Raw genomic sequence first — 72,089 nt, forward strand, 5'->3', positions numbered from 1 at the left:
TTTGTTTTTATCTATAAGGTGTTATAAATAAAGTTAGTTTAAATTAAATCTTAATGTCAGTTCATGAGTTCTCCTTCACTTCTTTGACCTCGTGACCTTTTCCATGGAGATCGAGGAGAAGAGATCATTCTGACCTTTGGACCCTGTAGTCTCTAAGCTAAAGATCAGATGACCCTGATGACGTCACTGTGACACGGTCAGGGTTACAGTCTTAGACCTGAGCCACAGATGTTACACAGCTGTTAAATATATGTGATATATAATATATAATATATATATGCATGAAAACAAACCCAGCTCTGCTCCACTCTGTCTGTGACTGACTTCATCATCACACACTGACAGACTGTGCTGCTGTAACCAGAGACACCGGGTGAAGCTCACAGGTAAACTCAGCTCACTGTAGTAGAAGAAGAAGACTTGCTCCCTCCCGCAGCTCAACACACACTGAGGGCTGACAGGTGAACGTCTGAGTGGCTCATGAAGCTCTGACTCTGCCGGCCGGAGGTGGAGACCCGCGGCCACACAGCTGAAGGACACCCCGGGGGAGAGACTCCTACCTTGGACAGCTCCAGGAGTTTGTGCAGCCTCTCTGGAGTCTCAGCGACCGAAGGCACAAGTTTACCCCGCTGACAGCAGCTCTGCAGCGGTCACGTCATCCGGCTCCACGGGCTCCGGGGCTCCGGCTCATCTCTTCACACTTTTCCGCATCTTCGTTGTGTTAATTACCGGATCCTCAGTGCTGCGTGCACGGGGGGTTCCGCTGCTGGGGGCGCATGCGCGGCTCAGGTCGGTCTCCGAGGTGAGTGCTGCCTTCAAGTGATGTCGGAAATAAGGTAAACCGAGGAGTCACCATCCAGCAACATAAATATATAGAATAAAATAAATTGAAGCGTTTAAAACATCAGCGGATGTTGGTGTGAATTCAGAGAGGCTTCAACAGTCTGACTGCTGGACATTAGAAAAGTGTTTGTGGAACATCTCGGGGTCTTTGGATCAATGAACCTTCTTCTTGTTTAGTGATTGAAAGTCTTACATACATGATCAACATAAAAGTCATATTTTTCATAAAATATTGGATTAAGTTCTTAAATTTGTTATTTACCAAATGAGACTGCACCCTTTTCTTTCTTTTTTTATTTAATTTAATGTATTTATTTACAGGTGTGTTAGTATGCATATAAACACATTGATATACGTTTAAGTAATTTATTAATTATTGTTTTTGTTGTCATAAAATCTGGTGGCTGTCATGGGTGAAGGGGGGGGGTTAAAACCACTCTGTACAATGTTCAACATCAATAAAGATAAAAAAAGAAACGCTTTTCAGTACGACACAATTCTTTTTCTTTATTTTTTGACACTTACACAAACATTGATGTTTTTAACAGCTGGACTTTAAATTTGAACCATCGACTAAATTAAACAAATTTACAAATTTCAGATGCAGTTTACAGCCTCATCAATAAAACCTTGGTGCTGTTGTTTTTCAATGACAAGTGCAGTTGTTTTGTTTGTTGTTGCTGTTGTTGTTGTTGTTGTTTGTTTTTTACAATGCAATTCAACAGCGATGAAAACTCAAACAGCTTCAGCCCTTTTCTGAAACTATAACCTGATCTGGGGATTTATTACAGGACTGTTGTTTTGACAGAATAATAATAACATATGTAAAGATTAACAGGGGTTTATATGTGACTGTGTATAATGAAGCATACATCATGTATCGCCATTGGATACGATAAATGAAGGGTCACTGAAGCTACGAAAAGTCAAACTTTAGGACTATTTCTTACTGGTTTCATACACACTGCTCCAGATTATTGCTGCTGGTTCAAAAGATTATTTGTGATTTTTTGAAAAGGTGTTTCACTCAGCGATTCCTGTCTTATGCTGTGTCTGTTTAGAAGTGGAGTCTTTCTGCCTCACACATCATCATCTGTTCATCACACACCGGGTTGACTGCTGGAGACACTTTCACATGCAGCAGTCTTCAGACGTCGGAGCTCAGAGCGGGATCATGAAAGCAGCATCACTCCTGTCTGTGTGTGTTCCAGCAGCAGTAAGAAGAGTCCTGACACACACACACACACACACACACACACACTGACTAATTGTGCAGGTGGTGTCCACTTACCAGACCAGCAGTCATGAAGCAGTGGGAGGAGCTTGTCGAGCAGCAGGTTAAATTCACACTGTAACTGTGTGATCACAGCTTCATCCTCACAACAACACACACTGAAGTGTTGACTGCAGTAACTCACACACACACATGACTGTATGATCTACAGGGGTCAATGACCTGATGTAACCCTGCTCTGATCTGCTGAATAAAGTGATAGAACCACATCATGTGAATCACACCAGAGGTCAGCACCTGCCTCACCTGCAAATCACCTGTCATCCTATTAACCACACCCAGGAAGTAATATGACCCCACCCTTCTGTCTGTAAAGCCCTTTCCCTCCAAGCCACTGAGAACAAAGACCCCTGTGAGTTGAATGTTATCACATATCATGATGTTATTTTATTGGGTTAGCATGTTATTGCTGCATGTATGTGTGTTAGGTTCCTGTTTATACCCTGAAGGTGAAGAGACGGACTGTGGATGAATGATGAAGGAACAGGAAGTAATGTCCGCCTAATTTACTTTATTTTGTTATTCACATATTCTGACTTTCATTTCCTGTATTAGACAGAAAGTGTGTTTAATGTATGAATATATAGAAGGTTACTCAGCGATATATACATAATTATATATAGGCCTACATATATATTTCTGAATAATATATGCATCTCTTCCTCTCTCTCTCTCTCCCTCTCTCTCTTTATATAACCTATATTTTTTTCATGTCTCTATTTATACATCTGTCTCTCTCTGTCTCTCTCTCTCTGTCTCTCTCTCTGTCTCTCTCTCTCTCTGTCTCTCTCTCTGTCTCTCTCTCTCTCTCTCTCTGTCTCTCTCTCTCTCTCTCTCCCTCTCTCTCTCTCTGTCTCTCTCTCTCTCTCTCTCTCTCTGTCTCTCTGTCTCTCTCTCTCTCTCTCTGTCTCTCTCTCTCTCTCTCTGTCTCTCTCTCTCTCTCTCTCTCTCTCTCTCTCTCTCTCTCTCTCTCTCTCTCTCTCTCTCTCTCTCTCACCTGGTGTGACAGAGGGCTGAGAGGCGCGTGTCCACAGGAAACATGTTAATCTACAGTCAGATCCTTCATTAAGTGTCAGCGGTCAAAACCATATGCTGTCAACTACCCTCCTCCCCAGTGCGCCTGCGCTCCGTCTCCTCCTCCCCCTCCCTCCCTCCGTCGGTGTGGCTCCGCTCTCTACCTGACAGCTCGTCGGAAGCCGCGCTCAGAACCGAGTCCGGGCTCCTCACCAGCACAGATTCCGGACCGTGCAGATCTGGGTGTCGGGTGCCGGATAAAGTGCAGCTGTCGTCCCCGAGCATCCTGCTGCACGCGGCGGCATGGAGCGCTCCTGATCCCGGCGGGAAGCCTGGAAGAGCTCAGCCTTTCTTCCATCGTCACATCTCGGATCTGTGCGGACGTCTGGAGGCCCGACCATGTCTGCGAGAGAGAAGGGGATCCTGACCAAAGACAGCGTCAGCCTGCTGCCCTGTTTCTACTTCGTAGAGGTGGGTTCACGCTGCATGCTGCTCCTCCTGCTCCTCCATCAATCAATACTACAACACAGAGAGGAGGGAGCTGCCACCACACATCCATAACTATACATCAGCACATATATATATAGGTAACACGGAGATCAGCTGAATGTGACTTGTTCTAATTATAGAATATCATTCTGTTGCGGTGGTTTCCCTCCACTACAGGTGTGTGATGTCACATCATTCCTCCGTCACCTGAACAATGTAGACATCTGCCCTCATCATGTAAAGATGGATGGGTTTATAAGAGACTAAAGACATCCTCCGTCATGTGTGAAGCTTTTGTATAGATGATGTATTTATAGGCCTTTAAATCTATATTATATTTATCATATTACAGCTGCTGTCCGCGAGGAGCTGGTGTCAACAGCTGGAGCAACACATACATTCATATAACACAACACAATACACACTTTGATGTGAACTTTTACAGCAGATCCAACAGAATAACCACACACACACACACACACACACACACACACACTATTCATTTCTAAGGTTAAACATACTCACATGTTATTTACAGTACAGTGCATCGTGAGCTGAAATGGCTGCAGCTTCATCAAAGGATTTCACACACACACACACACACACACACACACACACACACACACTAAGTAGATTAACACTGTTTCAGCCCAATACATAATGCAGACATGAGTCTCTCAGGTTGAGACCGTCAGTGTCAGTGCAGCCATGATGGACGTGTCTTCCTCTCAGGATTTCATTTTATTGTGAAGAATCCTGATGACTGTAAGACAATCGGAGCTGACTGCTGATTTGAAACATTTAAGCACAGACTGCGTGCAGCTTGTGGTGAGTGTCACTCGTTCCCCTGCTGCGCTCTTTATCCACGCTCTAATTCACCACTGGCCCGTGGCTCTCCAATCAAACTGGCATCTCGTATTATAGATCTGCCTCTAATACTGTGTGATGGATGCTGTTGGGATGACTGCACCGCTCCCATGAATCCCTCTCCCTGCAGGGACTCGGACGGGGGATTCCCTGAGTGATGTTTTGTTTTTGGAATATTTCATTTACATTTCAATGCACCATCACCTTCATTAATACTGCCAGACTTCAGCTTTTCAAACTTCTGAAGCTATTCTTATTTTTACAAACAGAAGCAGCATTAAAGTAGGTCAGCGCTGAGAGTTAATTCTTCTCAGTGAACTCCAGCACTTGTGTATTTAATTAGACTCGCTCAGGCTCATTCCCTCAGTGTGTGTGTGTGTGTGTGTGTGTGTGTGTGTGTGTGTGTGTGTGTGTGTGTGTGTGTGTGTGTGTGTGTGTGTGTGTGTGTGGCTGGTTTCCAGAAATCGGAGGTGGTTGCCCATCCTGCTCTCCTGTCAGCCGTGACCGCCGTGTCATGCCATGAGATCGGAGCGGGCCAATCATGATGTCTCCTCCTCAGAGAGCTCCAGCTCTGTGGCTCCTCCTGCCCAATGAATTCTTAATGCTGATATGAGTTAGACGCAGATCTCACACCAGAAACTAAATGTAATTTTGCTGTGCCATGATGAGTTATCTTTACTCGCTCAGTCACTGCTAATTGGTTCGTTTCTAGCATTAGTTTTGGGCTGATCGCGATATTTGGGCGGAACTGTATGGAGATGTTACATTTAGGATTTAGTTTATCACCGTTACAGTAGGATTACAGAGATTTTTTTAGGGCTTCCCTTTTAAAGTTAAAGTCATGTTTTAAATTCTTTAATATTTAGTTCAACATGTTTTCAGTTAGCACAGTTAGCATCTTTCATTTGTTTCTGTTGTTTGTTAGCTTGTAACTGGCAGTGACTGACACAGTGTTAGTGGTTGTGCTAATGCTAACTCTCTCTCTCTGTACTGACAAGGTTTCAGGTGTATTTAGCCCCGCCCCCCGTCCCCACAGGTTGAAAGGATTGGCTCCTCAGGTCTGTGAGGTATGAAACCCTGAATCTGTGTTTATGAGACTGTGATTGTTTCACTGCAGGTCAAGGAGGAAACACTCAGTCATGGAGATGATGGTTATTTCATCATCATGAGTCTGTGTTATATAAAAACATCATGTGGACGTTAACCAGGTGAAACTCTGTGAGGAGTTCAGCGTGTGGAGACTGTGTCTCAGCAGGGAGTCTGGACACTGACAGAAAGGCCATTACAAACCGGAAGCATCAGTGTAGGTGTTAACCAGGCAGGGAGTGACTAATTGAGTTGCATTATGGGAATTGTAGGATCCAGCTGTCTTGGAGTTGGTCCCACACAAGGTCAGGATATCTTGACCTTTGCTGAATCAAGTTTGACTTTGTCTCTTGTGAGCTCTCGGTGGTTGAGTGTCTCTGCTGGATAGAAATCCTGACACATTAAAACCTCAGGGGTCAAAGGTCAACTATGAAACAATAGAAAACTTCCTGTAAATATTTCTTCAGTAGCTGCTCATCAACAGAAGAGCAAAACTGAAGGTTTATGGATATCAGTTAGCCGTTAGCATTCCCTCCAGGTGACAGGTGAAGTGTCAGTGTCTCTGCTTGATGTGTGAACAGGTGTTTATGTCAGATGTGCTTCAGGAGGTAAAGCGGGTCGTCCACCAACCAGAAGGTCAGTGGTTCGATCCTCAGCTGCTCCAGTTTCCATGTCGAAGTGTCCTCGGGAAAAACACTGTGTGTGTGTGTGTGTGTGTGTGTGTGTGTGTGTGTGAGAATGTGGCTTGTAGTATAAAGCAAAACAAACCGCTATATAAGTGCATTACCACGTTGTGTTTACAGGTTGTTCTGTGGCCGTATTATTATTAGTATTATTAGTATTCTTAGTATTAATAGTGGTAGCAGTGGTATTATCCAAGCATCCCTGATAACTTGCTCCATTTTAAATGACTCACCCTCTGAACAGTGAATCAGTTTCTTCCCTCTGAAGCTTCACATTGTCCCTAAAGTGAAAATGAAACTTTATAAAGAGCTCTGTTCCAGCTGCGTCACTCACACTGTATAGGAACAGTGTTTAATTTATTAATTTCATTATGTGTATTTACCCCGTGCACATGGTGCTGTCTGTGCTGTCCGTTAAATTTGTAAGACTGATGACTCTTCTTACTGTCAAACAACTGACCTTTTATTCCTCCCTTCAGGAGGTGAAGTGATATTATTTAGCTGCTTTGTCTTGATTTTCTATCTTAGAACAACAGTCTGTATAAACACTGACACAGGTTTTAAATGGAGGGGCACAAAAGCCTCAGATCTTGTTCTGTGCTAACATGTATTTTCATCTAAAGTTAATGAGACTTCAGCTGCTTGAGTTAATCAAATAAAGTAAGTGTCTTCAACATAATGGTCTTTGTAGTTTGTTAAAGTAAGAGGTTCAGAAAAAGTGAGCCATCCTGAGCATCGGGTCAGGGTGAAACATCATCCGGGTTTATTCTCAAATAATTGTATTTGAAACATGAAGGGAAAGACGTGAGCTGCTGCTTCTGAGAGGAAACAAACAGATTAAAGATTAAACTGAGACAATAACTCAAAGTCTCATATGTTCTTAAAGGAATAAGGATGAATAAAGTTTTCAGACACTAACATGAACAAGAACTAAAGAGTAATGTGAATGTCTCTCAGCTGAACTGCCGCCACAGAAGGTAGTTTTACACATTAGTAAGAACAGTGTCTTTGTCATATCTCTCCTTTAACGTGATCTGTCTGAGTTAATGTAATAATCAGGTAAATGCCGTCAGCAGTGATCAGTTCTGTGCAGGTTTCCACTGAGGGACGAGCAGCTGCAGATCTGATCTGTGTTCCTGCTCCACTTCACTGCGACGAGCAGCACTGTCAAGCTTCAGGCTGCTTTTCCTCCAAAGTGGAACAAATGGAAGCATGAGGAGGGCCGAACAACTGTTATCTAAAACTGGAGAGGAACAAAAGATTAAATCACATGTATAATTGTGTGGGGAGGGACATGGCCAGTAGCCTAGATATAGGATAAAGACTATCTGTGTATCTGCAGCACACTGGACTGTTTACTGTTGATGGCTTTATTCCTTTTCTGTCTGATACACAATCTACATCAGATTATTCTATATCAGATTGTTCTATATCAGCTTGTTCTATAACACATTATTCTATAACAGATTATTCTATATCAGCTTGTTCTATAACATATTATTCTATAACATAATTCTATAACACATTATTCTACTTCAGATTATTCTATAACAGATTGTTCTATATCACATTATTCTATATAAGATTATTCTATATCAGATTGTTCTATATCAGCTTGTTCTATAACACATTATTCTATATAAGATTATTCTATATAAGATTATTCTATATCAGCTTGTTCTATAACATTATTCTATAACAGATAATTCTATAACACATTATTCTACTTCAGATTATTCTATATCAGATTGTTCTATAGTAGATTATTCTATATCAGATTGTTCTATATCACATTATTCTATATAAGATTATTCTATATCAGATTGTTCTATAACATATTCTATAACAGATAATTCTATAACACATTATTCTATATCAGCTTGTTCTATAGTATATTATTCTATATCAGCTTGTTCTATAACATATTATTCTATATCATATTATTCTATATCAGATTATTATATATCAGATGATTTTATAACACATTATTCTATAACAGATTATTCTATATCAGCTTGTTCTATATCAGATTATTCTACATCAGATTGTTCTATATCAGATTATTCTACATCATATTCTATATCATTATTCTATAACAGATTATTCTATATCAGCTTGTTCTATATCAGATTATTCTACATCAGATTGTTCTATATCAGATTATTCTACATCATATTCTATATCATATTATTCTTTAACATATTATTCTATATCAGATTATTCTTTAACAGATTATTCTATAACAGATTATTCTATAACACATTATTCTATATCATATTATTCTATATCAGATTATTCTATAACACATTATTCTATAACAGATTATTATATATCATATTCTATATCAGATGATTTTATAACACATTATTCTATATCAGATTATTATATATCAGATAATTTTATAACACAATATTATACAACAGATTATTCTATATCAGATTATTCTATATCATATTATTCTACATCAGATTATTGTATAACAGATTATTCATGATGCTTCCAGTTCAGGCATGAGTTTCTGGAAGACTTCAAATCTGTATCTCAGCTCTTTGGGATTGATAAGATCTAGTTCATATGCTAAACTAACAGGAGGAGGTCTTTGGAAGATTTGTCAGAGCGGTCAGAACCTTGACTCTCTCTGTCAACATCCCAGTGTCATCTGGACCCTCTGATGCAGCTCTGACCATCTGTACTACATACTGTCGGCAACATGTATTCACATGGTGCAGTCCAAGGTGACTGTGGAGAAGAAAAGGACAAAGCATCCCAGACTACGACTGTTCCTCTCTGACACAGTGAGGAGAAAGTCCTGGTTCTTGGTCTCTGAGTATTTATGAAATGTTTTTGTAAATTTAGTTTACACTCAGATTTAGGGTACAGGCTGTTTCCTGTTGTCTTGAGAGACGAATGTCTTGGAGTTTGGAGCCATAATTTTCCATCTTGTATTTGTTGTCTGACACTGTGATCAGAGAAGGAACCAGGTTCACATCACTTATCTGTGCACTTGATGACAGTGTATGTACTAGAGCCTAAAACACACCTTCTCAGGTACGTTCTTGACCTTTGAGGGATCAGACGTGTCATCTTCATTGGCTCAGTTACATCCAGGAAGGGAAACTGATTTTATTGACAACAATGCCATTATCGATTCTGCTTATCAGTCTATCAGTCAGTTTATCGATCCGGTTCTCGATTCCCTCCCCAGGAACATCTCAGATTTGACTTGAACGGCTGACATCGCTCTGTGGAGCTTTTAGAGGGATGTTAATGCAGGAGTCTGTTTCTAATATCAATGACTGAGGTGAACGAGGAGATGATGATGATGATGATTTAATGTTTCATCACAGATGAATTAAGAAACACTCTGATGAGTCTCTGTCGTCTTAGAGATGAATCTTATTTATTTTTGCTCCAGGAAACAAACTCATCACAGAATCTGCTGAACTACACAGGAAAGGTCAAAGTCTCTCCTCCGAATAACAGATTACAGTAAGAATAGAAGAGAATAGAAGAGAATAGAAGAGAATAGAACACAGTAAGCGTTTTTATCCGTGTGCATAATTCAGTCTCTCTATTTCTGTGTCTCATTATTCTACAGGAGTGACCAGTGATCTACTCCGTCCTGCAGATACTCACTGTTATCATTCTGATTCTATATTTAACTGTTTCCTGACAAACACAGAGACTGAATTACTTTTACATTTACTGATCATGATATATATAAAGTGTTGAGTCCCAGGCAGATGGTCTAATGTAGCAGCTCAGTGTTTGTGTAATTCAACTCAACTCAACTCAACTTTATTTATATCACAGCTCTCGTACAAACTCGCAGCCCAGGCCGTCTTCCCCCGACGCCTCAGAAGTCAAATCTACAAGAAATTTTTTAAAAAGTGAAACTTACAGGGAGGCCGCCATTTTGTAGAGTCGTAAAAGGTAGACAGCCACGCTCAGCTGGGACGCTGGTAGATATTAATAAATCATATTTATGTGCTTATGATGAGTGTAAAACAAACAGAATATCTGTATTGTAAAGACTCCTGTCATGGTTTGCTATGGCAGACACTTTTTGTTAGTTTTGTTTGGACTTTTCTCACTTCCTGTTTTATTTTGTAATTGGTTTCCTTGTGTGTCAGTGTTTTGGCTTCCTGTCTTGGTCCTGTTTCTGTGAGGTGATTGTCTGCCCCGCCCTAATGTGTCTCACCTGTGTGCAATCACCCTGGCGTCCCTTGTCTGTATAGTCTTTGTGCTCCCCTTTGTCTGGGTCGGTTTGTTCTGTCACAGCTGTCAGGGTTTGTCAGGGTTTGAGGGGTAAGTTGGACCCAAATGCAGCCAACACATGGGAGACGGGACAGACAGGTTTATTTAACAAGAAGCTTACACACAACACTGGTGAAGCACAGGGAAACACATGAACTCAAAACAGGAGACAGGATCAGGCAACATGAACAGACCGAGGACAACCACACATGAACAGGCACGTGAACCGACGAGGACAAACCCAGAAATCAACAGAGAGACAACAGTGACAAACCGACACAGACAAAGGGGAGCACAAAGACTATACAGACACAGGAGGCCAGGGTGATTGCACACAGGTGAGACACATTAGGGCGGGGCAGACAATCACCTCACAGAAACAGGACCAAGACAGGAAGCAAAACACTGAGACACACAAGGAAACCAATTACAAAATAAAACAGGAAGTGAGAAAAGTCCAAACAAAACTAACAAAAAGTGTCTGCCATAGCAAAGCATGACAACTCCAGCCGATCTAAAGAGGTTCAGTCTGTTTCTATTGACAAACGTTTCAGCGTTGACTCCATCAGAACACTCCAGAACCTTTAACGGCCCATACATGGGCCGGATGAGGTTAGAGGGGGGAGGGGGAGATGGGACGTATCTGTGACTAAGAGAGAGCTGGAACGAGGAGCTAGCTGTTGTGACCTGTAAGTGAGTGAGGAAGGGTCGTGCACAGCACTTCCTGTAATGTGAGTTAATGAAACCACTCACCTGTACTCTGTCCGGCACAGTGGAGACAATCTACTTCCTGTTTACAGCGGCCCGCACATGCTCAGTGTAGGTGATGGTCATGTGACGTGTGTCTGGACCTTTGGCCCCTGTGGAGTCAGAACGTCATGGTCATGGTTTGACTGGAGTAAAAGTATAAATGAAGCTGTAAGTAAAGGTTGGTGACTGACTTCATGTATTTCTTCTATCAGTCAGTTTCAGCACCGACCCGACGTTATAACGCTTTTTGTTTTAGTCTTTTTCAATTAAAAGTCTTTAAACTGTCCAGGTCAGAGATTTAGAGACGGTAAAAGAAACACACCAAACACATTCAAAGCTAATATTAATAATAAGACAGAAACATAATCTGCAGTCTGAGGAGGCAGAGAGTGATGTCACCATATGAGCTGGTCCTGTCTGTGTCTGAACCGGCTGAAGCTATTAAAGCTTTTCCAGGATCAAATCTGGAGGCGAACGCTGATCTTGAAAGACGCTGCGCAGCTTTTGTGAAGCTTTTTATTTGCCGCCTCAGTCCAAAAATATCACGCATCATATCAGCGTTGTATCCGATGACCCGGGGAGAGGCGGACAAACAGAGGGAGGACTCTGTCAGAGGTCGAGTCGGCATGAAAGAGAAGAGGCCGACGGTGAGATAGAACAGTACAATGTGTGTCACAGAGTCTTTGACAGGAACAGAGGGGATGGAGGTGGAACAAAGAGAAAGAGACAGGCTGAGTGTTAGCAGATGTAGGGCAATGGAGCATCTCTGGAGCTGAACCCTCCCAGAGGACGGCTGTTCACAGAAAGACACTGTAAGGAATAATAAGACATTCTGCTCCGTGATTTCCCTCTGCTCCGACTGCTCTGTTTGCTCTGTGAGCCTCCAGCACATCCTCTCCTCACCGTCACTTACTCAAGTCAAACAGTAAAAAGTCCCGGCAGCAACAACAGAGAGTCAGTCAGAGACACCTTCTCTGCAGCACATGAAGACAGACATGAAGCTTTTCTGCCGGAGGAAGAAACCAGTGCTGAACAACAGCCTCTCAGAGTCAGCTTCAGCCCTGTGTGCTTCTCTCTGAGCATCAAAGCTCCAGTTCAATATCAAATACTTACATTTTTGGCAAGAGAAGTTGGCCTATATAATAACAACAATAATAACAATAATAATAATGAGAATAATCTTTATTTATAGAGCACTTCTCTGCAGTGGTGCAGGACTACATTTCATAGCACACACAAGAACCGGCTGTCCGCTACCTCAGTGCGTACAGATCACTGCTGCTTTTCTAAACCCACGGTACAAAGTGCTTTACACTAGGCAGCAACATAGGTGCAAGTAGACCAAAGGCTGCGTCCCCTCTCCGGGAGGAAAGGTAGATGAGGAGGCAAAACAAGAGTGTGAGGAAACCAATGGTTTTTATTATTAAACGCAAAAGTCCTGCAAAAAAAGAACAACAGAAAGCGCTGGCTTCTAAACCTCCAGGGTTAACAACCGGAGAACAAAAAGGAACCTCAGGCAAAGTCTGAAAACAGCCTCCTTCACAAGGAGTATCACACATGCAGGAAACACGCTGCCGCGCTCTGGCCGCGCTCTGGCCGCGCTCTGGCCACGCTCTGGCCACGCTCTGGCCGCGCTCTGGCCACGCTCTGGCCCTCGACTCAGCCCTCGTCCTCCCCGTGTCACCTCCCCACAATCAGCAAAATAGATCCACCTGTGCGCAGCTCATCCTCGTCACTGGAGGAGGAGCAACACCTGGAGGGAGAGAGAGCGGCACCAGACAACCGCTGGGGTCGTACCACAACCACTGCCAGATACCTACAACCTGGAAAACATCCACTGTAATCCCAAACCAGAGAAAGGCAGAGGAACCAGGCGACTTCACACCTGTTGCTCCGCATCATGAAAAGTTTTGAGAAGGTTTTAAAAGACATGGTTGTCTTTGTTATTGATGGTAAGTTGGATCCTCTACAGTTGTTTCTCAAGCTGGTGAGGGTGACGAGGAAACAAATCTCTTCCTCCTCGAGAGAGAGAGTCCCAGATCCCAGGTTTATTTCATTTGCTGATTGGGTTTTTAGAAGCTGAAGCTTCATGTTTTAAATGACCAGATCAGCTTTTGATGCTGCTTTTAGATGTTTTAACTTTATCTGTCGAACTACATTTTCTCAGCCTTTTAACTACTGTATTCCTACGCACTCCTCTGTCTGACGCCTACAGCTGATGTGTGTAGTGATACAGTGTGAACCACAGATGTGTGTGTGTAGGAACACAGCAGTTAAAGAGGCTGTGTATCTACACATGTATTTTATTCTGGTGGAAAACAAACACGTTGTCTCTGATTTTCCAAATATGTAAATGAACACACCTGCAGTTTATCTGTGGACCAGTGTCATTTCTAGGAGACAGGGTCGTACCAAGTTGCCAAGAGCAGTTTTAAATAATGCAAGATTATAATGAACTTCTTTAGCACCAGCAGAAGCAGCTTCCTGCCACTTCCACATTGTTTCATCCAAATCATCCCCATGAGTTGGCAGAGTTCACGTCGACTCTCTGAGAGCTCCATGACTGTCGGCCCGGCACCCACCCAAAATAACTGCCAGCCAAAGCCCACTGGAACCTGCTTTCCATTTTTACACATCTATTATTCAAAGTGCTCTGTATCTTCACCGCTCTCTCTTCTCTGTAATCACTGAGGGGCCGCCAGGAACACCGGGGAGCCGGCGGAGGGATTATTGTCGGGAAAACTTTCATTGGAGCGCCGTGTGGCAGGAGGCCGAACACTTCCCCAGTTTAAACACACAGAGAAACGAGTTCAGAAAACAGGGAATCAGATCCGGCTCCAACGGCTCGGTGAAGGAACACGGGCCAAGATGATACTCATCATTCAACCTGAACATGACGCAGCTGAAAATAAAGTTTGTCCTGAAAGTAGAACAAAGGTCATGGACTCATTATAATTCATGGGGTTCTGAAGCATGAATGAGCTCCACCTGTGTCATTACAGTGTTTCAGTGTCTGAAACACAGAGCACGAGTCGCTGACGTCATTACTCGAGCAGCGTTTCCTCGTGCACCTGCGCACGTGTTGTCTTTGGCTTCAACTATCTAGACAACAACTGTTGATGTGTGTTGGACCGACACAAACTGCAGGAACAGGAAACAGTCTCGTGCAGATCGTTATTCCTCCGTGTCGGCGACAGTCAGAGCGGCGGCCACATGTTTTCAGGTTGTCTGTGCGTCTCTTTCTCCTGGACACGATATCTCAGTAACACCGGGAAGGAACTTCTTCAAATTTGCCAGAAACATTCATTTGGACTCAAGGATGAACTGGTCAGATTTTGGTGGCTAAAGGTCAAAGGTCAAGGTCACAGTGACCTCACAAAACACTTTTTAGCTATAAGTCAAGACGTCACAGCAATCATGACCAAACTTCACACAGATGGTTGATATTCTCTCTGACTCTGGATAAACAGGAAGTGACCTGGAACTAGTCTGAGCGGAGGAGGGATACGACCACAAGGAGGTGCTTCTACTTTCCTCTGAGAAATCCACTGATGGTTAAAAGTTGTTTCCTGTGATCTGAGCTGCACACGTATAAATCCTGCAGCTTTACCATGAAATGACTCGACTCAGCATCAAATGAAAGGAAACGCAGGAACATGTATAGACACTGAAGCGTATCAGATGAAGTTAGCTGCTGCTGTCCTGAATAAATCAGAGATGGAGGAGAACACAGGCTCTCCTGCAGAGCTGCAGCGTGACGTGAGGAGATATTCCTCCAGGAGCATGAGCAGAGCGAGCGCTGACACCACTGACCTACATATCTCATCTCCACGAGCCGGGCTGCTGGATGAGAGATGGAGGTGAGGGAGGCTGCCAAGAAAGCAGACCTGACAGAGGGAGGGGGAGGGGCTGCAGGGGATGGCTTCAATATGGCACAAGTGGGATGCAGAGATGCATCCTGTTGACGTGTTGCTTCATGATCCAGTTTAAAGCGGCTTAGGAGCTTCTTTAAAGGAACAATCACAATCCAAACGTTTGATCTCTCCTCCTCCTCCCTCTGCTGCTCGCTGACACTGATCATGTGATGTGTTGTTGTGCTGTTGTGTTGTTGTGTTGTTGTGTTGTTGTGTTGTTGTGTGGTTGTGTTGTTGTGTTGTTGTGCTGTTGTGTGGTGGTTACAGACGTTCCTGTAGCTTTTTCCCTCTGTTCACATTTAGTTTGCAGCTGTTTGGATGGAGGCAGCAGTTTATAAGATAATCATTCTCTCACCATCAACATCCAGGCAGCACTGGGTGTGTGCCACACTTCATGTCCAGGCTTTACTTTACCATTTTCCTCTGAGGTCAGGCTCGGGGTGGGAAGCTGAAACTCAGTCACGGAGAGGACAGTGTGGTTCTGTTGTGCAGCAGGTGATCGTTGTCACGTCTCCGCCTCCTGATCGATCAGCAGTTGAACCTGAACCCTCATCAGTTTGGTCGAGTGACGATGAAGTAAATGTGTTTTTCAACCATTTCTCCTCAACCAGAGGCCCCCACCCTCAGCGTGACATCAGAGGAAAATGGCCGCCGTGTCAATATGGACTATTGGTCAGCGGCCACAACATACGATATGTTCCTGTCTGTAGATTCACACTGTTCCTCATTAACCCACACTCACTGACAGTGACATGCAAAGAAACTTACTCCAGGAACACACTGGCTGTGTGTGTGTGTGTGTGTGTGTGTGTGTGTGTGTGTGTCGTGTTGTGTGTGTGTGTGTGTGGTTGTGTGTGTGTGTGTGTGTGTGTGTGTGTGCGCGTGGCGGCTAGCATCACTGACCTGCTGCAGAGTAACATGATTTCTTTTCATTATAATTCACTTCTGATTTATTTTTGACAGAAAACTAAAATGTCTCAATGGTTAAAACATATTTCTATTTCTTCATGTCTGTGTCACATTCAGATTCAGACTAGACCCTGAAACTGTAGTGAAGGTGTCAGCTTCATGTCATGTTGCTGGTGTGATGTCACTATGACATCATCAGGTCTTCTCTCTGTTTTTGCTGTGAGACATGTCACATGTGAAAAATAGGCGAGATGCTGAATCTCTAGATCACGTGACGCAGCTGTAGGCGAAGATCTCTGAACTCTCAAGTCTGAAAGGTAGAAACTGTGAAACCCTTTAGGAGATGCTGCGTTGCCTAGATACAGAGCAGCAGCATCATCAGACCTTAAGTTAGTTGCAGCACACCTTGATCAGAGTGGATGTATATTAATGAGCTTCTCTTTTGTTCCTGTATGATCCAAACAGACTGCTTCATCCGACACACAGACCCAAACCATTCATAATAATAATATTAATAATACTTTTATTTATAGGCACCGTTCAAGACACTCGAGGACACCAACACACAGTAAAAGATGAAATGAATTAAAATAAGAATAAAAGATAAATATGATTAAACGCTGGTGTTACACAGAGTTCAGCAGAATGAGCAGGGGGGAGGTGTGTCCTCAGGTGGGTTTGAAGATGCGAAGAGAATCATTATTACAGATGTTGATACAGGACGTTGTTACTCACACCTGCAGTCTTTGGTTTGCTAATTCTTCCTTCTACCTGTCTCATTCCCGTCTCTCCGTCTCTCCACATGTCCTCATTCCTGATTGGTCCAGAGCCAGATGAAACCTCTCTCTCTGTGAAGACGGAGGGAAAGAGTGAGTGAGTGAGTGAGTGAGTGAGTGAGTGAGTGAGTGAGTGAGTGAGTGAGTGACCGACCTCTGGCAGAAATGTGCAACACACAAAGAGAAGGAAGTGCAAACAGAGGCTCTGTGTGTGTGTGTGTGTGTGTGTGTGTGTGTGTGTGTGTGTGTGTGTGTGTGTGTGTGTGTGTGTGTGTGTGACTTGAAGAGATCCCCCTTTGTGGGGCTCCCAGCGGGGCCCTCCTCCATCACACTGCTCTACTTAGCATTAGCTGTAGCAGCGGCGCCTGTGCAGCAGTGAATCAGGGCATTAAGCTGCATGATGAAGCCCGTGATGCTGGAGGCCTCGTTCACCTCCCACCCAAGAATCAGACTGCAGTCCAAACTTTACCGCCTTCAGTTACACATCAGCTGTCTGTCGACACACGCACCTCGCTCCTGCGTGGTGCTCTTTAATGGGACACCACAGAGCCCCAGGGGCTGCTGGGAAATATTCTGTCACAACAGAACGGCTGAGTGCTGGTGTGTGGATGTCTGAGTTTCCATCTCCTCTTTGTTTCAAGGAGAAGTATCCAAACAGATCTGCAGCTGTATGAGCAGCCTTTCACTGAAGGGCTCATGATCATGTGTTTGTTTTGTCTTGATTAATAAATATTATTTATCATAAATATTATTTGATGGTTTAGATCATTTCAGTCAGAAGCTCATGAACCGACTGTTTAAAGATTCTGTCACAGCTGATAAAGTTTAATCTACAAACACATTAAGAGAGTTGCAGACACAAACACAGTTTGTCTCTTCCACCTTCCCCATAAACCAGCATCATACATCTCTAAAGAGGTTTTGTATCTGCTGGACATTATCCTGTAAAAGTCTATGGACCAGACTGGTGGGACTATGAGAAGTGAAGTACTTCCTGCGGGACCCTGAGGTGCTCCCAGGCCAGGTGAGATATATAATCTCTCCAGTGTGTCCTGGGTGTGCCCCGAGGCCTGGTGCCTGGACGACCTCCGCAGTGAGGCTCCCAGGAGGATCCTAACCAGATGCTTGAATCACCACACCTGGCTCCTTTCAACACAAAGGAGCAGCGGCTCTACTCCCCGCTCCTCACTCTGTCTCTGAGGCTGAGCCCAGACCTCCTGCAGAGGAGACTCAGCTCAGCCGCTTGTATCTGTGATCTCACTCTTTCAGTCACTGCCCAGAGTCAGCACCACAGGTGGGTTAGGGTCAGAATGGTTCTGAAAATGTATAATAAGAGTGAAGTCTTTAGTTTTCCTCCTCGGTACCTGTGACGTGTGTCGGTGAGGAGGTGGCAGCTCCAGGAGTCTCAGGGGAGATCAGTCAGTGTGGGCTCAGTGCTCCTGACAGGACTGGACATCCTGCAGTAACCTCCAGCAGCTCAGAGCTCAGAGACGGGTCTCTGAAGTCACTGCAGCCGTTCACCAGATCTGAGCTGAGATCAGCCGGAGAACTCCATGTTTATAAGAGCAGTTAATTCCACATGCCGACCTCCATCACCTTCACCCCCCCCACCCCCCGACCTCCCACCCCCAGGTCATGAAAACTGTTTTCCTCGCCTCCGTCCTCATTATCAAATCGAATTAGCTTGTTCGTTGAACCGTGGGCTGATGGGACATTTGCAGCGTTCACTGCCTGTTTATCTATTTATTTATTCATTGACAATCTGTTAAAGCTGCGTCTGCCTCAGCCGCTCACCGCTCTGACCCTTCACACCTTCGTCTCTCCTCTCCGTCATCAGCTGCCCATCCTGGTGTCGTCCGTGGTCAGTCTGTACTTCCTGGAGTGGACGGACGTCTTCAAGCCGGTGAAGTCCGGCTTCACCTGCCACGACCGCAGTCTGAGCCTGCCCTACATCGACCCCAACCACGAGGTCATCCCCCTGCTGATGCTGCTCAGCCTGGCCTTCGCTGGACCCGCCATCACGGTAAGGACCAATGACAAGACAGGAAACTGTTCTCCCTCTGGCGGCCATGTTGGAGGAGCTAGATCAGCTGTTTGAACAGAGGTGGATAGACGTCTTTAACCTTTGAGGGGTCAGGTGTTCAGATGATGGTGTTAGCTTCACAGCTAACATCCTGGAGTGGAGGCACAGTTCACTTTAATGAGTTTCCTGCTCATAGAGAAGAGATGTGAAATAACAGCTGTGGGATTTAATTCAGACGTCAGCTGTAACAGTTTTTAAATCAGTGACATTTAGTCTCATGACACCTGAATATCTACCTGTGTTCATGACACCTGAATATCTACCTGTGTTCTTTAGTCTTTAACATGAACTAACTTCTTCTTGAGTCACTCTTCCAGTTCCTGTTTGTGTCTGAATCTCTTCACCTGCTGCTCATGTCTTTGACTGAATGATCTTTAGCAGGATATCAGCTGTGAACACACCAACATGTTGGAGGTATAGACGGTCTGAGTTCAGGATCCGGATCTGGTCCCTCCAGAACCAGGAGACCTGTTCATCCACGTGATCACTATGATCCTCTGCACCAGTGGTCATCATCACTACCCAGCAATAACATCTGGATTATTTAGTTATAATGTCCTCATAGAGACCCCCCTCCCCCCCCTCCCCCCCGTCATGGCAGCAACAGTTACCCTCAGAATCACTTCCTCTTTAGTGGTTTTTGCCTACAAAATAAAAGCACAAGAAAGTTCTCTTTCTTTCTGAAAGGTTCTGACAGGAAGTTCTAAAGTGTCTGTTACTTTACGCACCTCTGAAACAATAACACCACGTCAGCAAATCACTTTAAGATCTATATTTTTATTGAAACAGAAAATCTAAACTCTTTAATCGGTGACATTTCCAGGTTGTGATGGAACCATCTTTACTGGTGCAGGTGACAGCAGCAGGTGTGTGGGACAGTCCACAGTCCTCAGAGCTTTTATCTGTATCCCATGGCTTTCTGTCATCATGTGACCTAAGCAGGAAGAAAAAGGGTCACATGGTTCAGTTTAATGTGTGTTAAAGGCTCTGCATGGGGACAGGTGTGTCCAGGTGTGTCCAGGTGCCTGCTGATGAGAGCTGCAGTCACTGTGTGCTCTGTTCAGTCAGACTCAGGTCTGTTTTCTCTCTGGTTGGATTTGTTTGTCGGAGGTGAACTCAGCGGTCTCACTCAGGTTCAGACCGGAGGAGACTACGGTGGCTCTGTGAGGACAAACATACCTGCTTCTACATTCACCAGCCAGAGTCAACCCTGGGACGGGCTGATACTAATGGAAGTCAGTGGGACGGACTCGCTCCCTGATTGGACAGGAAGTACTAACCATGACTCTCCCGGCACACAGTTGATATTTAGAGGATTATAAAACATGAGTGATGAGCGTCCTCGCCATCTTCCCGCCTTCCAGGCTCCAAATCAAAACCTTCATCCTCAGCTCCATTGTGATGTTTGGCGGAAGAGACACAAAGAAGTAAAAACCACGGCGTCTTCCCAGAAGCCCCGGAGTGTCTCAGCAGCTCGATGAGGGAAAACTCAACATCAAAGACGTTCACATCTCACACCGCCTCTTTGATTTCAGTCCGACAGGATATTTTCTTTTATTGCTTTTATTTTTTCTATCACACATCAACAGACTCAGATCAGCTGATGGCGTCTCTCCTCACATCATCTCCCGCTCATGCACCTGAGGCCCCCCCGGTCCTCGGGTCAGGATCCCTCTCACAGGCTGCTGACTCTCACTTGCCCACGGGGCTTATGGGAAAAGCTTGTTCTGGTGAAACCATGAGACCTGAGGAAGACACTGAACGAGCTGCAGCAGGTTCTTTAGCTTTTAGTTCAGTCACTGACCCGACGACTGATCTGATCAAACAAATCTGATCTGAACAAATCAATACCTCTTTGAGTCAGGTCACAATTAGAACCAGAGGTCAGTTCAGGTGTATTTTTCAAAGAACAAATGTTTCCATAAAAACATGTTTCCTGATAGTAAGTAACCTCTGCAGGTGATCTGGTTGTGATCATGAGGAAATAGAGATGGTGTTGAATCAGTACATGCAGTTTATTATCAGTCAGTGAACAGGAGGCCGACGTCCACCAACATGTCTGAGAAGGACCAAATCCACTTTACTCATATGTTTACTTACAGTTTAACAGGAACTACTTTCACAGAGTTATGTCGTTTCTACGGAAACCCTGAAAGGCAAGAGACATTTTTTTCCAGGATCATTTTTCCATTTTTTTTTTTTTAAGGATAAAAAACCCCCCCCCCCCCCCCCACTGATGCTGCATTAGTATCATCAATAATGGATTTCAGTCTCTGGTAGTGGAGCGGTTCTGCTGTTCTGAGTCCTGCAGGATGGAAAAACATCCGGTGTAATGGCCCCTAAGGCTGAATGTGTGGCCCCCAGGGGCCCTGAAGGGATCCTCCAAATTCACTTCTTTAATTCCTCCTTCATGAAAAAGAAAAGAGGGAAACAGAGTTACATCGTTGTCATGATAAGACAATGAGCCTTTATTAAACATTAAAGTGACAGCTCAGCTTATTAGAGGTGGGTGAGGTTCCACAGTCAGTGTTGTAGCTGCAGTAGATTCAGTTTAGATTCAGTTTAGAGGAGCAGCAGGAGCAGCATATACTGTATATATCTATATATATATATATATATATATATATAGATATATACTGTATGTATACATATAAAGTAAGATTTTCACGGCTGCATCTGCCCTATAAAATTCAAACAATGCACAGTGTAAGTGCGCTTATTTAAAAAAATATATTGAGCCAGAATCTGAAGAATCTGAATTATTTTGCCTGTTTGTTTTTGTTTATTTATTCTTTTATTCAGTTTTTTTTCTTTAATATCTTCTTTATGTTGTTAAACCTGATTGATATTGTGATGTTGTCCAGATGTTTTTACACTCTGACAGGAAACCTTTAAAAATCTCAGTAAGAATCCCTTTAGTCTGAATAAAACAAAGAATCTAAAGAGGGAAAATGAGAGAAATCAGCTGTTTCTCCTTTTCCAGGAGAATATGCTTTAAATTCCTCAGATAATCTCTGGTTTCAGTGTGAGTGTCAGTATTATTAGATCCCTGGAGGCCCTCCTCTAAATACTCCTAATCCCCCCTCTGTCCCTCTGATGCTTCTTCTTCTCTCTCTATCATCTCTCTCTCTTCTATTCTTCTTCATGTGCAGCAGCTTTCTCTTCATCCTCCAGGAGAGGGGGGGTAGAGAGAGGGAGGGGGGGGGCTTAATCGCAGGTTATAACAGAATATTACATTACATCACCCAGTGCATGCTGGGATATGCTGCAGGTATGGAGACTCCATCTCTTTAAGTCTAACTTTAAAACCCACATGTCTCCATCTGTCTCCGACCATGAGACAGTTAACGCATCACATTTTATTGTACAGCACTTTGGTCAATCAATCAATCAATTAATCAATCTATCAATTAATCAATCTATCTATCTATCTATCTATCTATCTATCTATCTATCTATCTATCTATCTATCTATCTATCAGGCTTTATTTGTACAGCACTTTTCATACAAACAATGTAACACAAAGTGCTTTACAGGATATTAGCAATAAACACCCCCCCTCCCCACACACACACACACACACACACACAAATAAAATAAATAAAGCAATAAAATAATAACAGGAACTGATGAAACACAAAGATTAAGATAAAAAGATAAAATAATAAAATACTAAAACAAAACAAACCAGTTACAGCGTAAATAAATAAATAAATGTTTGCTTTCAAAACCGGGATTTTAACAGTGACGTCTGCATGTGAAGTCACCTGTAACAGGTGTGTTGTTGTTGTTGTGTGTACAGATCATGATTGGAGAGGCCATCTTGTTCTGCTGTCTGTCTCGGAGGAAGAGTGGCGCCTGCGCAGAGGCGAACATCAACGCCGCCGGCTGCAACTTCAACTCCTTCATACGCAGAGCCGTGCGCTTCGTTGGTACCTGACTTCCTTCCTGTCCGTGTGGAAACTGATGATGAGTTCCTGCTGCTCCGCCTTATTGTTCATGAACATTAACGTTCAGCATCAGCCGTCATCTGCTGATATTAAATCTAATAATGATATTTTCTGTATTCGTCACGTGTTCAGCTCGTTTCCCCTCGCTGACGTCACACCCTCCTCTGTCCTCAGGCGTCCACGCGTTCGGTCTCTGTGCCACCGCCCTCATCACCGACATCCTCCAGCTGATGACAGGATACCCGACGCCCTACTTCCTCACCGTGTGCAAACCCAACTACACCACGCTCAACATCAGCTGTGAGCAGAACCCCTACGTCATGGAGGACATCTGCTCGGGATCCGACCCCGCGGCCATCAACCAGGGCAGGTAGGGAGGGAAGAGGCTTTATTCAAAGACTGTGATTCTCATACCAGCACTTTACTTCATGAGCTTTGTGATGCGTTATAAACACATTTTGTGCCAAATATCAGCGACATTAGAGAGGAAAACAAGGAAACCATGATCTGCCCCTTTTATTTCTGAGGTTGGACCATTTCTTTTCTTTACTGAGGCTCCACCCCCTAAATGTCGCCCAGGAAAGAGACAGTTCAGGGTGGTCCAGGTCTGAATCAGACGGGGTCTGGAGACTCCGGGTCCACACAGGGTGATGGGTCACAGGCTGACTGCACAGGTGAATGAGATGACAGGCTCGGGGTCAGACACGACCAGAACTCTTTACAGGTCTGGAAAACATTTTAGTAGATGAAAGGCTTCGATGAAGCCAGGTTCTGAGTCAACACTGGAACTGTCGCTTCCTGTTCCTCAGTAGAAGCTAGCAGGTGAGACACCTTCAGTCCTCTGAGGCGGCGGAGCCTCTTTAAGAGTGTCTGCTGGGTCCGCTTCAGTCACTTCCGTCTGTCAGATTTTACTTTGGACCCAAATGCAGAAGACGAACCAGGAGTAAGTAAGTAAAGTTTATTCATACAGCACCTTGACAGGTACAAATCACTAAGAGCTTCACAATAAAAGACAGAAACACAATGGGGAGACGTAAGATCAGACAAACATAAAAAGTCTGTTTGAATCAACAGAATTAAAGCAACGTAAAGAGGGAGGCGGCGCCTTCCACTGCTCGAAAGGATCGGTCCCCTCGGGTCTTTAAGTGGGTGTGGTTAACCACGAGCAGCCTCTGACCTGACGACCTGAGACTGCAGGAGTGTGAAGTTGTATCGAGTCAGAGATGTAAGAAGGAGCTTGTCCGTGCAAGAATCTAAAAGTAAGGACCAGAGCTTTAAAATGAAATCTAAGAGGAAGTGGTAACCAGTGAAGTGATGCTGGAACAGGTGTGACAGGTGCTCTGAAGAGACGGTCGAGCTCTTTCTTATTCACACAACTAAAAAGACGGGTACAGTAATCTAACCCGGACAAAATAAACGCATGAATGATCATCTCCAATTCGGCCTTCGATGCCAGTTTTCTTAGTTTGGACATGTTCCTCAGGCAGGTGGCGAATAGATTTATTTATGCAACAGAAACAGAGAAGTTTTACTAAAATGCAGAAACTAAATCCAGTCAGGTGGGGCAAATAAATCTCATGCCCATAACGAAAGGCCAAAGCTCAGGAACTGAAAGGGAACAAAAAACAGGATGAACTAGAAAACTTACTCAACTTTTAGCTTTATTTGACAGGGACAACGTTAATAACAGTTCTGTTGAGTTGGCCAGAGAGGCAGGTGAACACAGGGGAAACACATCAGGGCGGGGCAGACAATCACTGAGGAGCGAAACAGGACACAGACAGGAAGTAAAGACAAACACGAGACAGACAAGGTAAATACTTTCAAAGTAAAACAGGAACTAAAGAAAAATCCAAAACAAAGTGTCCAAACTCAGAAATATAAGAGCAGATCCTGAGAGTGGAGCTTCGTTTACCTCAACTACAGAGAGAAACAGACAAGCTTCACGGAAGTAACGATGAATGAAATAAGAAAAAACTAAAAGATCCACAGGAAACAGGAACAGGAACAGGAAACATGAACAGGAACAGGAACAGAAACAGAAACAGGACCAGGAACAGGAACAGGACCAGGAACAGGAACAACATAAGGAAAAGGAACAGGAAACAGGAAAAGGAACAAGAGCAGGAAAAGAAAAAGGAACAGGAACAGGAAACATGAACAGGAACAGGAACAGGCAACATGAACAGGAACAGGAACAGGCAACATGAACAGGAACAGGAACAGGCAACATGAACAGGAACAGGAACAGGCAACATGAACAGGAACAGGAACAGGCAACATGAACAGGAACAGGAACAGGCAACATGAACAGGAACAGGAACAGGAAACAGGGATAGGAACAGGAAACAGGAAACAGGGATAGGAACAGGAAACAGGAACAGGCACAAGAGGACTCTGTTCACAGAAAAAGAGGCTGTTCTTTAATTTCTCTGCTGACAGACAACTGTGACTTGATTCTCTGTGATTCAGCCGTTAGTTTCTCGGGATCGACACCAACACTGAGTCTGTCTCTGATTAAAGCAGGGACCTGATGGAGGCTGGTTCCTGTGAGGTGTGATGAGGTGTGATGAGTGTGTGTGTGTGTCAGGAGGCAGCAGAGGGACGTGGGCGGGGCTGGATGAGTCTCAGTTCGACCCGTGTGTTTGGGACGCACGTCGTTTTGGCTGCAGAGTACGAGGGTCTAAATATAACCCACCGCTCCTGGCATCAACACAGTCTTCTGCTCTCAGCCGGAGCTTCAGTCTGGTTTCCAGAGCAGCATGAAAAGCTGTTTCTCTGCAGTGTTTGTGAACCACGGTTATTATTAACCTGCTCTAACAACGACCTGCCTCCCTGCAGCAAAGACTACGTGAGTCTTTATGGTCTGGGCCGGAGGTCATCCTGAAACATACATGTAACATTTAGAGTCACTATCAATTCATTCAAATGCTCTAGATGTCTTTATTTACATTTAATTGTAGTCTGGCTTCTGTGGAACTTTTATTCTGACAGGGAGCTAAAGGGAAGGTCAGGGGGTGACTAAAATCATCCAGAGGTGTGTGGCAGCTTCCCTCCTCTGGTTGGAGGGATTTACCCTACACCTGCCTAAAAATAGCCACAGATACGTTTCAGTGCATGGTGCAGACTGCAGACAATAATCTGTGGTGTTCACTGTGAACATGTGACTTTTGTTCCCTGGTTTTAGTCTGAAGGACACTGACTGACTCTCTGTGTAAGCTCCCTGTTAAATCTGCACCAAACCTGGAGACACAGCGAGGTGCCGCCTGAAGGACAAACTGGAACTAATGACTCGACTGCTGACGTTCGACATCCTGCAACACACCGATCAAACAGCTCCAACATGAGACGAACACGGTTCTATAACAACGCTGTACTGCTGCACAGGAGTACAACTATCCTCCAGCCCACGATCTGTCAATGATGGAGACACTAGCATTAACATTAGAACCAGGTACACAGGTGTAGGTGTTAAAAACAAATATATAATATACTGTATGTGAGTGGCTGTAAACCAGAGAGCAAGAGAGCTAGAACATGAAGAGGAGAAACTGAACTTTAAACCATTTTCTACATTCAATATACTCTACAATTATAACAATATAGGAATTGCTGCACTGACACAAAACCAACAAAAAAACTAGGACCACCTCCCCATGGTCGTATCCCTCCGCCACTCAGACTAGTTCCACATCCTGTTTATCCAGAGTCAGAGGAAATATTAAACATCTGTGTGACACTTTGTGAGGTCACACTGACCTTTGACCTTTGACCTTTAATGACCAAAATCTGTTAATCCTGAAGTCCAAGTGAATGTTTGCGCCACACGTGAAGAAATTCCCTGAACGTGTTCCGGAGAATTTGCGTTGACATGATGGTCGCCGACGCAGAGAAACAAGTTTCTCCTCCTGTTATAACGAATATTAATCTGTGCAGATGGAGTAGGTTCATTGGAACAAGTCTTTAGAAGAAATATAAATAAACAGAAATCAGTCATTCACACGATCCAGCCTCCGTCTCTTCTCACATACATGGAGCTTATCTTTCCTAGTGGGGCTTGATAACGTCCGTCTTATCCACTCAGTTTATTCTGTCAGTGTTTTTCTATTAGTGTGAAACATCTTCATGTTTAAATCAAGCTTCTTCACTTTCACTAAAAACCATTTCCTGTTTGATCAGATTCAGCGAGGATGATCATCACCTGTGTGTCTGTTCATTAGTGAGTTACAGAGTCGACTCTGTTATTGTTTCCTTGTATGTGAAAACTGTGAGGAACAAAGGCGTCGTCTTTAATCTTTTATCAGTTTAATTGGTCTAATCTTCACGCTTCTTAAGACGCAGTGGAAACACAAACCAGTTGAGGGCCCAGGGCCCCTGAGTTCCAGGAACCAGGTGGTCAAAAGGCTGAACAACATCAGCAGCAGGTGAATACAGACGTGTGTTCAGTGCAGGAAGCAGTGAGGTTTAAAATGGATGTGATGAAGCAGCATGACACACTGTCGGAGATAAAGTTCATTATTTAAAGGGTGGTTCAGATGCTCCTGTATGTAGACTTAGAACAGGCTTTTCTTTACTGTAATTATTCCTCCTGTTCACACAGATCGTTAAAAGATTAAAAGATCCTCAGTCAATATTCATTTATCTCATTTTAATATCAGGCTAAGTCTAAGTTAATCAGATAAAGCGGGTGAATAACAAGGAACACGAAGGATAACTCGGCTCAGCCTGAGCTAACCACAGGAAGTGACATCAGTGGTGGAGGTGTTGGGAAATGGAAGCCAACTTAAACTACCTGTACAAGAACTGAAGCCTGAAACCAAGATGGCACCAGCCCTCAGAGCTGAGAGAGAGAGAGCGGCCATCTTAGAACCTTTCAGCTTAAACAGGCTCCAACCAGGTGAAGCCAGTCAGGTAATCAGGAAGTATCTGAGCAAAACACAGGAAGCAGGTAGAGGCCAAAACAAACAGGGTCACATGGATCATATGGAGGGAACTGTTGGTAGAGACGGTTCATCTCAGATTCACTTCAGATAAACTTGTAATATCCTGTAATAATCTGATATACGCACAATAACATGCATATTAATATAAACATTCATGTTAAAGAGCGTTATTTTATGCAGTGGCAGTTTTCATATGAATGCATTTTTTATGACTCCAGATGTTAAGTGTTGGTTTAAGGCACACACACACACACACACACACACACACACACACACACACACACACACACACACACACACACACACACACACACACACACATATGCAGAGTCAGGAGTGAGGAAGAGGAGGGTGGAGTTGTCAGAAGTAGGTCACTGGGATGTTGCTCACAGAGAAACTGGGCCACATGTTCACTCTCAGTTTGTAAGTCAAGCTCCTTCTTCACCGCAGTGTGTGTGTGTGTGTGTGTGTGTGTGTGTGTGTGTGTCTGTGTGTTGGTCGGCTGCTTGTCTCGTAGCATCAGACTGAGACGTGGAGCCTTTGTTGGATTATTTTGGAGTTTCTAGCGTGAACAAAAGCTTGACGAGGATGAAAAGAAGCGTCTCATTTGGTTCAGTCATCCAGCCTGTAACAACCAGTGTGTGTGTGTGTGTGTGTGTGTGTGTGTGTGTGTGTGTGTGAGATTCCTCATCACGCCTGTGTGTGTGTGTGTGTGTCTCCACCTCCTGTTGACTCACACACAGATGTGAGTGAGTCTGTTTCTCTTTCATCTCTTGCAGAAAATCCTTCCCATCGCAGCACGCCACCCTCGCATCCTTCGCCGCTGTCTACGTTTCGGTGAGTAGCGGTTTGTTCCCACACACTTGGCCCTGTTCAGCCTCAGCTTGATGTGTGCACCAGACTGACTGAGAGGCAGGAGGAGAGTTTGTCCACAGTCCTGTTTCCCCTTGTCCAGTAATGCTGAAATATTAATAATATGAAGTGTGTCATTCAGGATCTACACTGACTGATCATCACCTTCACAGGTGAGTTTTCAGTGTCTCTCTTCTCTGTTCCTGAAGCTGACATGTTTATAGATGAGTGGATTTAACACAGCGTGGAGGAAAGAACCAGAGTGAGACAGTAAATCTGGACTAACTAAGAACACTCACTTTAACCCATTCAAACCAGAATGACACTCAGTAGACTCCGTACTTCCACCGAGGCCAGACATGTTCTTCCACCAGCTCAGATCACAGATCAGGTGAAGTTTAGAATAAGAGCGAGTGGGGCGTCGAGTAGCTCCGCCCCATGTGTAGAGGCTACAGTCCTCGCTGCAGTCGGCCCCGGTTCGAGCCCTTAGCTGCATGTCATTCCCCCTCTCTCTGCCTCTCTCTCTGAAGACAGAGCGGGTCGGCCCTCTGACAGAACCACAGACCAGAACAGTCTGGACTGAGACGTCTGGTGTGCAGGACGGTGATGACAGAGGCTGAGAGGAAGCGTGACTGAGTTCAGACCCAGAAGTGTCTCTGAAGGCAGCAGCAGAGTCTGGGTGTGATTCAGGAGGTCAGGTGGAGGTCAGGTGGAGGTCAGTGGAGGTCGATGACAGTCTGGACCGTCTGTGAGGGTTTCACTGTGAAGGGAGGTGCACCAGAGGAGCTCTGCAGGAGTGGAGGTGAAAGACAACGTTAAAGAAAGAGATCCTCCTCTTTCACCAGATCTGCACCAAGTTCTTCTGTGGACCATGAACCGTCCCTCCACCTGATAGGCCAGTTTCCATCAGTGAGCCGATACAGAGCGAGCAGCCTCTCTGGATAAGTGATAAGTGACCCCTGTGTTCAGTTAAAGACAAAGTGAGAGGTGATGGAGCAGCTCAGTGTTCTCACTCACAGCAGGAAGCTCACCTGTGGTGCACACGCTCAGTTAAGTTGTGGCTTGTTTCTATGGTTATGTAACCACTGTTGCTACAGCGACAGGTTTACACAGAGCAGTGAACTGTGATCACATGATCAGATGTCAGACTGAATGTATGAACAGGTTCATCAGCAGAATGTGATGCAGCATCAGACAAACATCCATCAGACCAATGAGAGGTGATTATTCTCCACTTGACATTCAGTTGTGTATATGTGTATATGTATGTGCACGTGGGTGTATATGAACAGGATTAACATATATGAACATTAGGATGTATATGAATTAAGACTATGCAGGTATATATTAAGGTGTACGTCCAGTATGATGGTATATTATCTTTATTTGTACAATTGTTAATTTTATAGATAGGTGCAATATAATGACTGAATTCTACTTTACTTCACAAGCAGGTATGTGTATATATATATATCTTTATATACACACACACACACACATATATATATATATATATATATATATATATATATATATATATATATATATATATATATATATATATATATATATATATATATATATATATATATATATATATATATATATATATATATATATATATATATATATATATATATATATATATATATATATATATATATATATATATATATATATATATATATATATATGTGTGTGTGTGTGTGTATATATATATATCTTTATATACACACACACACTATTTTCTTTATATTTTTTTCTGCTGCCATTCATTCTGTCAACATGACTCAATGTTGACAATAAGGTGATATCAGACCTGACCATGGATGTAGCAGGTTGTAGTTAGCTTAGCATCAAGCAGCAGGTGAATGAACACAAGTAGTTTGTGTTTTGAATGTTTTCATTTACTGACTTGTGTCGAGCAAATGAAACCACATTGGAAACACCTCTTCAGAAGAGAAGCTAAGCTAACCGGCTAGGCTATGAAAACGTAGCTAAGCTAACAGACTAGGCTAAGCTAGCTTTCTGTCCAGGTGTAACAGACGACTCTGTCATGTTTCTGTGTAAAAGCATCACAGATACAGAAACTGTCAGAGAGTGAAGGATGAATGAAAAGATGTTTTTACTGATGAACCATCTGAGCAGCTCAGAGGCTGCCGGCAGCTACCGCCTTTTAAGGTGGAATGTTTTCCTGTGTGTTCCTCAGTGTATGATTGACGTTTGGAAATCAATCAATACACCTTAAAGGTCAATATGAAAACTGTGACCATTAGTTTCTATCAGCTCTCTACATGACAGACTCTTTAGTGATCAGATCTTCAAGCTCTTAAAAATGTAGATGATTTTCAACCTGATCATGTGACCTGTGGAGATTTTATTTCCTCACGTGGAGAAATAAAGTGGCTGAGCGTCGTTCCTGTGTCTCCAGCAGCTCTACACCTGTGACCAGCACACGGGAGAGTAAATCATTAATGTGTGGTGTGTCCACAGATGTACTTCAACAGCACTCTGACCGACTCGTCCAAGCTGCTCAAGCCCCTGCTGGTCTTCTCCTTCGTCATCTGCGCCATCATCTGCGGTCTGACCAGGATCATCCAGTACAAGAACCACGCCATCGACGTCTACCTGGGCTTCCTGCTGGGAGGAGCTATCGCCGTGTACCTGGTAGGAGCCAGTCCCATCAGCTGCTTCCTTTACAGTGGTACAGTCCTCCGGATGGACGTCAACCAGAAACTGGAAAACAGAAAACAGTGTAGCTAGATTTATTTAGAGGCACTGAAAGTCGAGTCTGTCACCAGCACGATTCAAGGCCTGTTGTTATATGTGCTAAATTAAGTCTCTCAGTAATGGTTGGTACTTAAGGTTGTAACTGCAGCCACAAACCACCAGGAAACGAGCTGCCATCAGTTATGTGATTTATTTACAGGATGTTGATTCCCAGGATGTTTACCAACAACAAAGGAGGAAAACATGAAAACAAAATCTGCCCCACAAATCTAAAATCTGGCCTTTAAATCGCAATGTTTCAAATAATAATTAGCCTTACTTCATTAATTAACAATTAGAACAACAGATAGAGTAAACGATATCAAGTTATAACACATAATCCACAACAATGAAAGATGAAGAAAATCCTACTTAGACTGACGATAAAGCAAAAGACACAAGACAAACAGAAGTCAAAGGGTGAGGGGGGGTTTGTCCCCACCCTGGCCTCTGTTTATTAGATGGGAGGAGGTACTTTCACAGGTGTGTGCCTCCTTGTGGAGAGGAGGGAATACGAATCCAAAGTTACTAACAAGTAACATTAACAGTAACATCAAACACTGAATCTCATCTAACCCAGAGCAAAGACCAGTCACAGTCAGTCAGTGATGAAGAGGAGGAACATCTGGCTTCAACAGGAAGTACGAGCAGTTAGCAGTAACAATAAGTACAATTACTTGGGTACTGTATTTCAGTGTATTTCTATTTAAGTATCTGTACTTGAGCATTATTTGTTTTAGAAAGTTCTAACTTTTACTCCTCTACACTTAAAGACAAATATTGTACCTTTGACTCCACTACATTTCTATGATCTTATTTCTAAAATGTGAGACCACACACTGTGTTCATCACAGGAGAAAAACCAACCACAGCCGACTCCTCCTCTGTCGGCCATGTTTGAACCGCTCAGCGTCCTAACGATGGAGACGTGAGATAAAGACGAGGCAGAGGATTCTTCAGAGGCCGTGGTCTGATCTGAAGTCTGTGTTTGAAGCTTTACAAAGAAAGATTCATTTAGTTTAAATGTTTGCTGAGTTTAACACGACCACACGACATCACTGACTGAAGGTAAAACAAAAACAACAGCTTTCATGTCTACAGTCTGTTTATTCTACAGTCTGTTTATTCTACAGTCTGTTTATTCTACAGTCAGTCAGTCAGTCAGTCAGACAGTAGTTAGTCAGACAGTAGTTAGTCAGTCAGTCAGTCATCAGTCAGTCATCAGTCAGTCAGTCAGTCAGACAGTAGTCAGTCAGTCAGTCATCAGTCAGTCATCAGTCAGTCAGTCAGTCAGTCAGTCAGTCAGACAGTAGTTAGTCAGACAGTAGTTAGTCAGTCAGTCAGTCATCAGTCAGTCATCAGTCAGTCAGTCATCAGTCAGTCAGTCATCAGTCAGTCAGACAGTCATCAGTCAGTAGTCATAAATAAATGTACTTTTGATTACTGAAGTATTTTTAAAATCAAGTATTAAAGTAAAACTCTGAACAACTGTCACTTGTATTATAATATTATAATAATACAACATTTGACCAGAGGATCTATACTGTGAGGATCTATACTGTGAGGATCTATACTGTGAGGATCTATACTGTGAGGATCTATACTGTGACTCTACACTGACACACACACACATCACCTGCACAGACTGAATACTTCAGTGATGAGATGCTTCAGTCTTTGACTTTAATACATTTGCATTGTGGGTTATTGAGTGTAGAGTGACGGGAGCTACGGAAGCAGAGAAAGGTCATACTCACAAATACTGTTTGATCCCGTTACCTGGAGATAACAGAGCTCTGTTATGGTCGATAACGGAATAATTATCCCGAGATGACGGCGTTATGTGGCTCAAGGTTTTTCACTGAACTCCAGCTGCATGACTTTCACTAATGGGACTGATGGGACCTTCATTAACTCCCAGATCGTTAATGAAGGTTGTGAGAGTAGTTTGCTCTGATTGGTTGAAACGTATTATTTTATTCATCTTATCTAATTGGTAAATAAAACTGTGGTTGATTTTAAACACGCAGGTAAAGGTGTAAAACCTTGAACAACTGTGTCATCTCCGTTTCCTGTGAGTTAGTTTGAAATCGTTGGACAACATCAAGTGAAACTATCGTCAGTGTTTAACTCTGAACGACCTCTGTGTTTCCTCAGGGCTTGTACGCAGTGGGAAACTTCCAGCCTAGTGAGGAGTCCAGCTGCAGCCCCCCTCCTCTGCTGCACCGCCCCCCCTGCTCTCTGCCCCACATCAGCCAGGAGGCCGTCCTTCACCACCTGCAGATGAAAGCCAGCATGGCCGGGGAGCCGGGCATCCCCACCTCCCACTCTGAGGGCCTCCTCCACCGGGGCCTCCAGCAGCAGAGGCCTGATGACGGCATGAAGCACGCCGGCGCAGACGTGGAGATGATCTCCCCCCGCGGCTCCCAGAGCAAAGACGCCATGGTGACCTTTAGCCACACCCTCCCTCGGGTGCACACCCCCCAGGCCATGGCAGCATATGAGGAGGCAGCCAGACGTCACGCCGCCACGCTCCACCACGCCTCCATGGACTCCAGCCGCTCAAAGCAGCTTCTGTCTCAGTGGAAGAGTAAGAACAACCACAAATGCTCCCTGCAGGTCCCAGACTCCTTCTCCTCCTCCGTGGACTCCTCGTCAGGTCAGTCCTCCCAGCACCCGCACCACCACGGCAGCATGGAGCTCCGGTCCAGCTCCGAACCCTCGGCCGTGGGTCTGAACGGAGGCTTCGACGGTCACGCATACATGTCCAAACTGGCCACAGGCGCCAGCACCACCCTGCCCAGTAACTGCAGTGGCATCACAGGAGGGGCCAGGATTTCCATGCAGTCTAGACCCGGGTCTTCACAGCTGGTGCACATACCAGAGGAAGCTCACGAGAACTACAGCGTCGCCTCCCCGAGGACGGTGGGAGGAGGAGGAGGGAACGAGGGGATGTCGGCAGTGAACAGCACCGTTCAGGCGAACTGGCACAGAGCAGCAGAGAAGACGGCGGCGTGCAGGACTAACGACACGGGGCAGAACTCCCAGCCCAGAATCATGCAGGTCATCGCCATGTCCAAGCAGCAGGGCCTGCTGCAGACACACTCCAAGAGCTTAGACGAAAGCAGCATCGGCTGCAGCGCCGCCGGGAGCTGCCAGGGCTCCGCCCGCTACCGGGTGCTAACTGATCCAGACCCCCCCAGCAACACCGGGCCCAGCTCACTGGGCAGCACCACAGGCAGCATCTCAGGGAGCACCGGAGCCATCGTCCGAGTGGAGGCCCACCCGGAAAACAACAGGCCTGTGATCCAAGCTCCGTCCACTGATGGAAGCGGGTCGTGGAGGTGGCGCTCCCTGGATCATGGCAATGGAAGTGGTGGAGGTGTGGGGACTGGTGGAGCGGGAGGAGGACCAGGAGGAGGAGGTGGGAGTTTGAGGCAGTCCTTTGAGCTCAACGATCTAAACAGAGACTCAGAGAGCTCAGACTCCGTACGTGAAGGCTCCATCGACAGGAAACGCGTCAATCACATCGTCACCACCACCGCCACCGTCAGCACCCCGCCCATAGTTACTGTTCACACTCAGAACACCGGCCAATCAGAGCAGAGGCTCCACCCCCAGGGCCTCTCGACCATAAGGGTCACTCCAGGGGATGGTGGTGGTCCTGGATCTGGAGGAGGAGGTGGAGGAGGTGGAGGAGGAGGAGGAGAGACCGCCTCAGAAACCCTCTCTGTCGCCTCCAGCCGCGAGTCAACGCTGCAGAGAAAAGGCAATAATATCATCCTGATCCCAGAGCGCGCCAACAGCCCCGATAACGCCCGGAATATTTTCTACAAGGGGACGTCGATGACGCCGGTGTTCAAGGACTGATGCAGCTCACACTGCAAAACGGCTGTAGAGACCCACAGTCAGTGTCACCCGCCACTGTATGTACCATAGCTTCAAAAAGAAAACCTTTTATTCAGCATGAGATTTTTGTACATGTTTACACTAAAGCACAACCTTTTCAGTGTTGTAGAAATAATCACTGTGTACTTTCGTGGTCACTCCTGAGGAAACCTATTGTAATGTCCATGCTGTGCCAGTGCTTCGGGGACAGGAGAACCTTTTTTAAACCGTTCTGTACGTTTTGGATATAAATCATCACAAAAGAAGAGAACAGTGAGTAAAACACAGTGACGTTCAAACTGTAGCAAACCTCTGCAAAATACCTGTATGATAGCTGTGAACCAGTGTTTGCTCTCCCGCACTGTAAATACTGTGTATGTTTGAAAAGGGTGCTACGCCAGAAAATACTATTTACTATACAGCATACTATATCATTTGAGTAGATAAAGAAAGATTTATTTTACAAAGAGTGAACAACTATGACATTAATATGTGACAGAGATATGTTTTGTATTTTGTCTCTTTTCTGTACAGATACCACATACTCAATACTGTTTTGAACCATAAGTGTGCTTAGCATTCCTTCTGTAGCTATGAAGTCAAATATGCTGTGACTTGCACTGAAATATGCGTTTACTGTACCTTGTATACTGTAAACCCTGACCTTATCTTTATATCCTCGACTTACATTCTGGCCTCCACGTCAGTCTCATATCTACAGCACAGAAACAGCAGAATATTATGCTTCTTTATACCAGAAGATTATTAGTAATGCAATACTTGACCTCAAGCTTTCCAACAGGTTTCAATGGAGCACTTTGACATTTTGCAGAATATGCCGTCAAACCCGCAGCCGAGTGCTAACATTAGCAGAGTCGCACAGTCGGGTCGTTCCTTCAGGAGTGTCCTGGGTTCAGATAGAACTAGAACCACCTCCTCCTGGTCGTACCCCTCTGCCACTCAGTCTAGTTTCAGGTTACAGCCCGGTTTATCCAGAGTCAGAGGAAATATTAAACATTTGTGTTACATTTTGTTAGAATTGCTGTGAAGTCTTGAGTGATGGCTAAAGAGTGCTTTGTTAGGTCACTGTGACCTTGACCTTTGACCTTTAGCCAACAACATCTAATCAGTTCATGCTTGAGTCCAGGTGAATATTTGTGCCATATCTAAGTTCCTTCAAGGTGTTACTTAGATATTGTGTCCATGAGAATGAGACGGACAGACAACCTGAAAACAATATGGCTGCCGCTCACAGACCTTGTCAGGTGGCTGGCAGCTGGAGAACTTCCAAGGCTGGATTGCCAAGAAACTCTTAATGTTAAATCACACAAGCTGTTAGAAAAGATCTGTTCTTAAATTTACTAATAATTTCAAACCTGGAGGGAAAACTCAGCTGTATCACTGGAAGATCATGACTCTAAGAAACTGCTTCATTAATTCACTTTCAGATTCTGTTTATTTCAGTATCTATGGAGCCTTGTTTTGATCTAATCCGAAATAATGAGGCGTTTTAAATGTACTCCAGCTATGGTTCGTGCCAATAGCAGCCAAGGCTCATGGGTATCGTAGTATTCATAGCAGTCAGTCATACAGAACCTCCAGTTTTTCTTTGTTGAGAAACACTGACGATATTAATGAGAGAACGTTTAGAAACAGCAGGTCACAGCAGTGGAGGTCAAAACCACTTTTCCACTCGGCATCAGTTTGATCCCTTTGTGTTTTCTACAGAGAGACAGTCGTCGGGGATGTGTTTAGCCTAGCTTAGCACAAAGATCGAGGACTTTGCACCAAAGAGTTGTTGGTCCAAAACTTAGTCTTTAAATAAAGATGGACGTCGCCTCTGTGACGTCAGCCACAGATTTCTGAAGCTAAGAGTGAGCTGCTCCACCATTGCCAATTTGGCAGTGTCTGACTCCGCCCCTAACTTACAGCTGATGGTAAAATGGTAAATGGTAAAAAAAAAATGGTAAAATGGTAAAAGAGGAGGGGCGTGTGTGGAGCTGAGACTTTCATTTATGCCAGTTTGTGGCAACCATACACTCACCCACCTGTCACTCAAAGAGGCCACGCCCTCAATCCTCCATAACTTTAGTCCTTAATAAAATGTTAACAGGTGAGTTATATAAACAGTTGTCATGAAGGAGGAAATTAGCTCTAGAGACTAAAAGGCTGTAAACATGTTTATTTCTGCTGTAAAGTTGGACATTTCAACATGGGAGTCTATGGGGACTGACTCACTGTTGGAACCAGACTCTAGTGGCCATTAGAGGAACTGCAGGTTTCTATTCATGATACACAGACAGAAGCTGATGTTGATCTTCTCTCTTAACTCAAATGTATTTTCCAAAATGTTGAAGTGCTCCTTTAATCACTCTGTCTAAGAAACATTTGAGCTAATTAATCTCAGTTCTTCAGAAGCTATGTGCTCACCATAGTAGCAAAATTCAAACTGGTTTAGCTGTCGCCTGCATTTCCAGGTGCTACATGTAGCATTCTTCAACCAGAATATATTGAATAATATTGCTGTCAAATTTGATACCTCAGTATAATTATCATCCTTGGCTTTGCTGAACAGAATGAGCATGTAAGAGGTGATCTTTGCTGGGTTTAGCGCTCCTGCCACCACCTGCCGTTTGCACTGGAAGAACAGCACCTTCTCCCAGTTTTGTGCTGTAAAGTATTTTCCTTTTGTGCCATAAAGTAACCAGCAGATTTTCTACCAAAACTAACCCAGTGTATCAGATGCTCTGTAGAGGCCAGTAGAGGCTGTCTGATGATGGTGGTAGTAGCTGTCTCACATGAGTAAGTTTATTAATGTGCAGTAGGTACAGGATGGTGACTGTTGGACGAGCTGAAGGCGCGCTTGTTTACATTATAGGGCATATCATTAATTTGTAGCTCAGTGGTGAAGGAAGCATCCACTGGATATAGAAATACATTTGATACAAACACTCCAGGATTTGGCCTGTGAAAATATTTTGCCAGAGTGACTCGGTGAGAAAATTTGCCAAAGCTAGAATTTTTCATAGGAGACGAATATAAATCATCAGATGGAGTTTTCCGTATTTGTATAGCAAGCCTGCATTATATTGTACATGATTTATTAACATTTGCATGGTCACTTTTCTATAGTGCATATCACAAGATTTCTATCATAAATGTGTTTTATTTGGACTTTACAGAGGTGTTTAACAGTATGTACTTTAGTTACAGTCTGTGTTTCATAGTGAGAGTTATATGACAATCTTTTGTATCTAAGTACTGTTGCCCCTTCAGGTCATTAATACAGGCTGGTTTTCTTTTTTTTTGTTGCATTAATGGAGCTGCCACTCATTAATTAATTTAAAATGTGTACATAATTCAACAAAAGAAAATATTTTACAGTAACCCAGGTAGATTGATTATTTCATTTTATTTAAACTGCACCTCAGCCTCATTTCTTGTACTCACTGTCATCTCAGTAACTAGGTGTTGGTACACTTGTTCTGACTGCTCTGTTTGTGAAACACAATCCAATGAAGGTTTAATTTAAGCATGAGTTAACCAGGACTATGTCATGTTATTAGTTATGTGAGTGCAGACATGCTAACCAGCTTGGCCAATAGTTATTTTCTTCACTGTTGTCCTGAGGTGAATTTTGGTACAATACAGTGTGAAATATGAAGTGCTGTAAAATATTCAATTGTTTTTTTTTAAATAATAGTTTTTATTTGAATTTATACTTATACAAAGCACCATAAGGCCACAATCTTAACCATAAACAGACTTCAGTGTAATACCTTTACAGACAACAGATTTCTTTCTTTCTATATTTTTCTCACTGTCAACAAATCCCATGAAGAGACCAAAACCAACGATGCATTATTCTGTGTCTCTGTACTTCCCTCCTCTATCTGTGGCTCTTAGCCTGAAGCCGATTGGCTCCTACTGACGACACCAATCTTTAAAAACAGCTCACAAATATATGGTCTCATTTGTAAGTTTTTGCTAGTGCTACATAGCTAATCTCGAGATAACTATGACCTGGACGAATGAGAACATTCACAGATACATAGCTAATGTTAGCATTCGCAGCTGTTGACTCTCCAGTCTAGAAGAAATGTTGTGAGTTCAGCATCAAACTTCATTCCTTTACTCATCAACATCTGTCTCCAGAGGTGGAAACAAACACCAATGTTAACTTTTGTTTCTATTACATCTTTTCTTCTACTGACGTTAGCATGCTAACGAGCTAGCTCTGGCCCATCCCGTCACTTTCTGATAGCGACTCACTGTAGCCCAGAGGACGTGTTATAACCTGTTGTTATAAATAGCCCCTTTAAAGCCTCAGTAATCAGATCAAACAGCTGGCTACTGTCATTTTTTAGTTAACGTCACTCAAACAGAAGATGATATTTCATTTGTTAGGGACTATGTTTTGCAGTGGAATAATACACATGATGCTCTATTGAGTATTTTGGGCAGCAGGGCAGTATATATGGGATTGAGTCAGACTCACACACAAGATACATTCATTATTTGGCTTTGCACGTGGGATTTGATGACAAATACCATCAGATTTATGTTTGTTTTTCTTTTACTGCGTCCTAACCTGCAGATTAACATAAATCAGTGTGGCCTACTACGTCAGGTCTTTAGCTAATGTTAACAAAAGCTGCTGATCTACAGACAAACTCCAGAAAACAAACTGTATAAAATTAAAGGAGCTCCTTTTCAATTCCAATACAGGACTAAACGCAGCACTGAAGATTTCCTCCAATGCAACACAGCTGCCCCTGAAACACACAGCAGCTACTCATTTATCTGAGAATACCGTTTCATACCAGCATCTTCACAGCTGACATATCAAAGATGGCTCCCATTGTATGATCTATGTGAAACCAGCCTGTATGACATCACCTAATCATGGCCGTCATTACAAAGTTGAACCTACATGATGTGAGGGTTCAAAACACAAGTTACATTCTTTAGATTAAAGCCTTAACATTGTCCATGCTCCCTTTAGGATGACATATAAAATAAGAGAACTCCCCCACCCTTTACCCAGAGTAACATATCTAATATATATATTGGATATAAAGAAAAAAAGATATGACATGAATATTTCTATGGAATTGTTTTAAATGATTTGTCTGATTTAGAGTCTGTTCCAAAGGCCTGTGAAATCAAAGAGTGTAATGTGACACATGGGTAGAAATGTAGATCCAATGGGTAAAACTGTGAATGGATGCTCTCTGCATGTGTAGCCTCTTGTGTTGTCCCTGGATGAATAATAAATGTTTTCTGATACTGTGATCAGCTGTATGAATTCTATGCAGCAAGAAAAAAAAGACTATAAAATGGATTTCTCATCAGTCGAGTTCAAAAAGAAAAAAAGGCTCAAAAGTTTCTTTTTTTGTGTAAAAGTCAAACATAGCAAAGTATTGATTGCTTAAAGACAGTTGAATCTAGCAATCACACTGAGTATTCAGAGCACGTTGATCAGGGTAGATGACAAATTGTGCATTGTCTAAATGATTGGAATAAATGTTTGCTATTGAAACCAATCGATGTATGTCCTCTCGTCCATTGTTGTGTCAGACTGACAGCACTGGTTTCAACCCAGAGCATAGAGAGTTTTGAATGAATGATTTGTCACGTTTATGAACTGCCCTAAGAGTCAGTGGGAGGTAGTTGGCGTGGATGGTAGGTGTACCAGTGCTTGACCAGTTAAAGCTAAAAGTAGAGATCAATTAGACAGATGCCGAAGTGGAAGTGATATCTCTCGTCACATCTCAGAACAGAGAGCAGTGGTTCTCAAACATTTTCACCTCAAAGACCCTAAACTGACACTAATCAGACCACTGACCCCCATCTGATCAGATTCATTACAGAAAGGGTTTAAACCCATAACCACAATCGTCATATATTCTTTCGTATTACTTATTGATGGAATCATAGTGAAAATAAATGATTCCCCTTTTGCGGGGGGGGGGGGCTCAGGAACCCCCTCGAGGACCCCCGGGGGCCCCCACTACACTGCCTCGAAGGAACTGATGCCTGTTTGCTTCTATCTTGTAATTTACTGCCCTCTTGTGGCGGCGGGAGCACGGACGTATTATAACACATTATATAATATGATATAATATTATAATATATCCATGGGCAGGAGGCTGTTGTCTATGGAAGCTAGCTTAACTAGCAACCGTTGCAACGGCAGATTCTGTCATTCGTGGGCGTAACTGTGTCCCATTTACCAAGGCGCGTCACACAAAGGGGAACAGCGTTGTTGGACGTTTGCGCATGCGCATTGAGGATAATCATGGACTCTGACAGGTGACTTGCTATAGCCAAAGTGTAGCCCATGACAGAGTCTTGGATTACTCTTTCAATGGCTCTGGTTCTTGGTAGTTCCTTTCCTTGAGAGTTCGTTCTGGTCTCTCGTCTCATTTGTGACAGGTGAGGCATCCAATCAGCAGCCGGCCTGTGGTGGGGAGGCGGGAAACAAAAAAAGGAAAAGAAAAAGGAACATCAAGGTAGCTAGGTGAGCAAAGCTCCTCTCCAACTCGGTCGAAAAAAGTAAATAGTCGATTAGAGGAAACTGAACGCTGTGTTTGATTTAGAATCCGCTGAACTTTATTTTTCGACTGCTCTTTGGACCAATAGAGCCACAGACTGATGCTTTGGGCGGGAGGCTAGCAGTGTAGCGCCGGACCCGTACGTCTCCTGTTGCTATGTGACAATTCGGAGAGCCGAATGACCGCGTAGGCAGGAAACAGTTAGCTTTTTAGCTAAGTGAAGTCTGAAGCATCAGCTTTATTCGCTGGACGAGTCACTTAGTTCAGACAGCCTAGCGTAGCCGCCAACCGTGTGACCGTGACTGCCAAGAAATGTAGATTAAAGTCGGCAGGATAACAGCGCCATTTCACAGCAGCTAGCTCAGACTCCGGACAAGAGTTGTCGATGCAGGACCCGGGCCACGGACCCGGCTCTGTGACACAGCGGAATTGGAAGTATAACGGGAGCTGGTGAGGATAAGGATTCCCCTGACATCCAGACGCCATCTCAGCGACCCACCCTGGTTCACCCACCCTGTGAATCCTCCGACCTACACGGCCTGATGTTTGGATTTTTTTCACTGCTTCTCACCAGAGACTGAGGTAGGCTATGGTTTCTCATTCCTACTGTGAACTGGAAGCTAACCACAGCTAAGACTGATACTACTGCTTACCGCAGAGGGCTACGACCTGCTATGTAGACTGGTTTTTATCTCTTAGTACTGTGAAATCCTTTCCAAGAGTACTTTGTTTTGCCACCCTGCATTTTATTAATTATTCATTGGCGTTTAAACTGCCCTGGAGTAGTGGCACACCATTTATCTAGCTGGGCACAGTGAAGGGAGGGATTGTGCTAGACTTGGTTTTGTTTTAGGAGCACACCACACTTCAGGTGGCCTCCTGGTCCAGGAGTATGGAAGCCCACCCTACCATACCTGTATGACCCCACATTAATAGGGAGCCAGATGAAGCAACAACATACTCATGTAGAAACTGGAGCTAACTGCACTGGGCTTACAGACCTAGATCTTGTGTTCTCCTAGTCCTTCAGGGCAGGTCTGTACTAATCACACCCTACATAGCAGGGTCTACTCCCTGCTACAATCAGTTATGATATTATATGTATCATACGCATGTGCATATGTGTGTGGAAACTAAACTTTCTTCCTGAGCCTTAAGAGGCAGCAGTACCAAGTAAACAAACAAATTATTATATTAAATTAACATCTCTGTGTGAGATCTGCAGGAAGTTTGAGAAGTTTGAGACAGAATATTGTTATAGGAGTTGAGCAGCTCCTTTCAGGAATGGATCAGTACGTAGGTTGTGTGTGTGAAGAGAGAGAGAGAGAGACTACCAGCAGAAGTTAGTTGTATAGCTGTGACTGTAACTTTGTAATGCATATCCCCTGTGCTTCAACCTCAGTCCAGACACTGAGCCAGGAAAGGTTAACACAGTGTGTCACAGTCAGTTCATGGTAAATATCTTGAAGATTACCATAGAAGTCATTTTTAGATATTTTTCTTCTATACTGCGCATTTGATATGTTAACTGTCAGTACGGATCAGGACTAAACAATACATTGACATATCAAACTCACAATATGGCTGAGTGCAATATCCAAATCAGAGGAGCTGGTCAAATGTGTCATAACAACAGACCATAAATGAAGCGCTGTGTTGCTACAGAGACATTCTGACATAAGAGTCATATGTAATCATATGTATATAATACACGGTCATTTGCTACAAGACCCAACAAAATCGTCATTTTAATTTTTTTTTCAGTGAAAATGAAATTAAAAATAACAATTCTCACAGAAATCATGACTTATTCAATGGGTTTTTTTTGCATATCGTTCACCCCTAATTCACAGGAATAATCCACTTCTTCAGACAGGAAGGAGAGCGGTAGGTGAAGATGTCCAGGTGGAGAGCAGCAAGATGGAGGAGAGAGACTTTCAGCACAGGAGAGACAGACAGCACTCAATCATGAGACAGGACATCTACTGTCATGAAAAGGTATGTTCTAGTCTGGTCTGTTTTAGTCTGTTTTATTATTCTGTATGGAGGGGGGTGGCAGGCTGGTTGTTTGGCTCTGCTTGCCTATCCGTTAAAGTCACAGCACTCAGGGTTTGCATCCTGACTCATGTCTGTTGTTGGGTTTAGTTTAACTAACCAGTTTGGAAAAGATTGTGGTTTTTGTTAAAGGTTAACAAACACGTCTCAAGTTTCCGTATTAAACCAGAGCAGGATCTTTCCCCATCCTTAGCAAAGTGCAGTGAGTGACTAAACATGACCTTAAAGAGTTTATAGACACTGTTTTCACTACAAGTGGATAAATCTCCAAATCAAGTATTTAGGATATATTCAGTATCAACATTTCCTCATTATGTTTGTGAAAACATAATCTAGTCTGCGGTGTGTTTCCATATTTCTTACTGTGAATTAGTTGTGTATAAACATATAATTCTGTCTGACCGAACCAAAGACAGTGTTGGCAGCTGTGAGTAGATTAATCTCTTCATACAGCAGATATACTGCTCTGTAATGCTTTACTGAGCAGAACCCAGAGCTGCCTGCTCCCTTTTTGCCCCAGATGTGTCCTTTTGAGATGAAAGCTCAATAATGCAGCATTAATTTCACACATATTTAGGAACATTTTTTTCTCTCTTTCAAGAAGATCTAGTCTTTTTTTCCTCTTCTGCCCCAACTGCTCTCTGTTGCTTTGTCTCTGTGGCAGTGTAACAAAACTTGTTAGCATTGCCATGTGTAATTATCATCATTTGGTTTAAAGTAGGTCATTGAAATGACCTAAATGAAAGAGTTTATTGAAGAAAGCTCAACTAGTTGAGAGTCTTGAGAACCAGTCTTGAGTCTTCAGAACCAGCAGAACTGAGGCCGTCTGTGAAAGTTCTGCAGGAGAGTGTAGGAGCACGCATACATACATGACACAACATACTGTATGACGTAAACATTACACAGTCTGAAACTGAGTTTTAACAAAAGCATGACCAAAAAAGATCTAAACACAAATGCAGGGTCTATCAGCCAGACCACAAATCAGCTCATACAATACGTAGCCAAAGGTTAGCAGCAGTGAGTGGTGCATCTGTTTCAGTGATATTTATGTGTCTCTGAGCTGCTACTGGTGAAAACATCAGTCTGTTAGTCATGCTGAGGACAGTCTGTCTAAATCCAATCCAGACCTTCCTGCAACAGATTCACACTGACATCCTCTCTGTAAGGACATTATAGAAAATACTATTGCACACTATTCAAAATACCATGAGAAATCATTGGTTTATATATATATATATATATATGATATATTTTAAAAAAATGTTTTAATGCAGGGCTAATCTGATGAAAACATCTAAGATGCTTTGCTAGTTTTAAGGCAAGTCTAAAGTATCTTATAAGTTTTATACTGAAGGAAAAAATAGAATCCTAAATTGGATCCTGAAACATGCTCAGAACTTCCTGTTTCTGGTGACACCTGCACCAAAAAATAGAAACTCAGTGTGATGAATTTAACCTTCTTCCAAGCTGCACGGAGAAAGGCAAAAGTTTGTCTAACCAGTGATAGAGGAGGTATTCATATCCTTATGTTAAGGTAGCAACACTGCTTTGAAAATGTCACATACATTAGAAGAGAAGAGAGAAAATGTACTAAATGTCTCCACAGTGAAAATAATCATAATGCAGAAAAATGGCTCTTATGGGTGTTAGACTATTATTTTATATGTTACAATCTATTATTGGATTATTATTACTGATGAATTAATGTGTGAGTGCTGAATGTTACTGTAGCTGATGTAGGTAGAGCTATTAAAACTAGATTCAGTTCAATTGATAAAAATGCATCATACTGTATGAATTGATGATTAAGTACAGAATGTAATTATTTTACACAGCTGTATATACCATCCTGAATATGAATAAAATCAGGATACGTCATAACAGGGACTAGTGCACATGTAAAAGGAAACTTACAGACTATTATATTGATGAAACTATAATTAATTCCTGTAGAGAGCCGTGTCGCTGTCTGTCTGAGCCACTGGGTCAGTGTCTGTCTTCCATAGCTAATGTTTCACCAGAACCTGACACCCCCGTCTCCTGTTTCCTCCCTCTGTGATGGAGCAGGACGGAGGAGGCTGTGTGCCATTTTTAGAAAGGCCACCAGGGATTAGATCCTCACTGTGGATGTTCAGAATTATGGCCTGAGACTATTTTAAGAGCATGGTTATTTATCATGAAATAGGAATAATAATGAAGAGATTGTGGAATAGTGTTTTCCCATATCCAGGACCAGTCTGCCCATTGAACACACACCAAGATGATATCAACCCTCCATCAAACCCCCAGTAAGACAGCCAACAAGCTGACCTGGGATCAGTCACTGTAACAGAATTAGAAGAGTCAGAGGTGTCAGAGCTGAGCAGCATAACACCTTCAGTGTACAGGTGGAATTAAAGGACAAAAATAAAGGCAGGGTTCCCACACATAGACTTGACTTGAGCGGCCCGCCCAGGTATGTTAAAGGGACGGTTAGGGTTATTTGACGTGGAGTTGTGTGAGGTACTCATGAATAGTCGTTACATTACTCACAGTAGATACAGCGGTTAGGAAAGATGTGTTGCTGTGGCTGGGACCACCAGAAAAAATGTTTTAGACACTTTTAAAAAGGCCCAGGGAAACAATCCAACATCTGTTCAAATGAAGCTTCATGTAGAATATTTTCAGCTCTTCATCTTCCTGTGAAAACAGCACCTTCCTTTGGCTGTCGGTCGGCTTTCTAACTGGGAGCACGCTGTATCTACTGTGGGTAATGTAACGACTATTCATGGGTACCTCACACAACCCCACGTCAAATAACCTGAACTGTCCCTTTAATGTCCACCTAAGTATATATGTTTTTATATTTTACATTTTATTTGTGTTTTTTTTAATCTGTCAGAATGACACCGTCCGCCATCAGTTAACTGTTCTCTACCTGCTCCTCTGCACCTCTTCATTCTGCTGACGCTCAAAGACAAACACAAAGAGGGAGACGCATGGTGCTCTGTTAGAAGATGCAGACATGGTGGATATTGAGCATATATTGTAAAACAACCCCTCTTCGTATTAATGGATCTATTACTTTGATAATAGCTTTGAATTTTATGATTTTATTAAAGACAAAGGAGACTCTGCTGTGTTGGAAGCTTAGACATAGGAGAGTATTCAGATCACGTAATTTAAATGCTACATGCACCAAAGTTGTCGTGGTGAAATATAAGGAGGATTAGGTTAGTTTTCTCTCTGGACTGTTGCAGTTAGAAAGACATGGACCAGCTATAGCTGATGTTATACCACTAATGCATTTACACAGCAGATGTGAGTGTGGGTTGATGATGATGAGGAGAGTCACCACAGAGTTACCACAGGTAATATTTAAGGTAAACACAAGAAACTTGTGCTACAGAAAATGGACCAGACTCAGTGAATAGTTCCCTAAGCTTAACATCCTAAATCCTATGATAAATATTAATTTGGCTATACAGACTAATGAGCAGTGATAACTAACATGTCTTTGGGGTCATCAGGTGGGAACCTCCTTTCACCAGTGTTTCGTCTAGTTGGTCCCACGACACCTCCAGGAGGCTAGACAGTGATCACTGGCGTCCCAGAGTCACTCCCCTAATGCCAGCCATCACTGCTCCTCACACCACCACTATTTTCTCCTTTATCTTTCCTATGCTACCTCACACAACATTATCATCAACTAGAACAAAAAACACCAGCAGATTCAGCAAACAAACTCCCCTAACCAGTTGGAGAAAGTGGCGGCCATTTTGAATGAGGGAGGTAGAGTCAAGGAGAGATGCCTTTTTGAGATAAACTCTACCCCGCCGGATTAGGCACTTTTTCTTGTCTACCCCTTCCCAATTCACCCACTGTCCCTGCTTAGCCTGGGCCACTGCCTTTGCACTCAGCAGCGTTGTGTATTGATTACAGTCAGTGCAGAAAGATGTTGTCCCTTAGTGTGAAGAGGCTGCACAGTGACGTGGCTGAGTGTATGAAGAGTTCGTACATATGAAAATCAAACTTCACTGTGCTGAAAAGCTCAGCTGCTCTCAGACCATCCAGGCATGTCAGGTTTACAGTGAATAATTCAAATTGCACTAATCAATAATTTAGAAATACACACTGGAAATGCTAAAGCTGCCTCATTCAAAAGGATGAAGAGCCTGACAAATTATTTAAAGGTGCATTGCGCCGCGTTCTACATTAGGTCTGTAGAGATTTGTTTCTGCTGAGTGAGGAAAGGAGGACGTGCGCTCTGTTCAGCTTCTGTTCGGCTTCCAGCTTCATGTTTTGTGTGGTTTCGGTAAATGATGGTCTCAGTCTCAGATTTGTCTTGAATCACATCTATTAATTAAGAGGCGCCTCGGTGGCTCACCTGGTAGAGCGCGTAGCATTAAGGCTTAGTCCTTACCACAGCAGCCATAGGTTCGAATCCGACCTCTGCTGCATGTCATCCCCTCTCTCTCTCCCCAACTTTCCTGTCTCTCTTTCACTGTATCTAGAATGAAGGCATAAAAAGTCCAAAGAAACAACAACAACTATCAATTAAATCTGCATTACAGCGTAATATATGTTTAGTTACTGGGAATAACAGCAACAGTTAACACACCAGACTCTTCTCTGAGCTTCAGTCTGACCTCCGTTATCGTCTTGGAAACAGTTCACAGGCATCATGTTGTCGCGGCTGAGGTGCACATTATGTAGCTGCAGTGTCCGATTCCTGCCACTCCCACAGCAGCAGGTAAACCTGTCCTGAAGGGGGCGGAGTCTCTCCCTCTCAGAATAATGTTCTGTTGGACTGAAGTGTTGTTGGCAGGAAAAGAGCAGAGAGCTGTTTTAGTTGTTTAAACTTATAAATTTCCCTCCCTGGCTGGGGCAAAAGGAAACCTGTGTGTGTGTGTGTGTGTGTGTGTGTGTGTGTGTGTGGGATGCAGATGGAGGAGGAGCAGGCTTTAAGAGAAAATAAGTGAGTTAGATTGTGAAGCACTCAGTGTGTTTCCTCACAGGATTAACCTTTTTAAAATGTCACGATAATCAGAAGAAAACAGACTCTCACCCTCAAACCCTCTGACGCCTGTCTAATTAACTTGACTTCATTTTTTAAACTTTATATATTTTTAAAAATCTCACACACATGTAAACGGTTACTCCATCACAGATATGCAAATTAGCATGTCACACAATCCAGTGACCTGTAGTGACTCTGAAGCAGCTTTAGCTTCTTTCTGTTGGAAATATCTGCTGACACTGGTTACAGACTGGAGGTGTGGAGCTTGAATGATGGGGATGTTTACCTGGCAGAGAGGCTCCGTCCAGTCAGCTGCATTATGGGAAATGTACGTTTCACTGTTTTTAGAGATGAACTACGGTGGCCCTGAGAGCTCAATGCACTGCAACTTAAGAAAACACCGACATGCAAACAGATAAAACACCAACAAATTCAGAGAACATCTTCATCAGTTTCACAACACGTGCTGCAAATACTCACAACACAACCTGATCACTTTTTTGTGTCCTGAAACACTTCTGTGGTCATCTGTGCTACTTGCAGCACGTTTCAGAATTTGCTTGTGTTTTGTGTTTTCTTAAGTTGCAGTGTGTTGAGCTCTCAGGGCCACCGTAGTTAAACCGTACCAGGACATACAACCCTCACTGCAAAGGTTCACTTTTAAATCTGTTCCTTTTCACTCCCCCAAGTTCATATAAATGCACAATAAAAACACTGGAGCTAATTCTTCCTGATGGCTTGCAACTATATAATGAGCTTTTCTCTCTTCTTCCAACCAACCACACTTACAGTTGTTCCCACTTTAATTTGTAAGATGTGTTTTCTTTCCACTGTTTCAATGTTGAAATGTGGAGCAAGTGAACAGCCAGTTTTGTTTCCTCCTGTTTTTGTCAGGAAAGTCAACATGCTCTGAATATTTTACTTTTTTTAGTGAGCTCTGCCTTGTTTATTGCGTTGGCCTTCTCCATGTTGAAGCTGATCCCAGCTCCATCTTTTTTTATTACACTGTATAGTGAAGTCTGTATGTTCCCCAGTCTGTCTCTGTGGCAGCTTGGGACTTGGTGAAGATGCAACCCCTTCATGTTGTGTTTCGGCTCCTTCCAGACAGGACAAGACGAGCTGTCTTCCAAGTTTGTGGCATTCAGGTTCCTTATTAACTTTTAAAATATCATGTCACAACACACACTTAGCCCAAAAAGTGTTTCCTTTAGTGAAGTTCCTTATTTAGAGGATGAAGTTTGCTGAGTTGAATGTGCTAAATGATTGTAGTTACAGTTAGTCATGATAAAATACTCTGTTTGAGATGACAGATTTATGTATTATTAATATAATTAATGCCTTCTACATTTGTCACAGTGGTGTGTTCAGTGACCTTCTGATTAAATAGCCAGAGCAGACTCCATGAACCCACTGACTGGTCATCTTAATGAGTCACACAGCCACTGACTGAGGATGACCTGCTGTAATAAGATACATGGAAGAAGAGGCAGCATCCTTCAGACAGCTGTCAGCAGCTAAAGGTTACGCCTTAATTTGTCCTCTCCCACATATGCAAAGTGACGGAGCTCAGTGGACTCATGCAAAGTTTGTTTATACAGTGTCTTTCCTGATCAGAGGTCGCAAAGTGCTTTACAGTAAAATATAAAGACAAAGCAAAGAGAGACACAGTGTAAATGTTGAATAAAATGGAGATAAACAGAATGAAAAGGGTCTAGAGCTGCTTTTTTTTCGTGTTCACAGTTTCCAGATCTTAAGTCCAACAGGACAGAGTTCTGAAGTTTAGGAGCTACAATGTTAAAGGTCCAGTCTCCTTTAGTTTTCTGGAGCGAGGAACAACCAACAAACCCTGAGCAGGTTTCTGACTGTGCTAACTGTGAAGGTTTCCAGACTCCAAGCTATTGGCTTGTGGTTGAACCACAGTGGCTGAGTCGAACCCGTGTCTGTTGCGGTTAGGACTAAGCATATGTGGTACGTGCTCTGGTGAGCCACCGAGGCGCTCCTTGGTTCGCCTGTTTGCCCTGTTATGTGCAAAGTATCTACCGGCATGCTAACTCGCTCTCAAAGCTCCTCACACTGCGGTTTGTTGTTGTGTTGTGTGTCCTCTGGCGCTCTCCGACTACGTCATGGGACAGACACATGCCTTGTTTTTTTTAAGGTACCTGCCCTTTTCCAAACAGTTTCCAGTGAGGCCTTCCCAGGTGGTTCTGTGTAACAAACAACGTGCTACATGAGGTTATGACCATGCAGGGCTCTAAAGGTAATCACAAAAAACCATCTTGGTCATCATCTGCTTTCTGTTTCCCCTCTGATTTTATTCTGAAAAACCTTATTTTCTAGGCAAAATGGCTAAAGAGGAAGTGATTCTCTAACTGTTGCTGCTCAGATGGAGATCTACTTTAGTAACAAAGATCTTTTATTTTTTATTTTTTTGGATTAAAATATATCATATTATCAAAATAATCTTGGTGGCCAGTTTTGGCCCACGGGCCGCCAGCTGCTTACCACTGGTGTAGGAGATGTTTTGCTAAAGCAAGTGAATGGCAGTAATCTAGGAGGGATGGAATGAATGAAAGGACCTGCGTGTCAAGCACTTTGATAGGCTGATTCAATCCTGTCAGCAGTTCAGACGGAGATGAGAAGAGATTCACGGTTAAAAATCAGAGCACAGGGACGTCGGCACAGGAAACTCTCAGCACACGACTCGTTGGAAGTTGTTTGGATCTTTTCCCAAACCTAACATGTCTCTGTACTTCTGATTAAAGCTGTTTATACTCCAGGCAGTGGGAGAAGGTGTGTTCAGCTTCACTATCAACACTGACATCAGAAACTTGTAGTCAAAACCTGAAGCAGCCCAAGTTGACCAATCACAGGTCTTGTTGTCTTCCCTACATTTTTGAGAGGGTTATCAGCTGTGGTATAACAGGTCCTCTGCGTGTTATTTACAGTATATATGTGTTCCTCTGCCCCTGGTATCAGAGAGAAGCTCAGTCCACTCTGACTGACGCTCTGTCGGTCTTTGTAAAAACTGCTGCTGCTGTCACCTGTCTGATCAAAGGTGTCGGAGCAGATGATGGAGCCTGGAAACAAATATCCTCTCATTCATTCCCCAGTTGAATTAGCCCCACTTCTCCTCCTCTGTAGCCATCTCCATCTTTCTTCCTCAATGTTGCCATAGCAACAGAGTATATTGTCTCTGAAATGGAAAACCAAAAGCTCTGTGCCTTGAGATGTGATGATTCCTGCTTTCACCGACCAAACAGGGATCATTTCAAACACTCCTCTTTAACCACTGATTTGGTAAATGAAAACCAAAGCATCAGCACCAGTCGGTCATCACCATAACGGCACTAAAAGAGAACCATATTTCATTCGGAGACGATAATCAGATTGTGCAGAGGTCATATTAAGAATGAATGGAGAGGAAATGTGCTTCCCCCCTCCACTGTGGGTTTTACATTACAGCTGCTGGCCTTGTCCTACTTTCTCTGACTGAAATGTTCAAAGGGAAAAGAGAGAGAGAAAAGAACTGAAAACACCACAGATCCTCACGTATTCACAGTCCTGTCCAGGAGATGTCTCATTGGTGTCTCACATACCTCCTCTTCTGCTTTCAGCAGGTTTTTATTACCTGTGTTTCCATCAGTACTCAAAAGGTCACATTTTAATCCAGTAAAACCAAAAACTACAAAAGAAAAAACATCATGTAACTTTGTGTAGATATTAAAGTTCATCTCCAGATGTGTTTTAAACTCTGTAACAATCCTCTGCCCTGATTCATAAATAGTTCAACATGTTTTCACACATTAAACTGGGTCTGAAGCTCGTCTCCTCTCACTTCCTGGTTGATAAACCTGGATCAGGCCTTGAGCCCCGCCCACCACCTGCTGGCTCCAGGTGGACAGGTGAAAGAGCAGAGAGCATCAAGATGGTGAGAGGAGGAAACATCAGAGAGACTCAGCCACATGTTTGAGCCTCAGTCAGACCCAGACTCAGAGGAGGAGTCTGAGACCAGAACCAGAGACTAGCAGACGGATCAGAACCGTTAGCACAGTTAGCATCTTTTATTTGTTGATGTTGTTTGTTAGATTGTAACTGGCAGTGGCTGACACAGTGTTAGCGACTGTGCTAATGCTAACTCTCTCTCTCTGTACTGACAAGGTTTCAGGTGTATTTAGCCCCGCCCCCCGTCCCCACAAGCTGACAGGATTGGTTCCTCAGGTGTGTGTTTGCAATTTCCACCAAGCCCAGGTATGTCTGTGTGAGTCATTTACTTCAGTCAGTAAATATAGTCTCACCTTTTACCTGGCACATTCCTTTGTCCATCCGTATGTGTATTGATCAATTGTCATCTGCCATCTTTGCAGGTGATGTATGTGTCACCTATCTGTGCTGGATCAGATAAAGTTGGTGAGACAGACTGTGCTCTGTGTCTCAGTGTGTGAGATTAATAATCGGAGCATACGTTGTGTCTCTGGCAGTTTGAAGCTCTGCTCTTCCGCAGCTTGTGTAACGGCTCCTGAGAGAGAGGGTGAAAACATAATGAGCACAGTTTCCTTCATAACGGCAGAGGAAGAAGAACCTGGGGATGTATTAGGTTTTATTTGAAAACATTTAACTTCTCCCACTTGTCATTTAACCAGTTAGTTTTTATTGTACATTTTTATTTTGCTTTTGAAAGTAGTGAGTGTAAGAGACTGTGAACAGAGAACTACTGTACCTCTGGTGCTGCTCAGTGCTGATTTGTTAATAATCAAAAACTAATATTCTGTGCCAATAGTTAACAGACCTTTCAGAGATGTATGTTCTTATAGATCAACACTTCAAATAACACACTGGAAAAGTGCAAAATATGGAGTTTTAAAAGACCAATAGCCTGCTAAAACTTATCAATGTTATTTCTGTTTGAAACACAGTCAGACAAACTGAGGCAAAGCTGCAGGTCTTAAACACGCCTGAGAAACATCATCAAACTAGAAATATTTCTGAGTGATTGTGATGTACTGAAACATCTGTTGAGTCCCTCGTGGTTCAGCTAAGAATCAAACGTGTTGTTTGTGTTAGCAGCTTAGTGTTGTTGGGAATGAAGATTTATTCCTGAATCCAGTTTGAGTGGATGCATGAATGAATCTTGAATGTTCAGCATCAGTCAGGAGTTATTTATTGATGAAAACACAGCTCCATCCATCCACTTATCAACTCCATCATCCATTCATATGTTTGTTCATTCATTCCTACATTCATGTATTCCTTCATTCACTCATGTTGTCTAAAAGTGGGTCATCTGCTCAGTATGGAGAATATGCTGATGTGAGATGCAGCTTACACACACACACACACCACGTGGTCCCAGCTCTGGTGACATCCTCATTTATCATAGGAACATGCCCGAGAGGGATTCAGAGAACAAACTGAATATTCACAGATTTGGCTCCGAACGCTTCACTGGCCTTCTATGAACAGCAGGGACATACCAACATCCAGTGGTCTGATATCTGCAAGTGCTGGCAACATTTCAAGAAGATAACATCTCTATGATCAAGAGAAAAGTTAACAGGAGCGTTAAAAATCATCAGTCTTCAGACAGAAGTATGCTGATCAGAGAGGCAGGATATGTTTAGAGGAATAACAACATTAAAACTGTGCAGTATAATTGTGTCATTTCATGAGAATCTGCCAGATTAATTCATGAAAGTAAACCAATGTTCTGGTTTGTGGAAAGTAAATAAGAAACCTTCTTATGGTTTAAAGGAATCTAAATTAAGACAACAAAAAATTAAGGTTTCATATAATAATCTGGAGTTTTAAAAGACCAGTAACCTGCAACTAATAATCTGGGGTGTTTGACATGAATTTGGTGCCACTGCACTTTATCTTAAAAACATTAACACTGCAGTGGATAAGAGTGAAGTTATTGGATATTATTCCTAATAATAGTTAATACTGACTAAAGTTTAAGCATTTATATCTTTGTGTGTTGCTAGCTGTTTAGCTCGAGCTTTAAACTGGCCGCCAGCAACCAAGACTGCTTTCATGTCTGTGTCACCATTCTATGTATTTCTTTATCAATCATTCATTGACAGTCTTCTAACTTTCTCATTCATCTTCTGGTTTAATGGGCTGTCTGTAAAGGACAAAAACAGCCTAAATGGTATTGTAAAAATGTGTTGAAGATAACTGGAGTCCAGCAAAGAGACTAGTGCTCCCTCTGGGAGAGCCTTTGGAGGATAAATAAAGTTGTCTGAATCTGAATCAGACAGTGAGCTGTTAGCTGTTGGAGCTCCTGTCAGTGTCGAAGCCTCCGTGTGAGACGCTTTTGGATTAACAGCACCGTGATTGACAGGTCACAGGTCACAGGTCACAGGTGATAGGTGTGTTCACCAGCTGGACTCTAGACTGAATGTGTCTACCTGTGTTTCTCATGTGATGGAGCTCTTTTCATGACTTCCTACCCATTGCTCCACCTTCTCCCAGAGTAGAATAACTAGGTACACACACACACACACACACACACACACACACACACACACACACACACACACACACGCTTCCCTGTCACTGCAGATGTGTGGTACTAAATGGCGGTGTTAATGGTGTGTGGTGTCGGCCTTTTACTCTGTGCTCTTACATGAGGATGTGTGTTATGATGCTCAGGAGGGGAGAAATGTTTCCCTCTCATTGGACGATGTGCTGGATGCCATTTAGAATTAATTTAGTGAGGTGGCTTAAAGGCTACAGATCATACACATTTCAGTGCAGTGTCTGTGTGTGTGTCTGTGTGTCTGTGTGTGTGTGTGCAGGGGGAGGGGTGCTCTCCATCCACCACTGCACATGTGGAAGAGGTTGTAGTTATAGAGATGGTTTTTGCACTGGAGCAATGGAGCCACAGTGGCTCCTCCTCTCTCCTGATTCAGTGCTGCGTTCACAGCACAGTATGAAAAACTAATAGATATTTGAAGGGATGCCCCAATCACATCGTCGCGGCCGATAACGATTATCTATGAGTGAGATCTGCCGATACGATCTTATCCTACAGTAAGAACAACTGAATTACACAATGTAATAATTAATTTATTACTTTAATTTATGCAAAATAACACAATTATTAACAGACTGAACAAAAATGTTAAGCCTATTCAATAAGCTAAACAGTGAAAATATTCTAATAAATAAGAGGCAGCATGTCTCAGAACATTAACTCAGTTACACAAACTAAAGATCAATAGGATCTACAGTCAGATACACGCTGCAGTCAAACTGCAGGTATGTTATCGTGTCCTTGCAGATGGCGTACCTTATATCAGTCTCGCACACTTTGTAATAGTTTCACACTGCGACATGTTTTGTTTTGGTGGCCTGTCGGTGGGAGGCGGGACAGAGTATCAACCACAGGTGATCGGTTTGAAGGTGATCGGTGACTAGAAGCATTGATTCCCTTCTGACCATCACATATCTTTAATGAAAACCCGCTGATAATGTTCGGTGGCCGATCAATCAGGGCATCCCTAGATATTTACAAAATATTTTGCAGCAACACTTATAGTTATGAAATCTTATGGAGTAAATCTGCACAAATCTTTAATGTGAAGTTCATTGTTGGTGAACTTTGACATCCAGATTTTAGCCAACAGCAGCTTGACACTGCTGACATCTGAGAGTCCACTATCAACTTGCCAAAGTGTAAACTGTTGCACTGAAGAGTCATGGGCAGCTAGAGATCTATTGTGACTGACTAGTGCTGGGATTCTCCCAGCAGGCTAACCTGTTATCAGTTAGCTCAAAGCCTACAGTATAAAAGCTTCAACCAACACTTGTTAGGACGCTGGGATGGATTCACTGTCAGGTCCGACAGGTCTGTTTGGAGGAAGCTCCTCTGTCACCATTTTAAACGTGTCAGTAGAAAGCTCAAACAGCATAAATCTGGTGGTAAAAATCTACCTGATCTCCTTGATGACTTCTCTGTAGTTAAATTAAATTGCCTGTTATTGATAACCCTACAGTGTTGAGACAGAATCATTGTGGAGCTTGTGTTCCTGTGAATAGCTCTGTTGTCCATGAGTTGTAGTTATTTGAGTTGTCACAGAAACACTGAGAGGCCTCAGCGCTGAATGGTTTACTCCTTTAAAGTGTCAAATGGTGACACCTGGTGGTTAGCCCGTGGTATTACATTTGTATGAAATAAATTAATGCAAGTCAACTCAGCATTTTCTCCTTCATTTATTTATTTATTTTAATTTCACACAAATCAGAAATAGGAATAAAATACATGTATACAGACATGATAGTATCAGGGTTACATGGGAAACTCAGGGGCCCAGTCACTGCATGTACCAATACAGGTAAACCACATACCTACACCCTAAAACCTAAAACCCTAAAAATGAAAACTAAATGGTCTAAAACATCTGTCCCGTCAGTCCAATGAATCTTAGATAAAAAAATAACAGTAAAAATAGAAGTCAGTAGAGTAACCAGTTGTGAAGAGTCCGGCCTTTCAGTTTACACAAGTTTAAACATATTTTAGTAGCAGCTGCTGCTTCTTTTAAAATCATTTAGAGATATTTTACAGTGTTATCAGGCTCAGTCACACCTGTGCACTTCTGCTGTTTCTTTCCCTGTGGAAGAAGCTTTGTCTGGTCTTGTTTGTATCTGAGAGAAGGTCAATTGGAACAAGGTCACAGAGTCTGTCTTTAACACTTTGTTTAGTAAAAGTCATTAGTTTGATTATTACCATGACAACTGTTTCATTCTTTGGTTAAAGACACCATCAGACTGAAATTCACGTCATTCATTTCTGTGTGCACTGGGACGAGACATTCTCTCTCTAGTCTGTAGATTCACCTGCTTCCTTCACTTCTAGACCCTAGGGAGTATGCTAGTTAGCTTAGCACGCTTCAGAACTGTGAGGGTGTGTAGTTTTGAGCAGGTAGTGACTGAGACGTGTTCCCTCAGGTCCTACTGTCGCTGTGTGTTCTTACTGCTGAGATGTTCAGAACTAAAACTCATAGAGTTGAGTAGACTTGGCTCTGTTGATACAGCTCTCATTCTCACTCTGCGGCGTGTGTGCTGAAGAGACTGCTTCAGGGCTGCACCACAGTCAGACAGTACTCAGTGCTTGTTAGCCTGTTAGCCTGTTAGCTTGTTGTTATCACTCCTGATTCCTGCAGCCTGTGGACTTTGGAGAGACTCGCTGCAGCTTGATTAGCGCTCACAACTTATGATGCCTGTTAGTGTTAATCAGTGTTTTTCATATTGATTTAAACACTTTAATCGTGTCATGATATGACATACATACAAGTTGGTAGAACTGCTTTCTTTACTGTAGGAATGAAACACAGGCAGCATCAACACAATTATCAGTTAAGTAAAAACACTTCCTCATTATCATCATCAGCTTCATGAAGCTGACAGACAACAGTGATGCATATTGTTTTACTTCCAGTTGATACTGGTGTATCATGTTAGTGTGCCACACACTCTGGTGGCCTGAAAGGTGCACAACACCCAGTTCTCTCAAACACAGTACACTGAGGTCCAGACCCAGGTATACCAAGACAAATGCACGATATAGTAAAACCTACGGACCTGGATTTAGTGGAGGAAAGCCTCACTCCTGACAGTAATTGGTGAATTCATTTACAGAGGTCCTGCTGGCTTCTTTTGTTTTTTATCTGTAACCTGAGGGGGTATTTAAACTATAGATTAAATGTTGAATAAAAAAGTTTAGACACAATATGTATACACAGGGTTGACTACAGGATAATCAGGGGCAGGAACCGAAATGACAAAAAATGTAACTACAACAAAATAGAACAGGAAATAAGCAAAATACAGGCAGGATGTTACAAAGTGCCGAGGAAGACGGCAGTGACAGGATGGCAACAGATGAAGCAGTGGGAGGACTATGACAAGAAGACAACTGTCTGTGAAGAGAAACCAGCAACCCACGTGTTAGACCAAGACCACCATCTTTGTCTGTGCTGGGAGAGAGACATGCTGCGGACTGGTCACCTGGACTCACACCATAGATGGCTTTTCTTGAGACTAACGTGTCCTGCCCATCGTGGTCTCAGTCGGTGTTTGTGTCGTCCTCTCTCCAGCCTGATGACCAGTCGACACTCGCCATTAGTAGGAAGGATCTGAAAGGGCAGCGGCTCCTAATTAGAGCCTATGGTCATTATTTATAGTCCACCTCCAGTAGACTCCAATAGACTGGGTAAACTGGCTTCATACTGTCCAAACAATGACACAGCCCAGAAGGAGTTGGACATGTAGAGTTCTCTTTTTGTTCAAACTAATGAAGAACAGTCTCATTTGTTTTTCCAGCTGATGAAATGTAAGAAGGAGATGGATTTCTCAGGGGGAGGGTGGTTTATTGTTAGAGGGAGCATCACTTCTGAGTGTGTATCCACTTCAAGGATTCAGTGTGGTTTCCAATACCTGAAGCAGCAGTCTGTCTCCTCCACAATAATAAGTGGGTAGAGAAACACATGAAAAAGAAGAGGTTGGTTCATGGAGGAAATGGAGAGTGATGAAATGGAGTGGGTTGATAACAGCAGCAGGGACACGACTACAGTCCTCTGTCAAGTTAAATATGATAGCTACATGTAGCCTCAGAGAGCTAACACTAAACTGTAGGTCATTTATTTAGCTGATATAACACAAAGATGAAGAGCTAAGTATATGCTGGGTGTATTATTTTACACATTATTTTAAAGGTCCATATGTTGTTCTTCTTCTGTGTTTTATTTGAAGTGTTGATCCATCAGAAGATATAAAAACCATCTCTGTAGTTTTACATCTCCTCTCTCAGGCTTCTCTCTGGAGCTCTAGCAACAAGTGAACAAGACAAGTGAAGTCACACAGCTGCAGCATCTTCAACAAAGTGTTTAAGCTTAAATTACTGATATTATTACCTGTATGTGCAGATGTACAGTATATATTATATATAGATAGGTAAGATATATAGATAAGTTTTGTGTCAGCAGTTATTGAAGGAAGTAGTTAACTGTCATGTTATTTGATCCTTTTAGACCACCTGTGTACATGAGCTGGATTATTATATGTTATACTGTTATACTATAGTTTGATTTGACTGACAGAATTCAGCTGAACGACCTTCAGTGTCAGATAGATTCATACACTGTTCTTACTGAGCATGTTAGTATGTGGTGATGTTAGGTGTTTAATAAACCTCCCACCTGTTTGTTCCTCTCCTCATATCTGTGCACACTGTGCTTTTAAAATTCACCTCCAGTCTTTCTCTGCAGGTCTTTAGCTGTCGTCTCTCTGTCCTGCTGTTTAAATAAAGTCTCGCTCAACTCAGTCACTTCCATAGCAGCTCAACCACATAGTTTCAGGAACAGCTGGAGCTAAACTACAATGATCATTGGATGACTGGTGCTTTGGGCTGTTGCTATGGTGATACCAGGTGGCTTGTACTTTGTGAAAATCTTAGCTATAGAGAAGTAGCTGTGAACATAATGTCCTCTGAAACATGATTGTGTGTGTCTGTCTGTGTGGAGTCAGTTAGAGATTAACTGCAGAATGCTTCCTGTAGAATTACAGTCATGTTTATTCTGCCCACATTACATGAAAGCAGCGTTAGCCCACAATGGAGAGGGAGTGGGGTTTGATTAAGACCATTCAATAACAGAAATATTAAATAATGTTGATGTTTTCATTATTGTTCCATAGACAGTTAAAGTATTAAAAGCATTTCAAAACCCAACGTGTTCAATATTAAATAAACAAATAAGCCATTGGAAAAAGAATAATATAATATATAGATACATGGATATAATAGATATAATAGAATAAGATAATCATGAAATATGTAAATGAGCAGTCAGTTATGTGTCTGAACTGCTGAGACAGAGAATAAAGGGTCGCTGTGAGAGGCAGCAGGATGAAATGGTATTTCAGGTTAAAATGTTCTGCAGTATTTCAGGTTTATGGATGTTGAGCACATTTCGTCTGTATTTGTTTATTTGAATATTTATATCTTGACATTTTATTTCTGTATTTAAAACTGAACTGAACAGGAAGCCTGTCTCAGATATAATTAAAGCCATCAGAGGGCGCTGTTTGTCTTCCACTGTGAGTTTCCTGAGAGGCTTTGTGCTTGACTCTTCAAGTGTACTCACATATATGGTATCATATTGTGCAGTGTATATAAAGACGAGTAAATGCAGCTTTACAACAAAAGAAACATCTGATTACATGGCATGAATAAAGACTGTAGTATAAACCATGATACTTTATGTTATTAACAGAGCCAGGTGTGTACGGATGTTTCTACAAACCGTTATTGTATTGACTTCATGATGTGGCTCTACGTCCTGTATGTGCTGTTTATTCATCCCAGTGTGTGTGAGAGTGTGCTTGCCTCCCATGAACACACTGCCTGCCTGTGTGTGTGATGAAGGGAGTGTGTGACAGCAGGAGGGCTGTGGGCTGTAATGTATGCTCGTGTGGGTGGATGAATGGATTGTTATTTGATGGATTACAGCAGTGAAATAGGTCTTGATTTGTGATTCTCATCATCTCAACACAGCGTTGAAGCACAGCACTCCTCTGTGTGGACGATGGAGGTCTGGGTTGTAACGTACCGCTCTGTTAGCTGTTAGCTTCTGCACATGGTCCTCAGGGACCAGTCCTGAAGGACAAGCCAAGTCATTCTTCTATATTTTTCCTCTTGCCAATAAAACCAACAAGTATTACGTGTCTATCTAAACTAGAGCTGTACTATTAATTTGAATATAATCTAAATCTCAGTATGGTCAAGTGCAATATTCAAATCACAGCAGCTGCAGTTTCTTTGCTGAAGGTAAAAAGTTATTTTCATTGTTAGCATTAGCATTGTTAGCACAATCAGTGTTGTGGTGCTACAGAGACGCCCGGCCTACAGATCATATGTTCCAGACGTAAAAGAACATGATCCAACAACAATCACATCATCATCATTTTATATTTTTCTAAGTGAAAATTAAATTAAAAAAAGGTCATTCCCACTGGAATCACAATATCTGCCAAAATAATCGCAGTATGATTCTTTTTGTAGCCCTCATCTAAAGCCTCACGTGTTGTGTTCCTCTGCTCCTCAGAGCTCCATTGTTGTCCAGAGACTGCTGCAAACACATCTGTATGCTGCAGCATCACGCTGGGCGACATGTCCTTCAAAATGAAACTAATTGTGTGTCGTTGAAGTCGCTGTTCTTAAAGCAGGAACCAAGTGTCTTACCAAAGACATTTGGTTTTACCAAATGTAAAACCAATAAAGTGACAGCCACAGGGTAAGAGCTTGAGAGTTAAACCGAACAACATTATTAATATTAATATTAATATTAATGATAATACTATATTTTATTTATAAGCACCTTACAAGACACACAAGGACACTTAATAGTTAATAAAACATCATCATATAAACAACATATATGAATGAAAGAATTATATACACACACACAGACATACTCATACACACTGTGGTGGTTTTGAGTCTGTTTGTGATCTGATAAAAACAGGGCGGTGTCCCAGAGACTTCCCCCCTCTTGTCTCTAGAATTACCAGGGAGCGGCCTGATAGTCAGTCACCCTTGATGTAAATGAACTCTACAATACCTTGCGTAGCCCAGAGAAAGCTTTGGGTTCCTGTTGTCTATTTCAGACCTAGCTGGAGTTCTGGGCATCAAGTGAATGGGGTTTACCTTAGAGAGGTGAGGAGGACCAAGCTGTTTGAGTTTTCTCTCAACAAAGTTTAAGTCTTTTATTTCTGGTTACCAGTCTCAGTTTTTCAGAGTTACTAAAATGTAAAATGAAATAAAAAAGACACAATAAATCAGAGATGTCAGGAACAGTAACAGTTTGTAAACGTGTGGTCCTCCGTCCACTACTGAGAGATTCAAAGAGTTCATTTATTTTCATATCAAACCTCTGCAGGTCGTACTCTGTGTGTTTCCCTGTGATATCTTCATTATTCAGCGCTTCTTGTTGCTGTGAGCTGCGCACAGCTCTTCTCAGGACAGAATGTGAGTGGGTGGAGGCCTCTTCAGAGAGACAGGCAGCTTTACACCAGGCTCAACCACGCCAGCGTACATGCTCCATACATTTCCATTCATTAGAGACTCAGTGGAGAATGTGGCACGGTCATGTGACAGGGGAGGAACGCAGTTGGCTGGTGAAGTCATCTCTTCCTGTTTGTCTCTGTTCATGGGGATTTAAGTTTGCAGTAGCTCCTCCCTCTCCAGTGTGTAGGAGAATCTACGGTGGCCTGCAGGTAACGTAAAAACACAAAGGCCGTCTCTAGAGGCAGTGTTTGGTTTGTCTGCTCTGGGCTGCCGTAGAAACATGGAGGGTATATTATGTTTGCTCACAGTAAGCCAGTAAGTCAAGTGTATTTATACAGCAACATTCAGACACAAGGCAATTCAAAGTGCGTTACAGAGGAATGGAAATACATCAGAATAGAACATTAAGGCAACACGAAAATATGATTTAAAAACAAATCTGAATGAATAAAATAAAGGATAAAAGAATATATGAAAATAAGGTGGGAGACTTCGGACTGCAGTGATAAAAGACAATAAAAAAAGCAAATGCACTAAATTCAAATCACATCAAATGGAAGCATCCTAACAAATTTCTATCACCTTACTAAAACTAAAGTTTTGAGTTCATGTGTAGTTTGTTTTGAAGATTTTGTTGTGAAATTAATTTGATTAAGTGAACAGTTTGACTTTTAGGTGGAAAATGAGTATTTTGTGTTTCTCAGCTGATCAGAGCTGATGGTCTGATGGTTTTACTGCCGTGTCTACATACCTTAATGTAAACACCCCGAAACAGCAAAAGACAACAACAAATTCATTTCCTGTAGTTGTGATATAGTGTTAGTCCCTGTGTTAAATATATGTTGATTATTTTATAGCAGTTTGTAATCTTGTGTTTTGACCCTAGTTTGATTTAGATTACGTTTTAGATAATCAGTATTTCAGACCTGAAGAGTTTCTCTGTCCCTTCACCACTACAGCGCTGGTTATCACCAGACCTGCAACGTGTCTGAATGTTTCCCAGCTCAGTGTTAAACCTTGTTGTTTAAATAAAGAGGAGGTGTAGCAGCTGAAGAGCCAGTTGTTTTCCTCAGGAGCCGGTGAGACCAAAACAGAGACAAAGGAGAGTGTATTATATATATTGGACTTAGATTCATCAGGTGGAAACCAACATGAGTCCAAATGATTGTTAATGTCGCAGTGTTTCTGGTGGATGTAAATAGGAAAGTCTTTAGTATCAAATGCACCACGTCAGCTTTATGAGATGACAGTATATCAGATGTGCTTAGAGCTTGTTCTGTCGCTCCCAACAAGCAACAAACACAGGTTTAAAACAAGTGACTCAATGAGAGTTCAGCTTTGTTCTGCTGTGTTTCTCAGTGTTGAGGGTTTCTTATTGTGTCTGACTCTGCCTCCAATATTTCACTATTTAGTTTGTTGCATATTCCTAAATGAATGTGTTTAATCAAAGTATTCTGTTAGAGAAACTACATGTTGCAGAGAGAGGATTTGGGGTCTTAATAGAGGTTCATCTGAACTGTTCAGAGTGTTTCATTGTGCTTGTTTGGTGATCAGTTCCTCTGTTACTCAGTGTGCTGTTTGTCCTGTTTGAAGAGTGAGGTAGAGGATGAGACATGATGTGCATCATGTTTTGGACAGTTGAGTGGAAGCAGGCTGAGATAACCGCTCTCCCATCTGTCGTGCAGCTCCGTGGTGATGATCATCGCAGACGTGTTGTTGTGTTCAGAGGCTGCTCTGCTCCGTGTGCAGCACTTAACATTCAGTGTCATTCATTCTCTTCTTCTGTCTTTGTTTAAAATGATCTCTGTGGTTGGGCTGCCCAACTGGTGTGTTTATAAGCACTCTATCTTTAGACTGGCACAGCACAACACTTCACTTCAGCGGTTGCCGTGGAAACGGGAGTGCTGGCCTAACAGCACTAGAACAGTACTGGTGCTGATGATGAGAACGGGGATAATGATGAAATTGTGAAAATGGCCGAGGCACGAGGAGCTGGAGAGAGAGGTGTTTGTAACATTTGTTCTCTCGACGTTGGACATGGTGTTGATCCAGTTCATAAGAGTTTAAACCTGTGGTTCACAACCTGCTCCAGCTCATGGCCCGCCTGAAAACCTCAATGATGTTGGTGGCCCACATCTGACTCTGTAACAATACAGAGGCCAAATGATGCTCAGAGCACTTTCTATTTTAATGATGACGACGGAACATTTTCCTTTTCTGTCTGACAGGAGAAATCACCATCTGTCTCCGACTCTTTCCTCTAACTCTTCCTGTTTCTAACCATCCCTCTGTTTTGATTGTCTTTGTCATGGATGTGATCATTTAGCTCACGATGAGACTGAGACAGTGAACAGGTCTATGATGTGGTCCGTGACAACAACAGAAAAGTTCCTATCATTGTCTTATCACAGTGATTGGCCTTAATACGAAAAATAAAAATAAATGAGTTTATGAATTTAAAGGTTTTTAATGATCATTTCATTTTTAAAACATTTAAAAACATCATTTAGATTTTTAAATTTTTTTAATAATTACATCTTTTCACCAAAATTGCAGCCTAGTGTTTGGCAAATGATTTGATGTACCACTTGCAACACCTTCGTGGCCCACCAGTGGGCCTCAGCCCACAGGTTGGGAACCACTGGTTTAAACAAACTGTTGTAGATGAAGAAATCTACAATGACATTTGACAACTGCTGAAGGAAATCATGTGACGTGAGTGAAAGCTTGCTAATAGATCGTATCGTCAGCTGCTCTTTCCAAGGTCTCAGATTTATGTCCTGTGTATGAAAGTCTACCATGAAACAATGAAAATACTGGAAAGTCCATGTATTTTATTTATTCATAATGACAATGTATATTAACAAACATCATCTAAATGTGTCAGTGTTTGTCAGCCAACTCATTTTCAACTGAAGTCCTTTGAAAAGATGTTTTTAAAACCAATGAAGTGACAGATTCAGAAACACAAACAGAAAACAGTAAGAATCAGAAACACACAACACGATACACAAATCCACACACAGCAACAGGAAGGAGCAAAATATAGATGCAACAAAACAAATATCCACATTCACTATTCAGAACATGCAGTCAAGCAAAGCAGCAGAATATAAATGAGAAATACTTATACTGAACACATTAGCCACGCAGAGCAATTAGACAAAGTCAAATGTTAACAACCAGTAATTCATTTAATGAGTCCTCAGGAAGAAAAAAAGGTGGTGAATGTTAAATCTCTTCCTGCAGCGCAAACAATTGTGAAAATATTGATATATTTGTTCATACATGCCTGGCAACAGACATATGACAAGTTAGCAGATAATAAAAACAAATAAATGAATGAAATTAATAATATTAGTAGAGTGCAGCAGGAATTACATCACTTCCTGTTCCCTGGTCCTGAAGTCTCTGTTTTGTTGAATGTGTTTTTGTTGATGACTGAAATCAAGTCTGTGTTTAACACAAGCAAAAGACATTTTCAGGTTTTATTCTACGTCATAAAATACGTCAGTAAATACTCCAGTCCTGATTTCTTTAGTCTTTCACATCTCGGTTGCTAACGAGTGTCTGAATGAGACACAGAGGTTGTTGGGGACGTTAAACGTCATCACGTTGAACTTGAAAACTGATCTACTCACCAGTCCACCTTTACAGCCTTGTTACCTCTCCAGTCCACCTTTACAGCCTGGTTAACTCACCGGTCCACCTTTACAGCCTTGTTAACTCTCCAGTCCACCTTTACAGCCTTGTTAACTCACCGGTCCACCTTTACAGCCTGGTTACCTCTCCAGTCCACCTTTAGAGCCTGGTTACCTCTCCAGTCCACCTTTAGAGCCTGGTTAACTCTCCGGTCCACCTTTAGAGCCTGGTTAGTAAGAAGTCATGTGAATGTGTGGTAGGTGGTAGAGATCAATGGAAGAGAGCAAGGAAACAAATATTAAAACAGAAATAGACTGAAACATTTTAGTGGCCTTTCTATTCATCTTCTCCATGAACTTCATTGATTAGAGAATTGTATTGTAAATAAAAACATTATAAGAGGGAGTACTGCCATTCCTATGGCAAGAATAAATATAATATTTACCCAAAATAATAACAAGGTTAACAATATCTGAAGTGTCATTATCCAAGTTGTCCATAAAGTAAATAACACATTCGTTCACATTTGAAAAACAAATGGTTGATAGTTTCAGAAGAACAGAAAATCCATGGACCATCATTATGGAGAAAATCACTGCGTGGACAAATTGCAGATGTTAATTTAAAATGGGTCTCTTTAACTTTAGCAGCAATAGACAGGCTGGGTGGTAGAGCTTGTCTGAAGGAGCTGGTCCTCGCTAAGAGCAGATCCAGCAGCTGTGTTGTTTAAAGTTCTGTGTCAGGTCAGCTTTACCATTAACAGCCTTAAACATCAAGCAGCCCACAGAGTAGTTCATGAGGTTATGAAGCTATATTTACTGATAATATTGCAGTGGTGGTGTGTATTGGTTTTTCTGTGGGATTTGCTTGTGCACTTCAGAAAAGACAGAAATACAAAAGGTTGGGAAGTTCTTTAGCAGCAGCCAGTGAAAACCATGAGGAAACAAAAGGCTGGAGAGTAAAGTTTTCTGTAACAGATCCATAAGTCTGAAGCTGATCAGACACCAAAACACAGAGCTGTGCTTCAGCATGAGACAGGGCTCTTCATCTCTGGATAGTTATCATGTGGTAAGAAGAAATACTCTAACACTAACTCACATTACAAATGTATCTCCCACAGATCTGAGGCCAACGCAGCACCTTGCCAGATGACACTTTATTGAATAACTGAAAAACTTTTGACAGGTTCAAATTTGAATTTGAAATTTGACACGTCTCAGTTATTTTTCCAGAGCTCCCTGATTTAACCCTCTGATTTGACCTCTGATTTGACCTCTGATTTTGTCACCCTTGCTGGTTGGGAGAGATTTGTTTTGTTGGGTCTAAAGCTGGTCTGACACCTGACCTGCTGTCGGATATGCAACAAAAAATGTACAACAATCACCTTCAAGTCAGAAATCACTAAAATGGACAAATCAGAATCCAGGTGTGATTTCATGGTGAAGGAGTGACAGTAAATAACTTGTACAGACATTCTTCCATCTGAAGAGTGTGGATCTATGGCAGCCATTCCTTCTCTCTGGTTTCTACCAGCCGTGTACAAATGTGGAGTGGGTAACGTTGCTATGGCAACAACAACCTCTCCAATTAAAGCTTTTAAGTAGGGCAGTATTTCAAAAGAATAAAGCAGCGTTTCCTCACAGTGAGGTTTGTGTCAGATGGACTGATGGCTTCTGCATTAACATGGATAACACTGACAGCCTCAGAGTTCACAGTGTGTTACTCTGTTAGAGCAGGAGAGTCTCAGCTGATCACACACACACACACACACACACACACACACACACACACACACACACACACACACACACACACACACACACACACTTCACAGCTCACACACTCTTTTGAAGCTAAATGTGGACAGCAGTGCTACACTAATTGTATGTCAGCACTAAGGTCTGTGCACGTCCATCATGGGCATGGACAGCTGAACACACACACACACACACACACACACACACACACACACACACACACACACAGATAGACATTTCCTTTTTGCTGCAGACCAACCTGCGTGTAAAAACAAAGCATAGTGATACACTCATACTTGATGGTCATCCTGAACACGCTGTGACAGAGACGTCCAGTGTGTTCAGTCCTGCAGCAGCTGGCTCACAGACCCTGTGTTTCCACTGCTTGTCGTGCTGTGGGACAGTGTTTTTTATGAAGTGGTCTGTTTTGTTTGTGTCATGTTTGAGGACAGTGATTAATAACCACCAGGCCGTGCTCTCAGGAGAATTTATGGCTCATTGGAAACAGACTTACATTAGTTATTACCAGATAAGCTTGTCATCTATGGAAAGATTCTTCTTGTACAATGAGGTCAAAGTTTATGGCGACACACTGCAGGCTGTAACACCACCATCTGGTGGGTAGAATAATAAACATATAGCAGTGATAAGCTAAAGACCAAAGACTATATTCTTCTTCTGTTAGTATTGTGTTTCATATATCTTATCTCTTTGTGCCGTGAGCTCTGTACTTTCCAAAAACTATTAAAACCACATCAGTGATCCACACTGTTGCACTGGGTGACATGTTCTCCCATTACCACCCTTTAGCTTAGCTTGACTAGCAAAAACTTACATATAGCTCCTTTAAACCATTAAAGTTTAATATCTGTGAAATGTTTCGGGGGCTTATTAAAAGTGGAGGAAAGAAGCTCAGTGTGTGGTCGCTAATATGAACAAACTAATCCTTTCTACTGGTGTTTCAGTGAGTGTGATACAGAGTTCACACTGGTGTGTACTGCCTCCAGGAAATATCCACAGACACACTCAAGCTTTCACCTTCTCCCTGCTACTCACCTTTTATATGTTACCAAACTAACTGTCAGACATATCAGTGAAAGTATTACAACCATAAACAGTGTTAAACACTCACTTTACTACAGTGTGACTGAGTTTAGCTAAACGCAGCACAGGTGGTGACTGACTGAAGTTTTCCCCTCAGGGCTTACCGTAGCTGTTTGTGCTCATTAACTCAGTTCATGTTCCAGAGTCAGAGACCTAAGGCTCAGTGCTTACTAGCCTGTTAGCTTGTTAGCCTGTTAGCTTGTTAGCTTGTGATTCCTGCTGCCTGAAGTGTAGTGAAGTTGCATAATGTTTAGTGTTCTGCTGTCATGATACAACATACAGAGGTGGTGGACTTTTGTTTATTTACTGTATAAACGCACATGTAGAATCAACACACTTATCTCAGTGATCTCAGTGAAACAGCAGCTATAAGCAGCCTGCAGCTCAGTATGAAACATTCAATACTGATAGTGTGTCCTGTACACGACCTGAAAGGTGTGCAACAATAACAAATACAGGACGACTCACCTGGTAGGAACATCCTGACACTAGTTTGTGGGCGGAGCAGGTGGGATCAGTCAAACCTGCAGTGGGCTGGACAACATGGTTGTACACCAGGAAAAGAAAACTTCTCATGTTTTTCATGAGCAGCTTTAATTCAAAAGAACTGGCACCGTTTTAACTACAGTATATCTGTGTGAGGTGTTTTAGAAGATTTTAACTGACTTGTGTCAGAGCGAGGGAGGGAGAGAGGGAGGGAGGGAGAGAGAGGGAGAGAGAGAGAGAGAGACAGACAGACAGACAGAGAGAGAGAGAGAGAGAGACAGACAGACAGACAGACAGAGAGGGAGAGAGAGAGGGAGGGAGAGAGAGACAGAGAGAGAGAGGGAGAGCGAGGGAGGCAGGGAGGGAGAGAGAGGGATAGAGACAGACAGAGAGACAGAGAGAGAGAGAGACAGACAGACAGACAGAGAGGGAGAGAGAGACAGAGAGAGGGAGGGAGAGACAGACAGAGAGAGAGAGACAGAGGGAGAGAGAGAGAGAGAGAGAGAGAGAGAGACCACTCCTCCAACCTGAGCAACCATACAGGTCTGATACGACCCACAGGAGTGTCTCCTGAAATAGCGCCCCAACGACCTTGGTTGTCATGGTTACAATAATAAACACGCGGACTGTACCGACAGCGGTAGTCGCTATGGTTACAAGAATAGATGGTCATGGCATGGTTAGGTTTATGAAAAGATGGTGGTTTGGGTTAAAATAAGTTCTTCCTCTTTGAGATGAGACGTTGGTGGATAAAAGAACACGGGAATCGAACAGCGGTCTCCTGTGTGACAGTCCTACCACCCCAACCGCCTCCTAACGTCACAAAACACGGGTCTTAACCTGCCGCACAGACGAGCTGAACACTCGAGGGCGGTCCCAGAGAAAGGACACGTTAGCTCAGCGACTCATTCACCACTGACGGAGCTGAACACTGAAAAACAAACATGGACGCCTCACATCAGACAAAGTGACGTAAATAATCTAACTGGATAATAACAAAAAGCTTTGTTTATATAACACGTTTCAAAGCACAGTTACAACCTGTTGTGAAAGACAAGATAAAATTGAGGACGAACAATAAAAATGAATGATAAAATCTAAAAACAGTCTGAGGGGGAAGAAAATGTGACAGTGAGGTTTCATTAAAAAATGAGATAAAACAGTCTAAAATGATTAAATGAATCAATAAGAAAGGAGGATGATATAATAAAAGAGTTAGCCCGGAGGCTAACAGGCTAACACAGCTCCGGCTGAGGACATCAGGTTGTGTCAGTAAATGTGAAATGTACTCAGGTGCAAGTCCAGAGCCTTCAGTCATCAATAAAATCTTCAAATCAATTCTTGAATTTAGTGGAGGCCAATGAGGAGATGTTAAAACTGGAGGAATGTGCTGTGTGCTTAGGTCCTGGTGAGAAGTCTGGCTGCTGCCTCGTGGACTGTGTGTTTTATTGTCAGTGCCCAGTATTTTTATCCCTCACAAGTCTTCTTGAGTTGATGAGGTGAATGTAGCTCTTATCTGCTCATGGGATTTAAACACAATAACAAAGAGACAGAATAACCTGGATTCAAGAGGAGAAATATGGTGTGTGTGTGTGTGTGTGTGTGTGTGTGTGTGTGTGTGTGTGTGTGTGTGTGTGTGTGTGTGTGTGTGTGTGTGTGTGTGTGTGTGGAGCAATTGTTTGGCAGAGGTATTTCAGGCACATGGTTGGGCTCTGTGACAGGGAGCAGATAAAGACAGAGGGAGGGAGGGAGGGAGGGAGTCTTCCCAGTCAGCCTGGATCTCTCTGAGCTACACAATCTACCGACACAACCCCAGGCTCAGTGATGTTGGATACACTGTGAGAGTGAGCTCTACCCTTCACACACACTCTGCTCTCACCTGCTCGAGGACACACACACGCCGGTGAGTAGACCTCTTTCACTCTTACTGTTCGCTGTCTGACACAGTCATGTAGAGCATCTGTTGGAAGCTGTGTGTGTGTAGACTCAGTTCAGACAGATTACTCTGTAAAGAGATTACCAGTGTGCTGTTAACTAGTCTCTGGACTTTCTA

At 42.8% G+C, this 72,089-nt stretch overlaps 2 protein-coding genes across 2 annotated transcripts in view; both read left to right on the forward strand.

Moving 5' to 3' along the window:
* Positions 1-3,502: 3,502 nt before the first annotated feature.
* On the forward strand, positions 3,503-35,350 carry plppr4 (phospholipid phosphatase related 4). Its single transcript, XM_022766784.1, has 11 exons — positions 3,503-3,622; positions 18,720-18,905; positions 22,769-22,898; positions 23,091-23,286; positions 28,639-28,696; positions 31,205-31,378; positions 33,638-34,682; positions 34,743-34,853; positions 34,905-34,999; positions 35,066-35,135; positions 35,184-35,350. The coding sequence occupies exons 1-11, from the start codon at positions 3,551-3,553 to the stop codon at positions 35,348-35,350; spliced, it is 2,304 nt and encodes a 767-aa protein (XP_022622505.1). The 5' UTR covers positions 3,503-3,550.
* A 36,474-nt stretch (positions 35,351-71,824) lies between these two features.
* Positions 71,825-72,089, forward strand: part of LOC111237617 (palmdelphin-like) — a 61,333-nt gene continuing 61,068 nt past the window's right edge. Inside the window, exon 1 of the mRNA XM_022766773.1 lies at positions 71,825-71,939. The gene's annotated coding sequence lies outside the window, so the exon portion shown is untranslated. The remainder of the gene's footprint in view (positions 71,940-72,089) is intronic.

This window comes from Seriola dumerili, unplaced genomic scaffold (genome assembly GCF_002260705.1).
Source record: "Seriola dumerili isolate Sdu_G_001 unplaced genomic scaffold, Sdu_1.0 BDQW01001040.1, whole genome shotgun sequence".
Classification (NCBI taxonomy): domain Eukaryota; kingdom Metazoa; phylum Chordata; class Actinopteri; order Carangiformes; family Carangidae; genus Seriola; species Seriola dumerili.

Excerpts from the sequence above, each read along its gene's own strand:
- plppr4 (XM_022766784.1), top strand. The coding sequence starts at position 3,551 with ATGTCTGCGAGAGAGAAGGGGATCCTGACCAAAGACAGCGTCAGCCTG. Across the intron at positions 34,683-34,742 it reads AACTGATCCAGACCCCCCCA|CCATCGTCCGAGTGGAGGCC; the intron begins GCAACACCGGGC and ends GGAGCACCGGAG. Across the intron at positions 35,000-35,065 it reads GCTCCATCGACAGGAAACGC|AACACCGGCCAATCAGAGCA; the intron begins GTCAATCACATC and ends GTTCACACTCAG.